Source organism: Citrus sinensis, chromosome 8 (assembly GCF_022201045.2).
Source record: "Citrus sinensis cultivar Valencia sweet orange chromosome 8, DVS_A1.0, whole genome shotgun sequence".
Classification (NCBI taxonomy): Eukaryota; Viridiplantae; Streptophyta; class Magnoliopsida; order Sapindales; family Rutaceae; genus Citrus; species Citrus sinensis.
Window position 1 is genome coordinate 9,903,901 of NC_068563.1, and position 72,089 is coordinate 9,975,989.

General features: G+C 34.5%; 2 protein-coding genes, 2 long non-coding RNA genes and 1 other non-coding gene across 6 annotated transcripts; 2 read left to right on the top strand and 3 right to left on the bottom strand.

The window, feature by feature from the left end:
* The first annotated feature begins 21,000 nt into the window (after positions 1-21,000).
* On the top strand, positions 21,001-23,395 carry LOC112497720 (uncharacterized). The gene is made up of 3 exons (XR_008051224.1): positions 21,001-22,562; positions 22,657-23,061; positions 23,203-23,395. It is a non-coding gene; the product is annotated as an uncharacterized LOC112497720 (long non-coding RNA).
* Positions 23,232-30,085, bottom strand: LOC107175957 (uncharacterized). The gene is made up of 2 exons (XR_003064651.2): positions 29,643-30,085; positions 23,232-24,054 (listed from the first exon to the last, which is right to left on the bottom strand). It is a non-coding gene; the product is annotated as an uncharacterized LOC107175957 (long non-coding RNA).
* Positions 30,086-30,750: 665 nt separating this feature from the next.
* On the top strand, positions 30,751-39,045 carry LOC102611119 (KH domain-containing protein HEN4). 2 transcript variants are annotated; one of them, XM_006487399.4, is made up of 8 exons: positions 30,751-31,638; positions 33,042-33,119; positions 34,066-34,869; positions 34,971-35,243; positions 37,056-37,346; positions 37,428-37,522; positions 37,969-38,080; positions 38,673-39,045. In XM_006487399.4, the coding sequence occupies exons 1-8, from the start codon at positions 31,018-31,020 to the stop codon at positions 38,808-38,810; spliced, it is 2,412 nt and encodes an 803-aa protein (XP_006487462.2). In that variant the 5' UTR covers positions 30,751-31,017; the 3' UTR covers positions 38,811-39,045. The 2 variants fall into 2 exon arrangements, with proteins under 2 accessions (XP_006487462.2, XP_006487463.2); XM_006487400.4 differs by lacking the exon at positions 33,042-33,119 and having other exon boundaries at positions 30,755-31,638.
* Positions 39,046-39,180: 135 nt separating this feature from the next.
* Positions 39,181-40,928, bottom strand: LOC102611615 (costars family protein). The gene is made up of 2 exons (XM_006487401.3): positions 40,761-40,928; positions 39,181-39,577 (listed from the first exon to the last, which is right to left on the bottom strand). The coding sequence occupies exons 1-2, from the start codon at positions 40,839-40,841 to the stop codon at positions 39,374-39,376; spliced, it is 285 nt and encodes a 94-aa protein (XP_006487464.1). The 5' UTR covers positions 40,842-40,928; the 3' UTR covers positions 39,181-39,373.
* A 23,365-nt stretch (positions 40,929-64,293) lies between these two features.
* LOC127899506 (small nucleolar RNA R71) lies at positions 64,294-64,397 on the bottom strand. The gene has a single exon (XR_008051383.1). It is a non-coding gene; the product is annotated as a small nucleolar RNA R71 (small nucleolar RNA).
* Positions 64,398-72,089: the final 7,692 nt, after the last annotated feature.

A 72,089-nucleotide genomic window follows, 5' to 3' on the forward strand; every position in this document is an offset into this window, starting at 1 on the left:
ATGATGCATGCTTGGACTTTACCTGTACTTCTTGGATTGGCTGCAGTAATTTTTTAGTACTGGGTTGTATAAATTATACTGTAGCTAGCTTCCATTGGATGAGAAACTAAAATAATGTACTTGTCAATTAAAAATAAAAAATAAAAAAAAATTGTCGAATAATTACACAGGGAATGATGCAGACTTACACAGGTTCTTTTCAATGTGAATGGTGCAGACTTACACAGGTTCTCAACATTGCCATCAAAACCATTCAAGAATAAACATGGCCATTATATCAAATTGGTAAGTGTCACTTATGTGCCCGTCATTTGGTGGTTTTTCTAATTTGGATTCACGTGTTCCTTTTCTAACCAACCGAACATTGCTTCTGATGATTTTTGGTCTTCTTAGTTTTCCACAAAAATAGAAAACCAAGTTCGGTCTTTCTTTCTTTATTCGCTTTCCATCAAGGCATAAATCAAAGGAGAGCGCCCAGCTTCACAAAATGTGCAAATATATATGTATATATACACGTAGTTCAAGTGATTCTACTGAGAAATAGTACCCAAACCCCCCTACTTATTGAATTTACCATATTCCTACCAATCTATACTCTCCTGGCTGTTCCTTGAGAAATACAGAGATTTGAGCTTGACATACTTTTCCAATAGGATCCTTAAATATATACATATAATAATTTATTACTCCAGTTGTTTATATATGCTAAAATTATTCAAACTGCAAAATTCTAAATTCCAGTTCCTTGTTGGTCACCCGAAGCTATATGCAGAAATGGCGACTTCATCTTGGAAAATTTTATTTGTATAATCTTTAAAATTATTATTATTATTATTTCAAGAACTCTATATTTTTACCGCAGGAGTGATATGTCAATTAAGAAAATGTGAAGGTTACGCACGCTTACACCTTTGTACAGGCTACAGCAATTCCAACACAGTGAGGATTTTTCTTTTTCTGCTGTGCATATATTTAGCCATCTCCTTCACCACTGCGAAAGTGTTTTTTTTTAAAATTTTTTAAAATTTTTTTCCTAGTGATGAAGGTTGAAATTAAGTTATTAAATAAAATAGAGGAGTTTAAGGAAATTAACAAGAATGTGCTTAATCGATCAAGTAGACGGTTAATTTATAAAAGAAATGCTTTGTGTGATTATCTGAAAATTGTAGAAACGCTATTAGTTTGTCATTTCTATTAACTTTCTTTCTCTGCAGCAAAATAATTAAACATTGGAAGTATGCATATAAATGAGGAGGCAGCAAGGTTATTGGATTTCTTTAAGGGAATGAATGAAGTCAGTCCCTACACTAACTACTTGGCTGATGCCTTAGTAATTAATTGCTTAACATTATGATGTAGTTACTGGGAATCTAGTGAATAATTTTCAACAAGTAATTGTATTTTTACCTAGTTATCGTTCTTACTCTATTTAGAGTCATTAACTTATTATAAATAACCTTACCAAAAGAGAATAATCATTAACTCCCTTTTTTCTTATTTATATCTGTAGTTGAATAAACTGTATTTCTCTGGTATTTTTAAGGAAATAAACTACAACTTCCTCGTTCACTAATTTTTCTTTGAAATAACTGAGTTTACTTATAAATAGTGTATGAATATTTTTTCTTTAGGTTTATTTATATTAACCATTGTTTCTCTAATGGTTGGGAATTGTCAGCTAATTTTTTCTCTCTTTTCCATGTATGCATATTTGCTCAATGTGTTTGAAGTATTTATTCCTCAACTTCACTTGTATCCTAACCCATACAGTCTATTGAACAGAGAAGCTGCTGCTGTGATAACGCAATTATACTACTCATATTCAAAGAGTGAAAGACAGTCATCATTCTCAATTTAGCTTCTAGATTTATTAAATTTAGCCACAAGTAGTAGGCATTTGATTGGATGGTAGAAATTTTTATGTATTGAATTTGGATTATTTAGTTATGAGAGTAGGATATCTCATATTTTGGCTATTGAAGTTAAATTTGTAATATATACTAATAATATTTAAATGTGAAATGAAAGATTTTGTGATATAAATTAATTTCTTTTTGTCATTTTGTGGTGCTTTTAATTTTACCAATAAATCAATAGGCAATGATCCAATTCAATTTTTTATTTTTTTAAAAATAAATTAACTAGTGATATCATGGTAACAATAATCATAGACACTAATAAAATATCAATAACTACTAACACTATGGTGTCATAATATCGGTGATACTGTAGTAATAGTAATCACTGACACCACTTACAAGTGTCACTATTTTTCTGACTCCCAGATTACTGACACAATTAACAAGTGTCAGTGAAAGTAATTTCTGACATTATTCTAAAGTCAGTAAAGACCATTTTTCTAGTAGTGATGGTGATAATCCTCAGCAACTTTCATTCAGACTTAAATTAATGGAGTTGCAAAAACTGTTGAAAATAAATTGGTTGGTGGTGAGGTTGGCTTGATTTTTAACCCGAGGACATTATTATCAGTTATCGACAGTGTTGATAATAATCTCTCAATTTTCTTCTCACAAAAGTCCATGCACAGTTAATTACACCTTGGAAAAATACTGTATTGTCAGATTATTGACATGATCAATTGGATATAGAGCTCTAAGTAATTAGTTGAATGCTCTCTGGAACTCAACTTTAGGGTTCTCTATCATTGATTTGGAAAATGACTACTTTCTAGTATTACTTAAAACAGAGGGTGATGCGGAGTTCGTTTTATCTCAGGGTCTATGGACAATTATGAGTCATTGTCTTGTTGTTCAACCATGGACTCCATATTTTGATAGTCCCAAGGAGGAGATCAATTCGGTCATAGCATGGATCCGATTACCTGGTATGGTTCTACATTGTTATTATAAAAGAATTCTGCAGATGCTTGATCAGATCATTGGAACGATAGTGAGAATTGATTACAACACAAAGTCTACTACAAGACGTAAATTTGCACACAGTGCTCTTAAAGTTGCCTTAACAAACCTCTTGTATCCCAATTCTTTGTGGATGGTAAAATTCAAAAGGTAGAGTATGAAAGGCTTCCTCACATCTATTTTCAATGTGGCAAATATAGTCATAGCAAGGATATTTGCCCTGACCGTATGGTAGATACAGCTAACACAGATAGCTTCGGCATGAGGACGGCAAATGCTTTCGATGAGAATTCTAAAAGTAATCCTAACTTTGGGCATTGGGTGGTGGTGTCCAGAAAAGGAAAAAATCGTCTGACAATAGTAAAGCGATTATGTGGAATTCCACACACAATCAATGGAATAATTTTGGTAATGAATCTAGATTTGGAGTTTTAATGAGTGAGAATGAAGGAATGGAAGAACAAGACAATAATAAAAAATCGTCAACTCCCTTTGTGAATAGCCATATTCCTATCAGCTAAAATTATAACTCTGCTAAATTCCAAAAGACTTAGCCTTAGGAAAAACAAAGAATAATAAAGAATAATATCAGTACGCCAAACCTAAAATTATTAACAAGTGACAAGTCTGCCACTACTCTCCCAACTACTTCCCCACAAATGAAAATGTTAGTGGCACACCCATGCAAATCCCACGTACTCTGTGTATTAACCATGCAAACTAAATGAATTTCCCAGGTTCAACCATAATCATTACTAGCCTTAATCCCCTATATCATTCTGCAGTTTCTTTTAGTTGACTAAAAACACTAAACCTACAACATCTTCACCCGTTGACCTCACTTAGAATGATAATGCTTTAAGTAATCATGATGACCTAAATAAACTCGAAGGTGATCCCTCCGATCATGGCATATTGGCTTAACTGAGAGCATGTTAGACAATAAATATCGAGATTACATAGGTGAGACCGACGATAAGATAAATAATCTGATGGGGATATTTCCCTAGAGGATAATATGTAGTGCTTGAGGCCTAGGAGCAGTTTGTGTAAGGATTCTATCTCATCTTTAAAATTTTCAATGTCAGTTTCAATAATGTTTTGGAATGTTTGGGGAGTAGCCTCGCAAAACTTTCATCAGTCTTTTGCTTCTCTAGTAAAAAATTATAATCCGATTATGGTTGTCATTCTAGAGCCAACAATTAGTAGGATTAAAGCAGATTATTTCATTAAGAAGAGTGGGTTTTGAATTCATATAGAGTTGGAGCTATCGGTTTTTATAGTGGATTTGGCGGTTGTAGAAGGATTTTCTACAAGTGAAAATTGTCTTACATCACAAGCAATTCATCGACTTTAAGATTGCTAAGAATAATATCCTCTTTTCTTCTGTCACTGCAGTGTATGCTAACCCAATCCCTCTTATTAGAAAGTATCTTTGGGAACATCTTTGGAGGATTGCTAACACTATTTAGGGATCTTAGCTTGTGGGGGGTGATTTTAGTTCCACTGTTTATGCATAAAAAAAGAGAGGGGGCTTTTTGAATAGCAGTAGAGGCCGTGGTCTTTTCAACAATTGGTGTATTCACACAAAATGCATGATCTATAGTTTATAGGGCCAAGGTTTACGTGGTCCGGCAGGTCTTTCTTTAAACGGTTGGATAGAGTTGTTTGTCATAAAGAGTGGCTATGCAATTTTGTTGATAGTTAGGTCCTTCACCTACCGAAATTTGACTCTAATCACATATCAATTTTAGTTCACTTTGATAAAGCTGTGAGGAAGGATAGGGATCTAATGACGGCTTGGCTTGCTTATAAAGATTTTAGTAATTTCATTGCTTTTAATTAGCATTATACTGAGCCTTATCTTCATGCAAGTAAAATATTCATCTCTAATGTCTTTCTTTGGAATACAAACTCCTTTATAATATTTTTTATATGAAGAGAAGGCTTCTACCTTGTACTGGGCAATTCAATAAGCTTTAGAAAACCATGCCACAAGGAGTCTTTTATGGCTTGAATTAAAATGAAAAAATGAGCTTGTACAAGTCTTATCTTAGGAAGAAATATTATAGTAAAGAAGTCTAGAAAAAACAGGATAGTGCATCGGGATCTAAATACAGCTTTTTTCCATTAAAAAAAAAAAAAACTCACTAGAAAAAGATAGAGCCAGATTAATGTAATTAAAAATTACTCAGGTCAGTGGCTTTATGATACACATGTCATTAAAAATCATGCAGTCAATTTCTTCTCCACCCTATACTTCGATGATAGTATTGATTTTCAGCCTTACCATCTCAAGGGTTATTATCCTGCTTTAAATGCTACCGACTGTTCCTTCTGAACCGACCTATTGATGATGTTGAAATCCAAAACATTGTTTTTAGCATGAAGCCTCCAAAAGCACTGGTAATAAATGGCCTTTTTACGATTTTTTACTAATCTCAGTAGAGTGTTGTTGTTCCTTCTTTTTATCAGTTTGTTAAAGATACTTCAAGGAGCGGTTGTATGCCTGAATAGAAAAAATAAGGGTTTAGTAGTTCTTATTCTAAAGAATTATAATCCTACGTACTACATGGAAAATATACTACCGCATTAGCTTGTGTACAGGGGCGATCGCCATACAAGGCCAAAGGTGCCATGGCCCCCTAGGATTTTAAAATATTTTGAAATTTTTAAATAAAATATGAATAATTTATGTGAAATGTCCACACTGGCCCCCGTACAATTAATATATAAGGTTGATAGATTAGATAATATTGTAATTTTATAAGCCCAAAAGCAAAATAATTAAAACAATTAAATCAATCCCAAAAGCCCACTTTTATTTTGAAAAGAAAACGAACTTTCATTAAAGTCTTTAACTTTCTGCAGCGCGAAAGCCCACTTAAGTCACTTACAATGGCATCAAAATAATTAAAACAAAAAAGAAAAAAGAAATCAGCCACAAAACCCAGAACATCAGCCAACAAATCGCGATCGCGAATAACATATCCCAAAAATCACTTGCAACTCAACCGAAATTTCTAAATTTCCCAGTAGCAAACATGAGAAAGCCATCAAAAATTAATCAATACTTCAAAAGGAAAAATGCAAAAGCCAATACCAAATCTCCAAATATTGAAAATTCACAAGTCTCACTTACCAATTCACTAAATTTTAGAAATCTACCTTTAACATCTCCAAGAATTGAGACAAATCCAGTTAATACTCAACTTTTGGAGCGTGATCCAGGGTTGCGTCCACAAATATGGGTTTATGATATTAATCAACGGGATGAAATTTGCAGAGCATACATAATGGCTGGTCCATATCAACCAAGACTTTCAGAGTATCCCAAATATGGACCAGAAAAGCACCTTCGTCGTTTTCAATCTTCATGATTCGATTCTTTTCCTTCTTGGTTGGAATATTCACCTATAAAAGATGCTGCTTTTTGTCTACCATGTTATCTCTTCAATACACCATCTGCACATCCAAAATGTAATGCTTATACTGTTAATGGGTTTAATGTCTGGAGAAAGGTTAAAGATGGGAAAAATTGTGCCTTCCTTAATCATGTGGGAAAGGATCCGAATTCAACTCATAAAAAGGCTGAAAAATCATGTGAGGATTTGATGAGGCAATCTCAGCATCTGCCACAGGTATTTAATCGTTATTCCTCTCAAGAAATTGAAAATAATAGACTGCGGTTAAAAACTACAGTTGAAGCAATTAGATACTTAGCTTTTCAAGGTTGTTCTTTTAGTGGCCATGATGAGAGCAAAAAATCATTAAATCGTGGAAAGATTGCAGAAGTTATATTTGATAAAGCTCCAAAATATGCCTCCTATATATCACCAAATATTCAAAAAGAAATTTTACATGTCTTTTCCATGAAAGTGAAAAAGGCAATTCGTGAAAAAATAGGAGATGCAAAGTTTTGTTTAATTGTAGATTAATCACGCGATGAATCGAAGAAAGAATAGATGGCTGTAGCTTTGAGATTTGTTGACAAAGATGTTTTGTGCGAGAACCTTTTTTTGGACTTGTTCATGTTTTTAATACTTCTGCAGTGACCTTGAAAGATGAGATATACTCTTTATTGTCTCATAATAATTTAAATATTCAAAATATTCTAGGGCAAGGATATGATGGTGCAAGTAACATGCGGGGTGAGTGGAATGGTTTACAAGCTTTAATTTTGAAAGACTGTTCATATGCTTACTACATTCATTGTTTGGCCCATCGACTACAATTGGCTTTAGTCGCAGTATCTTATGAGATTGTTCCTATTCATCATTTCTTTACTAAACTGACTTCTGTTGTGAATATTGTTGGTGCTTCTTGTAAGCGCAATGAAGAACTGAAACGTGCTCAAGCTGCTGACATTGAGTACATGATTTCCATTGATGAGCTTAAGAGTGGGAGAGGGCATAATCAAATTAGCACTTTACAAAGGCTTGGGGATACTCGATGGAGTTCTCACTTCAGGTCAGTCTCCAATTTAATAAAAATGTTCAGTGCAACATGTTCTGTTCTACTTAATATCATTGATGATGGCACTAATGCTTTCCAACGAGGAGATGCTGATGCTGCATATGAGGCAATGACTAGTTTTGAGTTTGTTTTTATCTTGCACCTTATGAAAGAAATTATGGCAATCACTGATATACTTTGCCAAGCTTTGCAATCTAAATCTCAAGATATTTTACATGCTATGCATCTTGTTTCATCAACTAAAGAACTTACGCAGAAATTTAGAGATAATGGATGGATTACTTTGCTTAATCAAGTGAAATCATTTTGTGAGGCTAGAAATATAGATATTTCATAAATGAATGCTCATTATGTTGCAAGACAAGGTCGAGCTCGGCGTCAAGAAGATAACTTTATTGTTGCTGAACATTATAGGGTAAATTTGTTTTATGCTATTATAGATTGCCAATTACAAGAGTTAAGTAGTCGATTTAATGAACATGCAGTGCAGTTGCTTATATTTAGTTCAGCACTTGATCCTCGAGAATGTAGGGAGCCATTTAGAATTGGTGATGTTTGTCAATTGGCAGACAAGTTTTATCCAGCAGATTTCACAGACGTTGATAAAATGAATTTAAAAATCCAACTTGAGCATTATGATTATAATGTAGTTCAACATCTAGAGTTCAAAAGTTTGTCGACCATTTCTGACTTGAGCCAATGGTTGGTTAGTACTAGAAAAGCAACAATTTTCCCCCTTATCTATAGAATAATTGTTCTTGTGCTAACTCTTTCAGTGTCTATTGCAACTACGGAACAATCATTTTCGGCTATGCGTATAGTAAAGACAAGACTTCGCAATAAAATGGAGGATGAATTTCTTACAGATTCATTGATTATGTACATTGAAAGGGAAATTGCAGAAAAATTAAGTATTGAATCAATAGTCAACGAGTTTCGAGATATGAAAGAACGTCGTATTCCATTTTAATGTTGGAGATCCTGATTTTGGTGGGTTTAGTATCTTATGTTAAGAATATTTTGTTGCTTGAGGAAGCTTTTTCCCTTTACAGTTATGATGGTTTTTGTTTAAGTTTTTTCTTTATTTTGATAGCTTCAGTACTTTAAGACTTGGAATTTTGTATGGGTGGAGGCTCTTTTGCTTTGTAATCATCTTCCTTCATGAATTATAAATGTAAATTTTTTTCATTTAGTATCTTACTATTTTTTTGGATGATTTGGTCTGGTTGTAATTTATTACTTCTAATAGCATCAAAATTATAAGTTTAAATTTGGCCCCCCTAAAATTTCCTCTTGAGGTCCGCCCCTGCTTTTGTACAATGGCCTACAAGACTCTTATCAAAATAATTGCAAACAGGCTTCAATCTTTTCTTCTCAACTCATCGATTCATGACAACAAGTTTTTCCTTAGGCCGACATATTATTTAAAACATTGTAGTTACTTAAAAATTTATTCACTCGATGAGAAAGAAGTCAAGAAGGAGGAGATACAAGGCTATTAAGGTGGATTTAGAGAAGGATTTTGACAAGCTCAACTAGAACTTTATCCATGAAACTCTTATTAAAACCAAAATTCCTTCTAATCTAATTCATCTAATAATGTTGCTAGGAAATTTTAATCTCGCCCAAGATCTTGCAATTAAAAATATCAAACAAATAATAAATAGAAAAATAGATGGAGAATAAAATTAATCACACAGCACAAAAATTCACACAGAAAACTCCTACACTAGGGAAAAACCATGGCCGCAAAGGATGGCGAGAGAAAAATCTATTATGTGAAAAATTATTACAATCACTCTAGTATTTTTCCTCACACCCAAAACTCCAATAACACTCAATTCTCAATAGATTTGTCGTTTCTCTCACACTAAAACTGTATACTTGCGGAGAATTTATTATTGTGTTATAAAAATAAGTGAATATAACCTCCATATATAGTGATTATTTCTTGTAGGAGAAATATTCCTTTTTTATACTAATAGTATTCCTCCTTGAATAAGTCATGTGGAGAAATTAATTATTCCTTAAATAGGAATCCTACTAAAGAGGAAAATATCTTAGGAAATCCCTATTGAAAAATAAGACATATTTCCTAACAATTTCCACCGTGGCGAGTTTTTCAATTAGGTGATAAAATATTATCTATCGTATATCCACACGATCATGTCATCTCCACCATGGGTAAAATCTTGTCCTCTATCCAGCAGCCACAATTCTCTATATCGAGAGTCATCATACTCTACCTTATCCAAAGTACATATACTCGGCATTTATCGATCACCTTGCTGCAAATACCCACTCCCATGTTTTGCTTCCTTGAGAAACCGCAACCATCAACACCAAAAAATTCCACCACGCACTTTGCATAAATGTCAAACCATGCCTTATGTGCAAATATGTGGACCCGCAAGTAGTAAACATTCTTTTCCATGGCACTAGTAGCTCGCCATGAGGATATCTTCATCATCTATTACAGGGGACCATTGTCTCATACAATGATGAGAGACTTTCCGCCAGCAATATTATCAATGTCTTCATATACTAACTAGGAGTCATTTGCCGAGCTTGGTCTATTTACTTTATAACAATTCTTTTTTAAGGCGTATTGATTGTCCATACACTCAGCATACTCCTTTCTTCTTGAAGTTATTTTTCTTCCAATTACCAACTGTCAATGCTAAATCATCAGAAGCATCATTATTTCTACCACTCAGCCTTCTTTCTTTTGAAAATAGAGTACTAATAACTTCTTCAAGATCCACAGTCTCCTTCCCATACATTAAAGTAGGCAATAAAGTGCATTGTCTTCATATTCAATTTTAACTCCAATTGCCTTCAGTTCTGTCACGATGCCATTGAGAACACTAAGATGATTAAAAAATTTTATACCTTCAATCATTCTTAGCGTGTGGAACCGTTACTTAAGGTACAAGCGATTAAAGATGCTCTTTGTCTTATATAAATTTTCTAGTCTCTCTTAAAATTCTTTTGCCGAATGAATCTTTCATACATTAGTAAGAACATTCTTTGCTCGACATAATCGTATAGCACTTTAGAGCTCTTTCATCTAATTCTTCCCAATCTTCATCACTCATAACAAATTTCCTAGAGTCACTACTAGAAGCAGGGGATGATTTGCCCTTTAAAGGCTTGTGTAGCCCAGATTGAATCAATACATCCTCGACCTAAATTTGGTACAAGCCAAAAATTTATTCTTCTATCAAACTTTTCAACCTTAATCCTTACAGGATTTGAAATTTTTTTTTACAGATATAATTGCTTTGCAGAACAACCTTTAACTCTTACACACTTGTTAGGGAATTTTAATCTCGCCCAAGATCTTGCAAGCAAAAATATCAACACAAATAATAAAATAGAAAAATAGATAGAGAAAAAAACCAATCACACAACACAAGAATTTACGAGGAAAACTCCTATACTGGAGAAAAACCACATCCACCAAGGACAGCAAAGAAAAATCCACTATGTGAAATTTTTGTAATCACTCTCGTATTTTTCCTCACACCAAGAACCCTAAAAACATATAGTCTCTCAATAGACCTACCGTTTTTTTCACACTAGAAATTATCTACTTACGGAAAACTTGTTGTTGTGTTATACAAATTAGTGAATCCAATCTCCCTATATATAGTGATTATTTTTTGTATGAGAAATATTCCCTTTCTTATACTAGTAGTATTCCTCCTTGAATAAGTCATGTCCTAAAGGGGAAATTACTTATTCCTTAAATAGGAATCCTACTAAAGAGGAAAATATTCTAGGAAATCCTTATTGAAAAATAAGAAATATTCCCGAACAAATGTAGTGTATCACTACAATTCACATGAATGTGCTTTAACAAGGTGAGTTAATGAGTGATTTTGTTTCTACTAGCGATATAAGACAGAAGGGCCTATATGTCCATATATTTTGGTGCTTTGTATTGAGCGGCTTAGCCATGGTATTTGTCTGTCAGTGACTATAGCGGAGTGGAATCCATTACAATTTTCTTGTTATAAGACTCATCTTATTTACTATCTCTTTGTAGATAGTATTCTTTTGTTAGCTGAGGCCTCATGTGATCAGGCTAAAGTTCTTAATTCTATTATTAATGCTTTCTGAAATTGAAACCATTAGTTCTCTTTTTGTGTTGTTGTGACATATAGCATAATGTTTGTTACATTCCAATATTAACATAGCTTCCCTCTCAAGCTTTTGTGCTTTCACAGCCAGGCTATGAGCCTTTAGATATGGATATCCTGTATGCTGAGGGAATTACATCAACCAATGGCCTTTCTTGCGTGGAATATTCATTTCTAGAGGCAACACAAGAGAGCTCCATTGACTCTTCTAATCAAAATGATCCCTCGAAAATGTTACTTTGGATAAGCCAAAAATGCAATGCACTTTGCCAGATTTTGCTATTGTTGTCGCTGATTAAGTACCGCTGCGAGATATAGATTTAGTGATGGAATAAGTTAAATAAAAAGGTCACCTGATTGTTTATAGAATTTTTTTCCATTATTATCAACAATGTTAAGTCTCTGTGATATCCGGCACGAGTTTGATAATAAATTGTTCATGTAACTTTTTTAAGTATCAACTTATTGGAGTGGATCCAAAAAGCTTTAGGGAGAACTATAAATGGCAATAAATTTTTGAAGATGTTGACATGGTCTTCTTTTGTTTTTCCCTGGCCTGCTCCGACGAAGTGTTTAAAGGTAGCAAAAGAGTCTTACTAATAAGATGTTGGCAAGTAGGCAGCTCTTCGAGAACATTTTGATTTATCCAACCTTTAATCAAAAGAATTTCCTTTTTATACTCAACAACTATCATATACTAAAGTAAAAGATTGTCCTCTCACTCAATGTGAATTGTTTTATGACTTCAATATTTGTGTGAAGATGTAGTTAATTGGTCTTGGGGACTAAAGTGCAATCGAGTAAGAATTGTGTGGGTCATTGTGCAGATTGCATTTAGTTAAGGGATGCTTATGTAATTTTCTACCGATGTGGCCTGTTTGTTAAAGTTCGTTATATGGTTTCTGGAAAATTTACATAAATGTGATGTTGGTGTGCATCATCTGATATATAGGCTCTTTCTCCTTCATTTCTTCTTCGATTAGAGTAATTCTTATTTATGTTTGTTTCTTGTAATCTCCTCCTCAGTTGTGATATGTTTGTACTCAGTTATGATCAATGAAAGAGTGTGAATTTTTCCTTCAAACTTGTTAGCTCGTTCTCTCAAACTCAATTCTGTTTTTCGTTCTTTGATGTGATCTTTATCAACCTTGGTTTCAATTTGATCTTGATTGATTAAAGGTTGAAGAATCAAGTTAGTTCTTATATCAGAGCTTTGTTGATTCTTGGGCTTTGTTGATTCTTAAGGTGGAGTTTCTTGAAGCCAGGGATGAAGATTTGAATAGGTCAGATGCTAAAGCTGATCCATTTATTGAAAATAAAGCTGCTGAAATCCAAGACTCACAACAAACTAATTTGCAGAGCTATCAACTAGCTAGGGACCGAAGTAGAAGGCAAATCAAGGCACCTGTGAGGTATGGCTATGTAGATTTGATTGCTTATGCACTGATGAGTGCAGAAGATATGCCAATTGAAGAACCTGCTAGCTATTCTGAGGCCATTAAAAGTGAGAAATGTGATAGATGGATAGAAGCAATGAAAGAGGAGGTGAACTCTTTACACAGAAATCAAACATGGACACTTGTTCTAAATCCAGGTGACAAGAAGCTTCAAGGAAAGACTTGTAGCTAGAGGTTTTACACATAGAGAGGGTGTAGATTTCAATGAAATCTTCTCTCATGTGGTAAAACACAACTCTATCAGAATTTTCTTGGCTATGACAACATTGCTTGACATGGAGCTTGAGCAAATGGATGTTAAAACTACTTTTCTAAATGGAAAGATTGAAGAGCATATTCTGATGACTCAGCTTGAAGGTTTTGCAGAGAAATGGAAAGAAAATTATGTTTTTTGCTACAAAAATCACTATATGGACTCAAGCAATCTCCTAGACAGTGGTATAAGAGATTTGATGAGTTTATGGTGATTAATGGCTACACCAGGAGCAAGTATGACAGCTGTGTTTACTATGGTAGCTCAGAACGAGGTGGAATGATATATCTACTTCTCTATGTAGATGATATATTAATTGCAAGCAAATATAAAACTGAGATTGACAAACTTAAGAAACTATTGAACCATGAATTCGAGATGAAAAACCTTGGTGATTAGTATTAAAAATTGTTTAATTATCAAGCAATAATAATAATATTTTGTGCTTATGTTATAATTTATATTTGTGTTTATGTAATATATTAGGAATTATTAATTATGTTTTAAATATATTTAATTTTGTGTATTTTTATGTGTTTATTAGGTAAAATATTAATTTCACGTAATTCGAGGCTTCATACAGATAAACGGAGGTCAAATTTGAATTTCGGAGGTCCGAAAACCTTAAGATCAATCAAGATCGGCTTAAAATTGGGCTTGTGTAAAAGAAGTTGACTTTTCCTTTTGACCGAGCACTGATTGGATGATGAAATGAGCTTACAATAGATATGAGTGAATAGGATAGCTAGCAATTTTGACTAAATCTTAACCGTTCATGATTCAATGGCCATAATTGTGCCACGTGGCAATGGTTGGTGAAGCAAGTTGTAGGATCCGAATATTTGTATTCGGGTCAACCTGATCCACCCATTAACCCGCCAAATCTCAACCGTTCTTTGGCCAAATCGGACGAGTCAAATGATGCCACGTGTGATGTTGACGTTTAAAGTTTGACCAGCCGTTAGATCTTGATCTAATGGTTGTGAGGAGCACATGCATGAAGCTTATGATGGATCGCAAAACACTGGATTATGAATTTATTTTTCTATAAATAGAGCCTCATTTTTATGTTTTTAATCATCTCTCTACAACTCTCTTCTTCTCAAATTCTCTCCATCTCCCTGTAATCTTGATTTTCAGGTGTGTTTTTAATATTTTGTATAATTATTTTTATAAATAAAATCAGTTTTATTATCAATTTTAGTTGTTTTTATTACTTTTAATTATAAGTAATTTAATTTTAATATTTATTTTTATTTCAATTATGCTTAACTAAATAATATTAGTTAGGGGAAGGTGAAACTCTTAGGAAATAAATATAATTTAATCAAATTCTATTTTTAATTTTATAAATTAAATTATTTTCTATTTAATTTTATACATATTTTATATTTTGAAATTTTGATTTATTGTAGACAAACAAATGACTTTGGCACAATAAATTCTTAATATCTTAATATAATGTATGGTAAAATGGTATTTTGACTTATTGTAAACAAATTAAATTTTGGCACAATAAATACTTAATCCATCATAAAATTAAAGGGAAAATAATAATAATTTATATAATTAATCTTTTGGGCAATAAATCTAAAAAAATGGCAAAAAGAATTTATTAAATTTTATTTACTACTAAGAGTGGATCCACAACCCTAACTAGTTCAATTTCATAGTTTCATTTAAATTAAGTTGTTTATATGCAAATTTTAATTTCAATTTTTAGTTAAAAAAATAAACAAATTAAATCTTTTCTCTGTGGATCGACCTCAGACTCATCGAGTTATAATACAACAAGACACTCTTATACTTGGGAATTAAAAATTACTTTTAAGTTGTGTTACTTGGAAGTGAAAAAAGGATTCTTAGGATGAAGATCACAAGAAATAGAGTTGTTGGTGTTCTTTTCTTGAGTCAAGAGAAGTATATTAACAAGGTGTTAGAAAGGTTTGATATGCAATAATGCAAACCTGTTCTGACTCCTCTTGGTTCTCAGTTTAAACTGTTTATGTCTCAGGCATCAGATGCTGACATGGACAAGCTCAAAATGGAAGAAATACCATATGTACAGGCTGTGGAGAGCCTCATGTATGCAATGGTATGTACCAGGCCTGATATAGCATACTCAATAGGTGTGGTCAGCAGGTTCTTAAGTTGTCATAGTAAGATTCACTAGGATGCTGTAAAATGGATATTAAGGTATCTCAGAGATACCTCAGATCATGGTTTGATGTTTGGGAGAGCAAAGCAAGCTGTCTATGAAGTGGTAGGATTTGTAGACTTTGATTTTGCAGGAGACTTAGACAGAAAGAAGTCAATCACTGGATACTTGTTCATGTTGAACAACTGTGTGATTAGTTGGAAATCATCTCTATAGGCTGTGGTAGCCTTATCTTCTCTAGAAGCTGAGTTTGTAGCAGCCACAAAAGCAACAAAAGAGTTGATAAGTGCCTATTTTCCATATATTTTGCTATTAATTTCTCCATCTTTTTCTTGTTTTGGTTTTAAATATTCTAGTTATTTTAGTTCATTTTTAATTTAATAAATTATATTTTATTGTGTTAATTTTTATCTTAGTTTTATTTATTTTGTTATTTTAGGTATATTCTGCAATTAAAGAGAAATTAAATCGGAGCATTCAGGAAAAAAATTTAATTGAAGATTGAGAGACAAAAGTGCACAAGAGATCAAGAATTGGAAAGAATTAGGAAATAAAAAATATTCTCCAATTAAAGCTTGTATGGGCCAAGCAAAATTAATGTTCAACATGGAGCTAAAATTGGAAAATGGAAGTGAAAAAAGAAGCCAAGCCATCACATGAAAGCAAAATTGGACAACAAAGATTGCAAACCAAAAGTTGCTAGCACGTGAAAGGAAGGAGAATAAAGCCTTTTGGCTTTTAGGAAATCATGGCCAAATCATTATTGGCTTATTAATTGAAGCATGAAAGTGGCGGTTTTGGGCTTTGAATTTAATTCTTTCCATAGAAGGATTTAAAAAAAAGCCACAATTGAAGCATTATAAAAGAACCAAGAAGAGAATCGGCAACCAAGAGGAGAATCGACAACCAAGAGAAACTGAACAATTTGCAGCCGCAAAGGAAAAGAAAAAAAAATCAGCAGCCGGAATTAAATTGAAGCAAAGGCAGCCGCTTGAATTAATCTCCATGATTGGTTTTATCAATTCTCTTATTCCCAATTTAATTATATTAGGCTAGATTTTCTATTTGGTTGAGTGTGAATTCAAAACCCTAAACATGCTACGCAATTAATTTTTAATTTCTATAATTCAATTTATTTAATTGAGATTGTTTATGTTCTTCTATAATTAATGTTTATGATTTTATTCCCGTCTTGTTTGAGTGGCCAATTAGATAGGACTTGAATAAATTCTATTGCTAGATTAAAATTCTTGATCCGTAATTGTCTTGACATTTTAATCATAAGTAGCAGGTTGGAATCAATGATTTCAATTGGAGAATATAACCTAGGTTAAATAATCCGAGCTTGTGTGTTTATTGCCTAGATCAACCTAATATCTTTTTCTGCTTAATGCTTCCATTATCTTAAATTTAAAGAGCTTGTTTTAAATTATTTAATGGTTAGAGATTAGGTGAAGAGCTTGTTTTGCTTAACAATACACTAAGGAAAGATTGAGACTAACAGAGCTTGTTGTTGTCTACGGTTGATAGTTTTAATATAAATTGATGATAGAATTGATATATTATGTGCATGTTTGGTGGTGGCGAATGATCCTTTAACCAAAGTTTTCATCATTATTATTTCTTTCTCCTTTAATTAGAGTTTTTATTAAATTCTTGTTCGTATTTTTAATTTCTTTATTTCTTACTATTTAGTTAAAAATTCATAAATCCCCCTTTTTATTTATAATTGACATTTTCTTTAGTTAGATTAATTTATATTATTACTACTATTATTTTATTTTAAATCTTGCTTTAGAGTTGATAATAAATATAACTAGCATAGTCTCTGTAGGATCGATCCTTACTCGCTCTGTACTAATTATTTATATTAGTGGTAAGGTTTTAAATTTGGTGCACATTAACAACACTACCAGGAGTCTATGTGGCTCAAAGGTATTCTCACTAGGCTTTGGTTAAAACATAAATCAGTTTAGATCTTCTGTGATAACCAAGGTACCATACACTTGGTTAAGAAGCAAACATATCATGAGAAAACTAAGTATATAGATGTAAAGCTACAATTCATTAAAGATGAAGTTGCAAAAGGGATCGTGGTGATCTCTAAGATACATACAGATGTAAATCCAACAGACATGCTAACTAAAGTTCTTCCAACAGCTAAGTTTGAGTTCTGTGTGAACATGGTGGGCATCCTGCCCAAACCATGCTGAGTTCATGAGTGAACTGTAGTATTTAAAGGTTTTTTTTAAGCAGCTTTCGTGTTGTGTGATCAACTGAATCAGATCTGCCAGGTGAAGAATATGAAGATGTAATTAACTAGTCATAGGGACTAAAGTGCAATTGAGTAAGAATTTTGTGGGTCATTGTGCAGATTGCATTCAGTTGAGGGGTGCTTGTGTAATTTTCTGCTGATGTGGCATGGGTTGTTAAAGTTCGTTATATTTTTGGGTAAAAGTTTATTTAGTCCATATATTTTAAAATTAGTATTCATTTAGTCCCTGTATTTTTTAAAATATCTTGAAATATCCCTGCCATTAAAGTATTGATACCCAACTGTTACTTCTTATTTCTTTTGACTTACTTTTACAATATTACCCTTTTATAATTTTTTTTTGTTTGGACATTAATAAAAAGAAAATAATTAAATTACTAATTTAACCCTAGAAAATTAAAAAAATATATATTAATTTTTTTCCAAGCACCATATGCACACTTGGTAGTTTGCATACAATTTTTGACAATTAAAAATTAATATATATATTTTTAGTTTTAGGGTTAAATTGGTAATTTAATTATTTTCTTTTTATTAATGTCCAAACAAAAAAATTATTATAAAAGGGTAACATTGTAAAAGTAAGCCAAAAGAAATAAAAAGTAACGATAGATGTATCAATACTTTAACGGTAGGGATGTTTCAAAGCATTTTAAAAAATACAAGAACTAAATTGATACTAATCTTAAAATACAGGGACTAAATGGACTTTTACCCTTATATTGTTTCTGGAAAATTTCCAAAAACATGATGTTGGCGTGTAGCATCTGATATGTAAGCTCTTTCTCCTTCATTTTTTCTTCGATTAGAGTAATTCTTCTTTACATGTGCTCTTGCAATCTCCTCCTCAGTTGTGATCTATTTGTACTCAGTTATGATGAATGAAAGAGTGTGAATTTTTCATTCAAACTTGTTAGCTCGTTCTCTCAAACTCAATTATGCTTTTCGTTCTTTGCTGTGATCTTTATCAATTTTGGTTTCAATTTCATCTTAATTGATTAAAGGTTGAAGAATCAAGTTAGTTCTTATAATTAGCCATTCCAAAATATAACAATTTGTTTGTTTCAATAGTTACCGCCTTGGAGCCTGCAACTATAGAAGAAGCTCTTAGATACCCCCGGTTCCCCTAATTAATCTTTTTAATTACAGTAAAATGCTTGTGTAATCTTTCCAATTGCCATGTTCGCATAACCTTGATTGCTTTTAAAGTATTAATATTAAGACGTGTTTGATTATTTTTGTGCTTGAATATTAACTTTTCAAAGGTGTTTGTTATTTAGTTTTTTTCCTTGTCCAATTCTTTCCTAGTTTAATAATGTATAAGAGGGAATGATGTGTCGTATATTATTGTCTCAGGCGGAATGATATGTCGTTTGCTTATCTTTTTGCGGGGATGTACTTGCGTACTATTTAATTATTGTGTGGTCTTGGTGCCTCTTTGCTTAAGAACTATCGTGAATTTACATGAATCAAGAAAATAATTAGTTCTTGCCCGGTATAATTAACCACTAGAATGAATTTAAGACAAATACTAATAAATCTTCCGTGAATAAAACAATGTAACATCTGAATTAAAAATAATGCTTGTCATATCTAAATGACAACAGTAGTATTATTTCTTTTGATAAACTTAATTCTAAGTTTCTCATCAAAATGATTTTGTAGAACAAAATGTAAAACATTATCATGGTTTCAGACAAATTCTTACCTCATAAATTCATGGCATTTTTTTTTATTTGAACATTATAATACAATTTTTACAGAATAAGAGTCAAAAGTCTATCAAAATTTATTTTGATTTTATTCATTTAAAGCTTCAATTTTAGTTATAGTTACCTTGATATAGTTCATTTAAAGCTTACTCTAAAAGTTTTTATGTTTTGATATTGTTCATCTTAAAGTTCATTTAGTTCATATATTTTGAGCTAATTACTTGTTGAATTATTAAATTTTTTAAAAATACCTCAAGACATCCATACTCTTAAATATATTACATTCTTACCCTTACTCTTTTTTTGGTTTTATAATAATATCAAAGGTATAACATTCTTAACATTTATGAATTTATTTGCTAAAAAAGTTATTTAGCAAATTAATTAATAATTATTTATCAGCAAATCAACCAATAAATATCAATATAAAACTAGTATTTTTTGTGCTCTTACGACAATCTTGCTAATTATGATTTATAAATAAATTAATACCTACCAACTTTACATAATGTTTTAATATCCTTACGACAATCTTACAAATTAACTATTTATAAACAAAATAATGGGAAATTATCATTCATATACCCTATAAATGTTATATTATAAAAAATACTACAACACTTTGAGGGTGTATCAATCATCCACCCTAAGTTGACAAAATGTATCTGTCGTCCACCAAACCATTACTTGCCGTTTAAATAGGATAACACCAGAGGGGTAATTTGGTCTTTTCATATGTTACAAGTGATAATTTAAGGGTATACAAGTGATAATAAAAGAATTTAAGGGTATACAAGTGATAATAAAAGAATTTAAGGGTATACAAGTGATAATTTTTAAGGGTAAAATCGTCAATTCACTATTATTTCGTTAACTTTCAAACGGCAGCTAACGGTTTGGTGGTCGGCAGATAGTTTTTGTTAATTTAAGGTGGACGATTGATACACCCTCAAAGTGTTGTAGTATTTTTGATAACAGAGCATCTATAGGGTATACGAATGATAATATCCCTAAAATAATTGACAAAATGAATCCTAAAAGAAAATAATAACAAAAAAATTTACAAATTAACTATTTATTATATTTTTAAGCATGATTAGATAAATTAACATTATTTCTTATTGTTATTATACCAAGATTGTCATTATAACTATATTATTGTAAAAGTAAAGAAAAAGTAAGTGCAGGTGTGTAACATATTTAATAATAAGGGTATCTTGATATATTTTCTAAAATATAAAAATTAAACAGTCACTTAACTAAAATATAAATACTAAATGAACATTTATCTCCAAAGAAATATAAAAAAACCTACAATTAAATTATAATTTTATTCCCACAAAACCAAATGTCTATTAAGACCTTTTTTTACATATAGTATTGTATGCAATCCGAAATTCAAGAGAACCAAAAGTTTGCATCTTGCATCTACCTTTTGTTTGATATGCTATTGTGTGTAAAGTTTTTGCTCAAATTATTGTAACCAAAGAAATTTGTATTCTCTATTCAAATAGGTTCGTTTTGAAGGGTCCAGCTACAATGCATACGTGATTTGAAATCACGTTTTTTTGTCTTATCTTAACTTGCCCTTAGATTCCAAAGAGAAATATCCAACGACTTTGAACTAACCTATGGTCATAAAGTTGTTAACTGGTTACCGGCATGACCAAGCCTTTGAAAAAAACATGGGTTAGAAATATTATCGGCGACGTATGGTTAAGGGGTTTGTGGTGGTGCTTGTTAGATTTATCCAGCCTTTTTAGATAACAGAGAGATCGTTCAGGAGCTGTACTGGAGGGGTTTTTATAAGATCAAATCATTTATGGAGAATCAGATGCTGGTGATTGAAGGTGAAAGTGGAGATTGAGGTAGGTTTTTAATAAGAATTGCGGAGTTAGGGGTGTTAATTAGCGTGCCTGTCAGTTTTTTTTGCATAAATTTATAGTGGGCATATTGGGACTTTGAAATTATAAGGGTATTCTCGATTGTACATGTCATTGATACTGTTTTGTCTTCCTAGAACAACTCCATAGACCTCAACTGAGGTGTTCCTGCTTATTCCTTGGTCTGACACTGTCAACAAACTTTGGCATACTTTTGTGGTTAAATAATGAAAATGTTGCTCTGTGGGCTGCTTTTCTTTTTTCTCATATCAGGGAATTTAAATATGGTATGCAATCATGCATATGTTTTGAAGTCATGATAAAAATAATATGTGTTTGTCGGAACCTTCTTATCTGGTAATATGATTGCAAACTTGTCATTCTTGGCTGTTGAAATTTGCGCAGCTTCCACATCACTTGTCATGGAAAATAGAAATACACTCTTCATATGCCCGAGAATTAGTCAAGTATGGCTTGTCTGCACAAAACCTTTTGATTAATCATGTCAATTTTAAATAGATTAGCTTTTAATACAAAATCACCCATTATATATTATTGCACTAGATTTAGATTTGCACCAGGTATTTGGTCAGCAAACGGCCAGATTCACACGAAAGTTTTTTTTGGGGATCATAAAACAGTGTTTTCTTCCTTCTTTGAAATTATGCATTTGGATACGGATACCCATAATATATGTGTAGTGAGTACTAGATTTACGTACTTGGCTTATGATGATAAATTTTCCATAATGTAATTTAGATGGATTGATTTTAGTAGGCATTTGAATGTGTGTTGAGGCAATCATCGAAATAGGTTTTGTTGTGTTTGCCTTTTATGCTAGCCTACTTATGTCGAAATAGCTTGTCCAATGTAGATAATATAGCAATTGTCAATAATTACATGGAATTTTAATTTGTAATAGTTGTATGATATGTAGTCTCAAATCACTGATTTAAAGCCACGAAAGAAGGTAATACCAGTTTAAGCGATATTTATGATTTATTTTACCGAATGCAAGAATGGAATTGGGGACAGTTCGTAAGCGGAAGGCATTCAATTCTGATAGTTTTATTGAAACAATGACTGTTGTCAATGGTGAAGGAAATGAAGCCAACTCAAAATAGTTATGGATTTGTCGACTTCTTATAAGTTTGTGAAATAATACCAAAAAACTTTATCGATCAATTATTTCTTTGCATATCCAAGATTGAATCCGATTTTTGCTAAAGGAGAGGTTTTGGTTGCAATCTTTAAATGTTTATTGGGGAAGCGGTACATGGGATGAAGGCAGGGGATGAAAGGGCATGCATTACAAGAGAGATTAGTAAGTTGGAAGTGATGTTTATTTTATTTTTTATTTTGGTTGAAATACAATATTTTAGGAATGATATGTAATAATATTCATTGAATTCTCGTAGGATCGAAAAGAACTAAGATTGGAATTTAAGAACCTACCTCCAAGTGGAAAAATCAAATATATAAGTCAGTCGCACAAAGTTGAGAAAGTTGCTGATGAGGAGGCAAGATTTAAGATTCCTTTTGTGATTGAATATTCCAAATGCCTACAATTTGGGCTACTTTTCTGTTTGTTGTATCAGGGGAATTCAATGTGGCGTCAAATCTTATTTTGTATGTTTTGATACCATAATTACAGTTTCTGTACTGCCATGAATGTTGTGCGCGGGTTTAATACTTATATCGTACTTGTCATTGCTCTATTTTAATCTTGTTTTTAGACTACATTACTCATGAATCATGATGGTGCTTGGGTGAATAAACTAATTATATCCTCTGGACAGTTGCTGGGGGGTAATGTTACTGAGGTATAACTTTATATCTGTCTTTAGTATCTAGAGAAATAAGGATTTGATGCACTAAATTACTCCATACTCCATACGTAACTATTTCTGTAAATGTACTTGATTTGACTGATAAATTTTCTTTTGCCTTATGTGGTGATGCAGTGACGTCAGAACGGATTATTTTGGAATGCTTTTCCCTCTATACTTAGATAATCATGTCCAACGCACACCATTGTCTCCAACATTTGAGTGGTCATTTACAAGAGGCTTTTCTATTGTCTATAGATGATTCTTCATTACACTATAAGTTTGGAGAAAGAAATAAGGAAAAACAATGAAAGAGTAAAAAGATCAAGGAAGAGAGCAGAATAACAAACTGAAAATTTGTTATTATACATGTAAATTGAGTGACAACAATTATTAGAACTGAGTGACAGAGCGAACAAAATTCCTTGAAGAAAATGGGGGGCCCTTTTGAAGGTAATATGATGATCTAATTAAAAAAAAAGACAAAAAAGAACGAGATAAGTTAAAATTATGGTGCTTGGAACAAAATGAGATAAGTTAAGATTATGATGCCTGGAACAAAAAGATGCACCATTCTAAATAGCTTAACATCAGATATATGTTCAGTTCAAAAATAACTACTTGGTCTTTCTTGTAATGTTGGGTAGTTTTTTCTCTTGGCTTCTGGAAAAACAGTGAGACAAATTTCCCATAACATTTCATGAATTGAAGTTTCTATCACTCAGAAGTACTAAGTACAAAAAACTGATACCACAATAATCATGATGTTTCATCAGTCATGCAAATCCCAAACGTAAACTAAATTGTAGCCATGTACTAAACAAGAAGTAAAACTTGTATGCTGATAAATTTTGCCAGTCCCTCACGAAGGTTAATCCAAGAAGCCTGCACTGTCCTTCCATCTCTATGCGCACCAATATGCTTAAGATCATTTGCGATTCCCTCAACCGTTGGAATCGCAACACCTTGAACACGTAAAAAGTCAGCCTAATAGTAACCATAGAAGAGGCCCATAAAAAAAAAAAAATAATAAAGGTAATTAAACAATTGTAAAAGGATTCATTTTTTTCATAAGACAAATGAAACAGCCAGGAAGAAGAAACACTAATTTGACAAAAAAATCTGATTTTTTTATTGATAACTTTTCTCCCCCTTTACAGCAGCCAACCCGCTTCTTTAAAAGCGAGCCAAAGAGCCCACATTGATTAAGCCACTATCTTCGGAAGAAAACACTCCAAACAATTTTAAATAACAAAAACAGTAATTCAAAACACCTAAAAAATAGCTAATGGAAATAATCCCAAAATAAAATATTGTCAAAAAATAAAAGGTCGTTACATTCCCTCCCCCTTTATAAAAGCCTTGGCCTCAAGGCTTGAACAAAGGAAACTTCTCCTGAATCTTAACTGCATCCTCCCAAGTTGCATCTTCGGGAAAAGAGTTAGACCACTGAACCAACCACTGCACGCACGGACGATTGCTTCGCTGGACTACTCTCCTGTCCAAAACAGAATCAGGTACTAACTGTAGGTGCCCGTCTTCTCGTATTGTTGGTAACTCTGTAATCGGAGTGACAGCCTCTCCAACCTTTTTCTTTAAACACGAAACATGAAAGACAGGATGAATTTTAAACTCTATAGGCAACTCTAACTTATAGGCAACCTGTCCAATCTTTTGTATAACCTTATAAGGCCCATAGAATCTCGGAGACAACTTCCTATTGCTGTGAATTGACAAGCTTACTTGTTTATAAGGCTGTAACCGTAGAAATACCATGTCTCCCACCTCAAATTTCCTCTCGGATTTCTTCTTATCAGCATATAGCTTCATTCGAGCTTGTGCATCCACCAAATTGGCTTTCAATAGACGTATCATAGCATCCCTATCCTTTAAGCTCAAATCAACAGTTGCTACGGTAGATGTACCAGGAATATAAGCAATATACGAAGGAGGTGGCCTACCATAAACAGCTTCGAACGGTGTCATTCGAGTTGATAAATGAGAAGAAGTATTATACCACCATTCAGCCAAAGGGAGCCATTTCACCCATTCTTTCGGCCTATCACCTACCATGCATCGCAAATATTGTTCTAAGCACTTGTTAACCACTTCAGTCTAACCGTCGGTTTGCGGGTGGTATGCAGTGCTCATTAACAAGTTCACATTCAACAATGAAAACAGACTTTGCCAAAAAGTACTAGTGAAGACTTTATCTCGGTCACTGACAATAGAATTTGGCAAGCCATGCAACTTATACACATTATCTAGAAAAAGTTGTGCAACATCAAGAGCAGTGTACGGATGACTTAAGGGCATGAAGTGTGCATACTTACTCAGCCTATCCACCACCACAAAAATAATTTGCTTACCACTAGACTTTGGCAGTCCTTCTATGAAATCCATAGAGATATCAGTCCAATTATGCTCAGGAATTGGTAAGGGCTGCAACAGACCTGGGGATAACACATTTTCATGTTTATTTCGTTGGCAATTATCACAAGCTGCCACAAAGGAGCAAATTTCCCTTTGCATCCTTTTCCAATAAAAAGACCGTTTAACTCTGTCTAAGGTTTTTCTAACCCCCGAATGCCCACCTTCTGTTCCACCATGAGCCTCAGACATAATTAGCTGCTTCAAAGCTGAATGTTTACCAACCCAAAGTCTTCCCTTATACTTGAGTAAATGGTTTTCCCAAGTAAATTTAGAATGTCGAGCACTGTTGGTAACTATTTCTTGAATCAATTTCTGAATTTCTGGATCATGTTGCCATTCTTGTTTGAGTTGTTCCACCCACACACCTATAAGAAGGGAGATCGCCATTACCATCGCATTCTCAGTGGATTCCTGTAGCCGAGATAAGGCGTCAGCCGCTTTATTTTCTCTTCCACTTCGGAAAATAATTTCAAAATCATAACCAATTAACTTAGTAAGCCATTTCTGCTGCATAGGTGTTGATATGCGCTGCTCCAACATGTATTTCAAGCTGAAATGATCAGTAATAACCTTGAAATGCTTCCCTAGTAAGTAAGGCCGCCATTTTTGCACTGCGAACACTACTGCCAACATTTCCTTTTCATAAGCAGACAAGCCCAAGTTTTTTGGTGACAATGCCTTACTCAAATATGATATGGGTCTGCCTTCCTGCGAAAGCACTGCTCCTATGCCTTCTCCTGATGCATCACATTCAAGAACAAAGGTTTTTTGGAAATCGGGCATGGCTAAAACAGGTGCTGTGCACATTGCCGACTTCAAGTTATTAAAAGCTTCTTCCGCAGTATGATTCTATAAAAAATTATCCTTTTTAAGCAAATCTGTTAAGGGCCGACTAATCTTCCCATAATCTTTTATAAACCTCCTGTAGTACCCAGTAAGACCCAAAAACCCACGCAACGCCTTCAACGAGTTGGAAGATGGCCAACACTTCATGCTTTCAATCTTTGCAGGGTCAGTAGCAACTCCTTGCTTAGAAATCAAATGTCCTAAATATTCTACTTGTTCTTTGCCAAAAGAACACTTTGATTTTTTGACAAAAAGATGATTTTTGAGAAGCGTCTCCAGTACTAACTCCAATTGCTTCATGTGTTCAACCCAATTTTTACTATATACTAAGATATCATCAAAAAATACCAGCACAAATTTCCTTAGGAATGGCTGAAAAATTTCATTCATAAGGCTTTGGAATGTTGATGGAGCATTCGTAAGACCGAAAGGCATGACCAAGAATTCATAGTGCCCTTCATGAGTTCTAAAGGCGGTTTTCAAGATGTCATCTGGGTGTACCCTAATCTGGTGGTATCCCGACCGCAAATCCAGCTTAGAGAAAAACTTAGCTCCATGTAACTCGTCCAGCAGCTCATCAATAACAGGTATGGGAAATTTATCCTTAATAGTGATAGAATTAAGGGCACGATAATCCACACACATGCGCCAAGTGTCATCCTTCTTTTTAACTAAGAGAATCGGAGAAGAAAATGGACTTACACTCCTCTGTATACTCCCCGCCGCGAGCAACTCCTTAATCATTCGTTCAATCTCTGCCTTCTGCACATATGGATACCTGTAGGGTCTTATATTTGGAGGAACACTATCAGGTAACAAGGGAATTCGATGATCTTGAGCCCTAGGTGGTGACAAGCCTTTTGGTTCCATAAATACACCGTGATATTTTTTTAATAAATGTTGCAACTCTGCTGGTTCATCTATAATGATTTCTGAAGTAGTAGAGTTAATACATGGCTCTAATAAAAGTGAAAAGATATGGGCAGCAGCAACTTGAGGAACTTGTTTGAGATCCTTTTGCATATGGACTGCCGAAACTAGCTTCAAGGGCCCAGCCGTAGAACCCCTTAACACCATTCTTCTTCCTTCCCACTTGAACTCCATCCATAAATTCTTGAAATCCCACAATATTGGACCCAATTGAGATAACCATTGAATTCCTAATACCATATCGCATCCCCCCAACGGAATCAGTCTCATATCTGCTCTGAACTCTCTCCCCTGCATACTCCAGACCAATTGCTTGCACGTTGCAGCACTAGCAATTTTGGAGCCATTAGCCACTGCCACCATTAATGGTTGCTGTACTTCACATCCTGTCCGCTTGGCCACCGACACATCCAAGAAATTATGAGTACTACCCGAATCAATTAAGATGATAATTCCCTTCTTCTTTATATTTCCTTTAATCCTCATAGTTTGATGAGAGACAGCCCCAGACATAGCATGGAGAGACACCAAATGATCCTCTTCATCATCCCCAATTTTGTTGCCTTCATCACTGAGTTCTTCATCGTCTTTTCCTTCCAACAAGTAAATCTGCCGCTGTTTACATTTGTGCCCTGGTTCAAACTTCTCGTCGCAGTAGTAACACAACTTCTTAGCCCTCATCTCTTGCATTTCTGCAGCAGATATTCTTTTGATTGGAAGAATTTGCCCCATAGAATTGCGTTTCGATTCTGCTGTAGGGATTACATGGGAGGACATTGTCCTTGTTGAAGCCTTGGCTTCTTTGATCATTGCCTCCAAGGTACTCTCTTGTAACAAGGCTAATCCAACTGCTTGAATTAGCGTTTTCGGCTGAAACATGGCTACCTGATTCTTTATCGCATCTTTCAATCCGCTCACAAAGCATTGCACAAAAAAATCTTCCGGTAATCCTCGAGTTCTGGCCACCAATGCTTCAAATTGTTCTTGGTAAAGCCTTACTGTTGAAGTCTGCCTTAACTTACTGAGCTGTCCAACCGGGTTATCATATGTACCCGGACCGAACCGCGCCATTAAATCCGTAGAAAATTGCCTCCAACTAGGTTCTGCAACAGCCACCTCATATCCTTGGAACCATTCTAACGCTTTTCCTTCCAAATGAATGGTTGCCAATCCCACCATATCAGATTCTTCCACCCCATTGTATTTGAAAAACCGTTCACACTTGTAGACCCAACCACTAGGATTTTCTCCCTCAAATGTTGGAAAATTCAATTTTGAAAATCTCATCTGTGAGTTATACATACCAGGGTTCGACCCGGTTCTTGGCTTTATGGGAATACTACTCCCACCTTCCGATCTTGTTCCTGAAGCCCCTGATGTGCCCATCATTTGATCAAGTTTGAGACTGATCGCTGCCATCATCTGAGAAAACTCCTTCAATTCCATTGCCTGTTGGTTAGAAGCCTCTTGCAATTGTTGTACCGATTCTTCTAAACGTCGCTGATCGTGTGCTCTAGTTCCCTCCGCCATTTTTTTATGGTGCCAGTTCGCTGCTCTGATACCAATGAAACAGCCAGGAAGAAGAAACACTAATTTGACAAAAAAATCTGATTTTTTTATTGATAACTTTTCTCCCCCTTTACAGCAGCCAACCCGCTTCTTTAAAAGCGAGCCAAAGAGCCCACATTGATTAAGCCACTATCTTCGGAAGAAAACACTCCAAACAATTTTAAATAACAAAAACAGTAATTCAAAACACCTAAAAAATAGCTAATGGAAATAATCCCAAAATAAAATATTGTCAAAAAATAAAAGGTCGTTACAACAAATTAATGATCTAAAATGGTACTCACATAAGACTAAAGAAGCATGAACAACATCCGCATTAGAAAACATACTTAAAGACATATTTAAACAAAAAGCTATATATCCAAGAACTTCAAAACAAATGCTTAGATACCGCATGTAAAAATCATGGTAAAGCCTCCAGGCCCTCTACAAAATTAAAATTAGAGATGACCTTCTTCTTCAAAAGAAAGGGGAAAAAATAATAATCATGAACCAACATATTCAGTTCCAAAGATCTAATTTATTCTATTATACAAAACATGGACATTACTATTATATCCTACTATTGGTAAGCAATTAAGCTAATAACAAATATGTGCATCTATAAGAAATCTAGGCAATAGGCTCCAAAAGAAAATCGAATACTCGTATACTTTAATTTGTCATACAAAAGAAAAAAAAAACACTGGAAAGCAAATCCATAAGATTAAGGAAATGCAAGAGAATTCTAGAAATTTTGAAGAAGAAAATTCTGGAAACAAGAATTGAGGAGAATTGAAAGAATAAAAGGAACAAACCTGGCGGTAATTTGGAACGCCGTCGATTTAAGGAGTCAAGCATTTGTTTTGACAGCCAGGAAAATGGTCGCTCACTCATCTCCAGCCGCTGTTGCAGATCACTAAAGCAAATTGGACGGTTGAGATTGCTCAGATTGAGGAGAAGTACCAAAAGAGAAAGGGGAGAAGTTCAGAGCGCCATCAGCAAAACAGCCGACGGAAGTGGGAACAAGCAGAAGTAGACGCTGCTGTTAGAGCTAATGATATTAACCCTATTACATATGATTTCCCTAATTTCTTTCTTCCATTTTTTCCACCAAAAATTGGAGTTCTTTTCAACTTCGAACATAAGTTGTTAAATGGGAATGCGACCAAAACAAAGGTTCTTACCCTTAACTATATAGGCAGTAAATAAACTGATTTATTCAAGAAATTATTTTATAACATTACATGTGAATTTTGGTCCCAACGGAAATTGGCATGGATGCAAAGAGTAGTTGCAACGTAGACTTGCATGTAACGGGTTGTTGCATTCAATAACGTGTTTGTTGTTTGCAACCAGTTACTTGTAACTGTGTAGCAGATAATTGTAAAATTTTTGGTGACCGGCTCCTAACTTGTTCATCAGGTCATTGTATGTGTATCTTTTCCATCCGTCAGATTTTATTCAACGGTGTCTTTGGTAAAACCGTAAAAGACAAAATTCGTGATTTGGAATCACAGATGCAACGTAGTCTTGTCCCATTTTGGAATACACCCTTGTGAATTGATTATCTTTAAATCTTTTTTTTTACTTTTTAAAACATTAATTTATTCTTTATTTTCATTAAGAAAAAAAAATTAAATCAACCTGCCTGTTCTTCCCTTATATTTAGCCTAAATATAAAAGTAATTTGAGAGTCGATTTAAGAGAGTTGTCCCACGTTTATCGGTATTCAATTTGGAAAGTTTTTGTCCGTTGGGGAGAAATTTGGAAAGGCTATTACCTATTTCATTGTAAAGGCTACACTAACGTGATCTACGTAAAATTTATTGTTAAAAAATAAAATCAACGGTCAGATTGAGTTCAGCCGAACTCTTTGAAACAAACGGCCGATATTGGACTTTTAAATTTTCCAATCGCACACCAACAAAACCAACCTCGTAAGCTCACAATAAGCGCGGTGCGCACCACCGGCGCACTTTAGCAGTAGCAACTCGTAACCCCCGACTGCTGCGAGACTGCAGCCCCCTGTAGTCGAGTCCAAGCACTCACTCTTAGTCGTTGGATAGCAAATAGAACAAACGGAAAGCGACAAATCGAAGAAGAAGAAGAGAAAAATTAGAGAGACACAAAGCCAGATAAAGCGAAAGTGAAAGGTTTTATTTATTATTATTATTTTTGTTAGGTTTACTGATGAAGCGTACGATAATGTCCGACCCGAACCCGTATGGCACCGCAAACGGATCTTCCAACAAGCGTTCCAAGCAACCGGCACCGCCTTTAGTAATTCCTCATGGACACGTGGCCTTCCGTCTGCTCTGCCACTCGTCCCGCATCGGCGGCGTCATCGGGAAGTCCGGTAATGTCATCAAGCAGCTCCAGCAGTCAACCGGCGCCAGGATCCGGGTCGAAGAGCCCCCGACCGAGACGCCCGACCGCGTCGTGACGGTGATCGCGCCGCCGAGTATTGACACGACGATTTGTATTCAGAAGAAAAGCAGCAGTAGTGGTGTAAATAGTGGTGCTAATGGGAATGTCGTGGACGGTGATAATTTGAGTAAAATTGAAGTTTCGAAGGCGCAGGAGGCATTGATTAGAGTTTTTGAGAGGATATTGGAGGTGGCGTCGGAGACCGAGGGAGTTGAAATGGGGGTGGTGTCGTGTAGGTTGTTGGCAGAGACGAAGCAAGTTGGTTCAGTAATTGGGAAAGGAGGTAAAGTTGTGGAGAAAATTAGGAAAGAGAGTGGATGTAAGATTAGGGTTTTGGCTGAGAATTTGTCTGCTTGTGCTGGCCCCAACGATGAGATTATTGAGGTAACTGATTTATTTGCAATTTCCGTGTTGTCTAAACTGCATTGAGAATTTGAAACTAGCTCATTGTGGATAGAAGACTAGGCCTATAAAGGAATCAGTATTAATTCATGGGGACGTAATTGGAACCTTTATGTGATTAATGAGTTACATTGTTGTGTAGCTAAAATTTGAACTTTGGTATTACATGATTACATTGCTGGCTTGTTCTATGTATCTAACGTTGAATGTTGCATCCAAACCTAGGAATGGCAGAATTACTTACTGTAATATCCCACATCACTCTGGTATGGAAGAAGTCTAGTGCTGATAAGGGGTAATCCACATCTTTTTGGAAGACTCGTTTTGGGGTGTTCTGGCACCTTGAGAACCAATCCGTGAGGGCTTAGCCCAAACCAGACAGTATTTCTCAATATTAGTATAAAAAATCCTTACTAACTTAGGGTAGATACAATCCTCAAATATAAAAATGGGCAGCTATTGTATCTGACAAATAACCTCTTAGTATCGATATCTTTAGCAATTTTACGTAGAAATTTCTGCACAACAATCAATTTCTTAGATTCTAAGCTTTTGTAAATCAAGGCGCATTCCTCATTTGTAAAGATTGATGGGGTCATACCTTATCTGGGTTTGAGTTTAAGCTTGAGCTTGTCTAATCAATTTGGAACTATCTCTTGAGAGCCTCTGCTTTTTCCCCAGATGCTTAATTGGCATTTTTAGGAGGAGAGAGAGAGAGAGAGAGAGAGAGAGAGAGAGAGAGAGAGTTTCTAGTGGTTTTTTTGGTGGCAAAGATATCAAAACTTTTGAAGAACGATGGACGGAAATTTGCTTTAAAAGAGTTCAAAAGAGATTGAAGATGGATACTTAATGATAATTCAATGAAGTGTTAAAGCTAGAACTCCCCCCAAAATTCAATTCTTTCTTTGGGCTTTATCTCAAAGGCAAACTAACACATGTGAAGTGATTCAAAAAAAGTATCCATCTATGTGTCTCTTGCCTTCATGGTGTGTGATGTGTAGAAGAAGTGAAGATGAAGAAACTGCTAATCACTTGTTTCTTCATTGTGAGGTTGCTTTTAGATTCTGGCAAAGAAATTTAAATTGAGCCTCAAATTAAGAAAGCAGCTGAAGGAGGTTTGTAGATTATAGCTGCTGAAGCCCTTATGCTTGAGAGAAAGCTTGATGTTCATTGTGTACTTTAGAGAGACTTATTTCAGTAGAGTCCTTCCCAACTATTTGGGGGAGAGAGAATGTTTGCTCCAGGTGATAAATGGTACAGAAAGATATTAACCTTAATTTTAGGTTGTGGAAGTAATAGGTGAAGAAATTAAAGTGATTTTAAAATATTGTGTATCAAACTCATTTTTTGCATTTTTATTCATTTGGCATCCATTTTGTATTCAGTTGACTGTATTTTGTTCAGAGGTGTCAAATGAATGGGTCGAATGGGGCCAGAAAATTGAAGCTCACACAAGCCAGCAGGTACGTTGGGCCTAGGCTTGCTAATTTAATGTCCCCTCTATAAGCGCATAAGCTTGGGCGAGTATTGTAGGACGAGTTAGAGATTTATTTTGAGGTTTTTATTATTTTTAATTTTTAGTTGTGATCAGGTTTTAATTAGGTTATTCGGCTTTGGTTTAATTTTCTAAAGTGGTTTGGCTATTTGAGCCGGATTTCTGCTTCTTAAGGATTTCTGGTTCTTTTTTTATTTGGTCTTTGGCCACTGCAAATAAGGCCTTTTTGTCAGTTTTCAGTCAGACTTTTGATAATGGAATATTGAATAATTGAATAAAGAGTTGACTTCTCCATATATTCTTCTGATTATGGTCTCTCTTTTGATAATTGAATACAGAGTTGGCTTCTCCATATATTCTTATGATTATGGTCTCCTTCCTCTCAAGATTTTCTCCCCCTTTCTATTTTTGTTTCACATTATTGAGACAAACCCACAAGCTTTTGACATTGGATTTTTGTCATATGAATGCTGAAACAGGCTTGGCCTCTCATGCCTATGAGCTGATAACCCACGTCTGTCACATCCCACTTGGTGGATCAGATGGACTAGTTGTTTAGAGAGTGGACTGAGCCCAAACCCATAACAAAGATGTATTTTTTTTTATGCATGGGAAAATGAATGACTTGTCCCATCTTATTCTCTTCAAGTACTTGGTAGAGTTCATTTGGATTTGAAATTAATTCTTGCAAGATTAAACTTGGACCTGTTAACTTTGGAATATTTCATAATTTGTGTCACTAAAGATGTTAACATTGGTATTCTGGCAATCTGGATGTATCCTTAAGGTTTGGATCTTTATAATTGAGTCCAGCTAGATTCTGTTTATCTGATGCATTTTTTCTGTTCAATTACAGTATAGCTGTGAATTTATTTCTTTTTCCCTTGAAAAAAATGGTTCTGTGTGTTCTGCAGATCGATGGGGATGTTTTGGCTGTAAAAAAGGCACTTATTGCTGTTTCTCGCTGTCTCCAAGATTGTCCCCCAAGTGGCAAGACTAGAATGACTGGAAGCCGATTTAATGAGGCAAATTTACAAGAAACTATACACAAGCCTCTTGAGGTAGCCTTCCAAGAGTCTATATGCAGACCTGTTGAGACAATTCTGCATGAGACCATACGCAGACCTGTTGACACAATTCCGCATGAGACCATACACAGGCCTCTTGATACAATTTCACACGAGACCATACGCAGATCTCTTGAAGCAGTTCCCCATGATACTATAGCCAGACCTGTTGAGGCAGTTCCCCAAGAGATTTTATGGAGATCTCTTGAGTCAGGTCCTCAAGAGATTTTAAGGAGACCTCTTGAAGTATTTGCTCCAGAGAGTTCACATAGATCTTCTGAGGCATTTTCCATTGAGACTCAACATAGACTTTTTGGGGCAGTTTCCCAGGAGATTCTACCTGATCTTCATGTAGATATTCTTTCACAGAGGAATTCTGTATTAACCACTGCACCAAGCAGCTCCATCAGTTATGTGTCAGCAGTTCGTCCTTTGTCATTAGAATCTGACCGGGTCGCCACCCTGGATGCAAGAACACAACAGCAGGAAGTAAGTTTTAGAATTCTTTGTTCTAATGATAAGGTCGGAGCCGTTATTGGGAAGGGAGGCACCATCATCAGGGCTCTTCAGAGCGAAGCAGGTGCTTTTATAAGTGTTGGAGCTACCATGCCGGAGTGTGATGAACGGTTAATCACTGTTACTGCATCAGAGGTTTGTTGTGCTGTGATCTTTCTTTAGAATTATCTGTAGACACTTATGTTATGATGTATGATGGGTTTTTAAGTTTTTCTACATTGGCTTATCTCTTGTAGGGTCCAGAATCACGGTATTCGCCTGCACAAAAAGCTGTTGTCCTTGTTTTCTCTAGATTAATAGAGGGTACTAGTGAAAAGGGGTTAGATTTCAGCTCAAATAAGGGGTTACTGGTAAATGCTCGGCTTGTAGTTGCATCAAATCAAGTTGGTTGTTTGTTGGGAAAAGGAGGCACAATAATCTCAGAAATGCGGAAAGTGACTGGTACTAGCATAAGGATAATCAGTGATCAGCTCCTTAAGTGTATCTCAGAGAATGATAGAGTGGTGCAGGTAAAATTGTTTCATTTTCTATTTTCTTTGTTGTACATAGTGTATTGATTATGGATGACTTTTTGCACCTTGTGTTATGAGTTTTAATTTTCAGAGTTGCAATGATCTTGATTAATTAGTCTTAAATAACATTTTTACTTTCTCATAATCATATTTCTATGTCTGTGTTTGCCAAATGTGTCTTTTTATCTGATCATCCTTTTTATCCATATATGCATTAATTATGAGAGTTTGGTTTTCTTTTTTCCTTCTATAGTGCTGTCACAGTGAGTAGCGTTTATTGTTTGGCAATTGTTCACAAATAATGTTCTGTTATATTTTATGTGCTATTCAGGTGTGAATGCATGTGGTTATTATGTTTATTGATTTGCGTAAAGTTTTATCAACAGCTTAGGATAATGTTTACTAGTCATAGGTTCACTTTTGTGGATCAAGTTTTCCAATTCATTGTTTCTGTACAAATGCACTTTTCTAGAAAAACAGAGAGTGTTGTGTCTAACAGGTCTAAATAAATAGATGAGATCTCTTACAGGTTGGAAGGTTGTTTCTTCATTCAATTAGGTAAAGATAAGCCTTTTTGAAGCCTATTACATTGATATGAATTAATCAAACCATAGGCTGCCCTCAGAGAGTTGGCATAGGAAACTGTAAGTTTGTAATGGAGTTGTAGAATCTTGATGACGAAGGAAATTTATCATTGACATGTTGTATTTAATGGAAGAAAACATAAACTGTAAGCAGACATGTGCTGTTGAATGAATAAAGTATTATATGGTTGGAGCAGTGCTATGGGTCACATTGGTGGACAGCAACAATGGGTAAGAAGAAAAAAGGCTGTGATAGTTGTGATTTATTTAATTTATGAGTAGTTGATGCGAAAATTTTGAAGATATCATTTAGAATGAAGAAAGTCATTTGGCCAGATTATCAAATGCAAATTTCTGAAACTGCTGCTCTAGTTTTAAGTTTTTAGTTTGAGAGGTAGTATGTCAATCCCTAAATTCAGCACCAATTTCAACTAACAAGAAATCTGGTGTACTTTAGTTTTAGTGCGCTGATTTTGGTATTCTGAAAATAATCTCCTTTGTTCCTTTTTGCCTTTGTTATTTTTGAATTATTATAGGAAGTAATCCTCAAATTTCATATTGGACAGGGGTTGTTTATATTTTGTTGGTGCTCTTTTTCAGGGGACTTTGTTAGTTCCAAAGAGAATTTGAGACAAAGTAGCTAGAGTATGGTACAATTGAAAACATGGCAAATAGCTGTTTTCTAGACAATTGCTTGACTTAAACCCATCTAGAACCATTTTTTGATCCTCTCCTTTAATTTTCTAGGTCTTGCAGTTCCTGTCTGTACACGCAATCATCTCTTCTCAATTTGTGTTTGACTTGGGGTACTCCTACAACTTCTTTTATGCCATTCCTTCCAATAGTTTGTAATGTGGACTATATTACATGCTTTTACTTTGGATCCATTTATACTCATGAGTGTTAAAAGGATGAATGAATGCCATAGGAATCAATTATATCATACATAAAAGATGATTCATTTTTGTGTAGTACACAAAGCTGAACAGCTGAACAGCAGTAATCAGTTTAAGTGTTCCAAATATTTTGTCTTCAAATAGTTTTCTTTTTCTCAGATGCTTATGCATCTTTCATTGCTTTCATTTTGTTTCTTCTATATCAATGCTCATGGGTCTTGTTGAAAAGATGTGAAAAATATAATAATGTGATCCATTGCTCCTTTTTCTTTTTCCCTGTGTGCTGCAATATTGTATAATTTTCTTTATACAATTTGTTATATTTACAGATTTCAGGAGAGTTCTCAAAGGTGAAAGATGCAGTTTATAATGTAACTGGTAGACTGCGAGATAATCATTTTTCTGGCACATTGAACACTGCCAGAACAAGGAGCACTTCCTCTGTATTAACTGAGACCAGTCCTTATAGTAGATTGAAGGACCCTGCTTCTTTTGGGGTTCACTCGTCAGTTGCTGTTTCTCATGATTTTAGCCAACCTCCCTTAACTCAGGGTATGGATCATCTTGGACTTTCCCATAGTCTAGATTGTCCTTCTTCACCAAAATTATGGACAGCACAGGTAGTATCTCTTTCTTCAGTTTCTCTTTCGCATATCATTGGATTCCCCAATATTTTCATTTATGGGACGGTTTGTTTGCAGACGGTAACTGGAGTTCATCTGAGGGGCAGCTCAGATGTTGGAAGAGGTTGGAGTCAAGGTCTGAGTCATCATAAAGGTGGATTGGAGCTTGGCAGGTCCGTAACAAGTAACACGGTGCATGAAAATAAGAGTGTGGGCTTATAGTTGGTCTCCTCTTAAATAATTGACTTTATAATTATCAACTCTTGGCATCAAACTGTCAATTCTAAACATCTTATTTTAATCAAGGATACTCGACACTGCCCTCCATTCCCTAATGCGGCATGCACTTAATATTCCGCCATGTGTCTAAGACCTTATATGGAAATCCCTGGTTTGAGACATGGATGCCAGCTGTTTCAATAAACTTGATTGAAGTATTTTCATCTAAATGCAATTTTATGTTTTTTTTACCCTGCTAGCTTCATATTTTGACATTTCATTAAACTACATCTTGAGTGTGAGGGAATGGTGCAAGGCAAATTTAAATGGGAGCGTTGTCTAGTTGGCCATATGGCCTGCATTTATAAGGTCTTCACTCTTTCATCTGTTTTTTCTGCAGTGGAAGCAAATCTGCCATTGTAACAAATACAACTGTAGAGATTATAGTTCCTGAAAATGTGATTGGCTCTGTTTATGGGGAGAATGGTAGTAATCTGCTTCGTCTGAGACAGGTATCCTGCATTCTTAATGTATTTGCCTATTAATATTGTGCACGCAGTATTATTTCATCATGTCACCAGTACCTATACTTATTGTCTTAGTTAAATCACCTACAATTATATAACCTCTATATATGAGAGAGAGAATGAAAACAACTTAGGGAAGAATTTCTCAACAAATGTGCTTGCTTTATCCCTGCCTTTTTCATGTGGTTTCTTTATTACAGGTATTTAAACCCCATTGTTGGATTGTATCCTGTATTTAAGCTTGGATTATTGATTTACTGACTTGGGTTTTTCTATTCAAAATTGAGGAAACCACCCTCTATTCTACTAGTTATTTTTCCTTGGACTGTGCATTAGGATCTGTGTGCAGAGCCTGTTGATTTAATTATTTGTGTGATGGGGGATGTTAGTGTGAATATGCTATCGACAGTTCAATTCTTTGAACTCCAGCTTTGGGATTAATTGTTATTCAACGCTTCGAAATTATGGGTTTTTTCCCCCTGGTTGAATTGGAAGCTAATCTCTTTTTGATTAATTAGTTTTTATAAGAAACTTGTCCTCAATTAACTCCAGCTCATCATCTAGTTTCTTTGGTCAGATTTCAGGTGCAAAGGTCATTGTGCATGAACCTCGTCTGGGATCAACTGATAGAATCGTTGTGATATCTGGGACACCGGATGAAACCCAGGCCGCTCAGAGCCTCCTCCAAGCATTCATCCTCACTGGGCCGTCATGACAGTGGCGTCACCAACCGTACTTATTATTTTCACAGGAGAACCTTTTAAGGCATCTCATTTTTGTCAAGTTGTGTGCATTATCATATCAAGCCTTAAATTTTTGTCAGCCATGCCTCTGTCAAAAGCAAATTCAAATCTAATTATTTTACTGAGATTTTTCTCAATGAGAAATCACTGTAACTGACAACATTGTACGTTCAAAATAAGTTTTATTCAATTTTTCCCTAGTTTTTAGCTTGGGGTTTTGTATTTAAAATCCTTTTCAAATTCAGATCTCTGCAAATTTTTATTTATTTAATAATAAAATTTACTTAATGAATTTGAAGTTGATACCTCCTTTTCATTCCAGAAAAATTACTTACGTCGGTAGAATCAAATGCAGTAGAGAATTAACCATATCCTCTTTTCATCTCTTTTGCATAAGCTCTTTTACAGAAACGATTTAAAAGGCAAGCCAAGGTTCAAATGTAAGACAATCACAGTAGACACACAACACAATTAATGAAGATAAAGGGATTTATGGAAGATCTGGTAAAAGCAATACCAAATATTTGGCAGTTAACTAGGACTCAGCTGCTGCTGCTACCGCCAATGGTTGTGGTGGTGGTGGTTTGAGGGTAATTTCAACATTATCGTGGACTCCTTGTAAGAGAAGCTCACCATCATATGTAAGAAATTTACGTTTCTTTGCAGCTCTCAGTGTCCCAACAAGTGCCTCAAATATGTTCGCGCACCTATCATCATGAAATAGCACACCAAATGTAACCTTCAAAACAGAAATCAATTCTTACATTAGTACAAGGGAAAAGGTCTTTAGTTATGCTGGCTGCTGATTATAAAACATCACAAAAGCCAATGATGCTTTGTATCAGCTGGCAATGGCAAAGTATTACAGAAGAAAAATTATGCAATTAGATGCAAAGGTAAGTACATCTGAATTGATATTTCCATGGATGTAATGAACAAAAAAACTATCTGGACAAGAGGTTATGAGAGCCTGGTACTCGGTATTACACACGGAGCATGCTGCGCCGTCCCAATCTAAATTCCAATTTTCCTCAAGCACCCGTCATTTCTCCTTCCTTAGCATTATGTTTCTCTCAAGCAGCCAAATGGTAATCAGATGTTTAATTCGTTCAACCCCTTGATGTTACCATTCTGGGATGTCAACAACTAAGTAGAACCAACCCTAAAAGTTCCTCTTCATCTCGGATTCAATCCAACAAAATTGACCATCACAATTTTGAGCCATCAGTGTTGACTAGTACTGAGATCATTTGTTATTGATTGACATCAATAAATATCACTCGAATTTCTTACTCAGACACAGATAAACAAAATCTGAATAAAAATGTAACAACAAATCATGTATTCACGGAAAACAACATTAAATAAAATAAACAAGGTTGGATTGACAGAATTAGTTCCTGGGAGGCAATTCAATTCTTGCTGAAGAGGTAAAAAATCTCAAATCATTTCATAATGTCATATCACATCATTACATCCATGGATATTAGCAGAATCAAAATTAATCAACTTCTAAACTAGTTGAAATTTTTGAAAAATACAAGTTCTTCTACCCTCAAAATTTGGTTTAATCTCGATATTAGCAGTTATTAGTCACACATTCTTTACCAGAAGAACAAAAGTACAATCTCCCATCCTAAATATTTAGCTTAAAGCTCAACAGATTCATTAGCCATATCCATTATCAGAAAAATCCGAGCAGTGATGAAAATGTTAAAACTATATGACCAAAGATCTGCCCTTGACATGCTCCAAATGTATCAACTGCAGTTCAATCCCAGCAAATTTAGTAACGTAATATGGGCTATGGGGGTCTAAATCAAGCATCATATACGGGGGTCTAAATCAAGTATCATATTAAAATGTTAACAAACAAAACAAATTCAAATCCAGAGATAGATAGGGAGAGATATATATGAAACCTTGTAAGAGCCATCAGGTTGGATCTTGCCAAGTCGTTGGATTTCCTCCTTGAGTCGCTCTACCTCTTCTTCCACATTCATGGCTTCTTCTTTTGTCTTTTATCTTTTTTCAGTCTTTTATTTCCCCCTTTTTCTCCACTCACTTTCTATATCTATTCATCATTTTACATGCCTTTTATTATTTTTCACTTTTGTTAACACTTAACCGGATCACAAAATAAAAAAATTTAAAAAAAAACCTTGACAAACAAAATAAATTATGGGTAATTTTTAAGAACCTCTCCTAAGGTTTGACGTATTAACATTCAGAGAGAATATATTCACGTAATTATAAGCACCTCCCATACCGTTAGTATTCATTTAATTTGACTGTTAGTAGACTGTTAAAATTACAAAATTACCCTTCCCTCAAAATAATAAATTATTTTTTAGACCGGTTCTCTATTTCCATTGAAAATTTCTCTCACTTCCTCTTGCTTTTTCTTGATCTCCAAACAAAACATATTTGATTTTTGTTATATTTTGGAATGGGGAAAGGAGGCGAAGATTACGGGTACAAAAAATTATCAGTGAAACAAAAACGAGCAAGGATCACGAGATCTTCCTGACTTGGGCAAAATCAGTTGACGAATGTGAAAAGCACTATGGAGTGAGAAAGGACACACTCATTTGGATTTTACTCGGCATGGCCATTATCTCGTTCGTCTTAGCATGGTAGGACGGCAAGGAAGGCAGGGAGAAGGAGATAACGGTGTTTGTGGAGCCGTTAGTGATTTTCATGATTCTAATCCTCAATGCTGTCATCGGCGTTTGGCAAGAGAACAACGCCGAGAAGGCTCTAGAAGCTTTGAAAGAGATCCAGTCAGAGCACGCCACAGTGATATCGTTGAGCTTAAGGTTAGTGATAAGAGTGCCGACTGATATGCGAGTTACAGAGTTGATTAGTTCGACTTTGAGAGTGGAACAAGGCTCGTTGATCGGAGAGAGTGAGGCAGTTAACAAAATGAACAAGATTGTCCCTTTAGATAGAGATATTCAATGGAAAAAAATGTATGCTTTTTTGCTGGGACCACTATTGTGAATGGGAACTGTATGTTTGGTTACGCAGATTGGAGTGGAGACTAAGATTGGAAAAGTGCATAAGCAAATTTATGTTGCTTCACAGAATGAAGAGGTTACCCCGTTGAAGAAAAAACTGAATGATTTTGTAGAGGTTTTGACCAAGATGATTGGAGTTATTTGTATTTTGTATGGTTAATTAATTATAAGTATTTTAAGTACATAAAGATGAAGATGGTGTTGAGTGTTGTTCATGTGAAAGAGAAAGTAGATTGAAATGATTTTGTCATCTTTTGTCTTCTTTTGTCCGGTGGTTATTATAGAATACTGGTTAATGGAGTAAATTCTTATATATATATCAGACATCAACAAACACAAAGCTTCACTTTTGAATTCTTTTGAATTTTAAACTTTTTTACACATTTACCCTTATATACAGATCCCATACATATTTAAATACTAACGGTAAGGGAGGTGCTTGTAATTACGTGGATACATTCTCTTTGAGTGTTAATACGCCAAACCTCAGGGGAGATCCCTAAAAATTACCCAATCAATATATACCTGTGAAATAGTATTTTTGTTGGAAAATTTACCAAATTACCCATAATATTTTAGGAAATTACAAAACTAACCACATACGTTTTTTTTCTATTAAAACTAGCCAAACAACAAACTTTTGGACCAAAATACCCCTATCAATCTCACCCAAGCTCACCAAAACCTGTAACTCACCCAAACTTCTCACCAATCGCCAGCACCATGGAGCAAAATCGCAGTCCATCATCGGCGGCAATCTCAACAGAATCACATTCAACAACACCAATTCCACCAAAATCACATCTAATAGCAATCAAGATCTCCAAGATCAATGGTTGAAGTTCAAAAACCCAAGGTTAGCAATTTCAAACACATGCTTTATTTTGTTCTTGTGTTGTGTTGTGGTTGTGTATTGTTATTGTGATGGTGTTGGTGGTGGTGGTGGTGGTAGTTGTTGGTGGTTTTCATACATTGTTGGAGTATGTTGGCAGCAATATGTTGCAATGGGTGCTGACCACACTACAACAAAAAAGATATATAGTAGTATCCAAAAATTGCTACCAAAGGTGATTGGTAGCATTTTAGGCAATGCTAAGTTTACCCATGTAACTAAAAGTTTTACTATTTAATAGCATCTATTGAATGCTAACAATTCATATATATATATATATAGCATTTAAAAATGGTTAGTAAATCTTATTTTACAGCTTCGTGCAAATTGTATCATTGTGCAATGTGTAGCATTTATGCAATGCTACTAAATTACGTATATAAGATTAAAAAAATGCTACTAAACCATTTACTAATGCTATGGAAAATTTTAAATCTTTATATAGTAGCATTTGTAAAAATTTATGAATGTTAGTAAATAAAAAAAGTATTTTTTAATGGTTGTTCAATATCATCAATTTAGTTGATCAATTCATATCAAAATGTTTATTCACCAAATATAATTTTAAGTTTCCAATGCTAAACCATTTGACGTGTAATCTATTACTCCTTTCATGAAAGAAATTTAGATACCATATATTTCATCATTGTAACTATATATAAGCATCTAAAATCACATCATCATGTACATCAAAGTATACAAAGAGACTTATGTCATACTTGTAATTTTTTACCCGTTATGTTACCCATAACATCCACAACTTGCCTTCTACTCTTTATAAAATATACTTAAATCTTTACAACCTGCATCATGAATTTAAAACAAAAACATAGTTACATTATGATACTGAAAAAAAATTAATAATGATGCTTTAAGAATGACAAATAAAATAATGACTCATTAATAAGTACAAATAAAAATAACAATATTGAAAATTCAAAGCAATGAATATGAATATTTGTATCATAAGAGGAAAAGATTTTATTTTTCATTTATCAAGAAAAAATGAAATAACATAATGATAAGCAATAAGCCAAATCACAACCCACCAAGATTAACATTTCAAACACATATGGCAATAGTGAAACCTTGGCGTATGGCTCCTAGTAAAAATGAACAAAACAACTACTTTTCAAAATAACTACTCTAGGAAAAATTGAACCAAGAAGATAACCTAAAAAGGACAATTTTGCATACAAAAAAAAATAATAAAATCAGAACCTTCTCAAAGTAGAAAAATGCATAATTACTCTCTCATAGTGGTAAACTAGATCATATTTGCAAGCGAACTTAAAAATATGAGGTCATTGGAAAAAAGAAAAAGAAGTAAAAGAATACATAAATAGATGGACTAGAAAAGTTAGTTGGTAGCAAACATGATAACTCTATCAGTTGGCCATGCAATTGTACTCCGAACAGATTCTTCAATTGTAATCATATAAGGTGTTACTTTCCACAAAAACTTTAGTGGCTGCCTGGCTATATCCACCCAAACTCTTACAGAATTATGACCAAGGGGAATGTGATGAACAAGTGCATTTGGATCACTTGATGACCAACGCCCTTCAGCCACAACTGTATCAGACCCTTCCAAATCAAGCATTTTACACTTAGTAATGTTCGGGATTGCCTTCACACTCTTTAACAGCAACACAAGGAAAATTTAATTAAGAAAAAAGTCATTAGTAATAAGCCTTTAGCATTTAATTTTTCATACTTTCACTAAACTTAAAAGTATAAATAATGTTCTTACCATTGGAGAAGTCAAATGTGTTTTTGGAGGATTCCTACTTGCTTCGGTTTCATGAAAATGACTCTAAAATGAAAAATAAAAAGCTAGTAACTAAATATTATAACAACTACATAAAAGTGAGTAAAACATAGTACATGCCTGCCTTTTTTGTAACTCTTCAACTAAACTTCACATATTGGACAATGCTTTCTTCATTTCATCTTGTTCTTGTTTCATTTGAGCACTTTCTTTTTTAATTTTATCATATTCTTGTGTCAACTTAGCTATTATGCTGCCCTTTTGTGATAGTATGGCCAACTTTGAAATGGTGACTCATTTACCAATAGCTCTTAAATGAGAATTGTCAGGCCCAAGTACTTGTGAGAGAGCATCATCTCTTAGACTATTTGAAGAATGTCATGATGGATCTTGCAAAGTTTCTTTTAATTTATCCTGAAATTTTATTTAAAAGTAATATTCATCAAGAAAAGATGACAAAACAAGCATATCAATTGAATAAATAGATATTCTTATAATAGTCTCTCCAGCTTGAATGTTCACGGATTGACCGTTCTTTTTTGTATGTGCTCGTATCCATACATTAACTCTAGGCACTTCAGTTTTTCCACGACTTTTTTTTTGTAATAGAAAATAGTTTATAAATGATTGCTCAACTAAAATTCTATTATAAAAGACATTTTTTTTACCATATCTTCTGTCATTCTAGCGAGTCCTTTACGACATGTTGTTTGTGAGATTTGTTTCTTCCTAATCTTTTTATATCCTTCACTTCTTTCCTGCACGGTTAAATAAACTTTGTTCAGTAACATAGTTACAGCCATAATTACATATTTTAATATAGTAATACACTTACTTTAAATTTTTCACTTGTTTTTTCTTTCACAAAACTTTTCCACTCGCTTATTGATGAGATGTTATTAGGTCTTAACTTCATTCTTTCTTGTTCATTTTTGCCTTCAATATCTTTTTAACTAGCCTTGATTTTGAAGCTCTCCAAAGCCCAGCCATCTCCTGGAACACATAAGCTCTTTGCCATTGTCTATCCAATTTGTACCTCTTCTGCAATGTATATTTAAATAAGGGTTAATTTTGTCCTACCCCAAAATGTTTCAACATTTTTCACCGCGTCCCCAAATGTTTCAACAATACTCACTCCACACCCAAATCTGTTATTTTGACCGTTTATTCTAACGGTCAAAGGGCAAATTTAGAAATTCATATCCTAAATATTATTTGATGATGATAAATTAAATTTATTTGATAATTTAATTGATGGAATTATTATTAATTACCTTTAAATAAAATTTTTTAATGTAAACATTAATTATTAAATTAACATTTTATCTCATTTTATTTTTCTCTAATTCAAGATAAGGGGTATTTCGGACATTTACTTAAATTTCAAATAGCTCCGTTAAACATAACGGTCAAATTAACGGAATTGGGGGGAATCCACACCTCATGAACCATGCTCTAATCAATATGGTGCTAAGGGCTTATCGTGCCAAATAATAATAACCTTATACTAGAGAGCCGGTGTAACCAAGGCGGTATCTAGACAAGATTATTATTATTTGTCGACGAGAAGTCAAAACATCCACAAAAACTAGAGGGGAAGAGAAAATAAATTTACCAAATTAAGCCCATGACACATGTTGAGACTTCACCTTCAACCCAAGCTTGAAAGAAAATTAGCCACTCATAATTGAACTAGGGGCAAAATGGGAATTTATTAAAATACAAAGAAAATACAAGATGGAGATGGAATTACAAAAAATGGAGTCCAAAAATGGATTCAGAGCTATCAAATTAGGGGGGGAGGCCCCCTTTTTATAGATACATGGAGTAAATCATGGCCATCGGATTAAAAACAGTTTGGACGCTCAAGATTGCGCCACATCATCAGTCAACAGTCCACGGTTTGACCACGTGGATGAACAGTAACACGGTTTGACTCGGATGAACAGTAACGCGTTTTGGTTGAAAATAATCCTGTGTGATGCATGTACCGTACACGAGATTTTTCATCCACTGATATGCTGCCACGTCACCATCAACAGTACATAAGAATTTTAGCCCAACAGGATCGTGACACCTCATCAGTCAATGCCACATCATCAGTCAATGCCACGTCATCGATCCGTCTATGTGAACAGTAACGAAATTAGTACCGTACACGTGAATAGTACCGTACATATGAATAGTGCCATTTTTCCTTTTATGCTCCTCCTAAGGTTTTCGACCGTCCTGAGTTCAAAATTGATGTCCGTTTTACCGTCTGATCTCTCCTTTATTGTGAAATGACTATAATGCCCCTAAAATACATAAAATACTTAATTAAAATAAAATACATACAATTAAATCACAAGAAGGTTAAATACATAAAAGTAAGGGTTGTTAGTAAGACTTGAAATGTAAAATGACGGTTTTCTCCTTTATAAATATGCATTTTCTAACACTCAACAATATACATTAACCACACCAAAACAAAAAGTAGTTTCATAAATCAAACCAAAATGTCCTCACAATCAATCCTCCTATAAGTAACTCCGTCGTTATAATCTTCAATGTTCTTATCAAGCATATTTTCAAGCACGCAAGTTGTATCCTCTTTCTCATCATACATCTCCAGCTCATAGTAACCTCTTGGCGGCGCCTTTAGTAAAACATACCAATTAGAAGAATTACTATCTCTAGAGTAAAAAACTTGTTTTGCTTGTGATGCAAGGATAAAAGGCTCTTTCTCGTACTAACTTTGCCCTTGATGTAAATTAACAAGCGTAAAGCCATCATCAACCTTAACACCATGTCCCTTGTTCGTCCAATCACACTTAAATAGTGGAATTTGAAAGTTGTGGTAATCTAACAAAATTATATCTGTTATAACCCCATAATACGCAACTACATCCACAACTTGTGCATTATCTTTTGCACTTGCTTTATATACAGTTGTAGCTTCTGTTGAAACCCCACTATCTTGTGTTGCCTTTTCAATTTCTCTTGTATGGAATCTTAGGCCATTAATAATATATCTAGAATAACTTTTTGCATTCATTTTGGGACCATATGCAAGTCATTTTAATGCATCAAAGTCTTTATTTGTACAAGTATGGAATTCAATCTGTACAGCTGTAAGAAATAAGTTATTTATATTTAAAATTAAATCTGTAAAGTTGCAAGAAAGAATTTATAATATTAATAATGTTATTATTAAGTATTAGATAATTAAAATCAAACGCAATATTACCTTTTGATTCAACCATGTTAAAAATGTCTCTACATGTCTCTTCCAAAGTAAATTAGGATTTTTTGCAAGACATTTATTTGATTGCTTTAACTCCTTCAGATGCATCGTATTTTAAAAATAAAACAAGTTAGTAACTCAAACAAAATAATAGCTAAAATAGTAATTTTAAAATTTATAATCAAAGTCTTACTCCAAGTATGGTTCAACAACTGCTGTATTAAATAACACATAACGATGTGCACTTTTTAACATATCACTATGTAAAGCAATCAGTGTGCCTTTTGAAATTGGATGACCTTTAAGAATTATACCGTTGGAGAAATAATCATTATAGAGCTCTTTAGTATTCACTTTGATTCGTTGCTGGATATAACCACTACAGAATGCTACACATTCTTCTGCAAGATAGCATTCTGCAATACAACCTTCAGGTCTTCTGAAATTTCTAACATATCCTTTATATTCCTTCATCTGCCTGCATGTGCCCTTAAAAGCAATAAATAAATTGTTCTAAAAAAATAATTGAAAGTAAGGTATGTAAATCTATTTTTACCTTTCAAATGGATACATCCAACGGTAGTGAATGGGTCCACATAATCGTACTTCTCGTCTTAAATGAATCGACAAGTGTACCATGATATCAAAGAATGCAAGAGGAAAGAATCTTTCAAACATGCATATTGTTTCAAAAACTTCACTTCAAGGGCCAATATATTTTCTCTATCAACAACTCGTAGACATATCTTATTGAAAAATGCACAACATCCAAAATATTGCATTTTTTTAGTCCCTTAGGCAACAAACCTCTTATCACAACTGGCAATAATTTTTGCATTAAGATATGGTAATCATGCGATTTGAGATTTGTAATCTTACATTCTTCAACTGAGACACAATTCCCGATATTTGAGCTATACCCATCAGGTAGCCTCATATTGAATAACCTTTCACAAAATATTTTTTCTCAATCTTTGATAACGAATGTGGAGCTGCAGGAAGGTATGTTTTCATCCCCTCAACATATGGATGCAAGTCATGTTGAATGTCCCAATCTTCCAAGTCTTTGTAAGCATTGAGTCCATCTTTTGTTTTGCCACTAATGTCCAGTAGAGTGCAAAGAATACTCTCGCAAATATGCTTTGCTACGTGCATTACATCCAAATTGTGACGCACTAATAATTCCTGAAATATAATTGAAAAATTAAGAAAAAAAATTATTTAAAGTTGGAATATGAAAATAACAATTTAAATTTAATTACAATTGCAAACTAATCAATAGGATTGCTTAAAGCATGAGAAAAAGAAGTATTTTCATAAAATTAAAAAAAAGAAATGCAAATATAGATTTCTCAAAAACTAAATGTCAAAAATTAATTTCACTTAAATTATACATCATAGTATCATGCAATAGTTCTAACAATCCATCAAAACTCTTGTCAGACCATTTGTTTACACCTTTATGTTTGTACAAAGCTACAATGGTTGATAATTTTGTGTATCTTGTACAACTTGGATACAATGGAGTTTCTGCATCTTCTAATTTTTTAGTGATGTCTTCATCTTTTCCTAGTGCAGGTATTACATAATCTTCATTTTCCATATATGCATTTGCATATAAATTATGTGTGTCTGACATTTTCACTTCTTTAGGATTTTCATATATACTTAGTTTCTCGCCATGATGAAACCAAGTTGTGTAAGTAAGATCCATTCCTTTAAAGATAAAGTGCTCATTGTTGAGTGTTAGAAAATGCATATTTATAAAGGAGAAAACCGTCGTTTTACATTTCAAGTCTTACTAACAACCCTTACTTTTATGTATTTAACATTCTTGTGATTTAATTACGTGTGTTTTATTTTAATTAAGTAATTTATGTATTTTAGGGGCATTATAGTCATTTCACAATAAAGGAGAGATCAGACGGCAAAACGGACATCACTTTTGAACTCAGGACGGTCGAAAACCTTAGGAGGAGCATAAAAGGAAAAATGACACTATTCACATGTACGGTACTATTCACGTATACGGGACTGTATACGTTACTGTTCATGGCACTGTTCACATAGACGGATCGATGACGTGGCATTGACCGATAATGTGGCATTGACTGATGAGGTGTCACGATCCTGTTGGACTAAAATTCTTATGTACTGTTGATGGTGACGTGGCAGCATATCAGTGGACGAAAAATCTCGCGTACGGTGCATGCATCACACAGGATTATTTTCAACCAAACCGCGTTACTGTTCATCCGGGTCAAACCGCGTTACTATTCAAAGTCGGGTCAAACCGTGTTACTGTTCATCCGCGTGGTCAAACCGCGTACTGTTGACTGATGACGTGGCGCAATCCTGAGCGTCCAAACTGTTTTTAATCCGATGGCCATGATTTACTCCATGTATCTATAAAAAGGGGGCCTCTCCCCCCTAATTCGATATCTTTGAATCCATTTTTGGGATCCATTTTCTATAATTCCTTCTCCATCTTGTATTTTCTTCGTATTTTAATAAATTCCCATTTTGCCCCTAGTTCAATTATGAGTGGCTAATTTTCTTTCAAGCTTGGGTTGAAGGTGAAGTCTCAACATGTGTCATGGGCTTAATTTGGTAAATTTATTTTCTCTTCCCCTCTAATTTTTGTGGATGTTTTGACTTCTCGTCGACAAATAATAATAGTCTTGTCTAGATACCGCCTTAGTTACACCGGCTCTCTAGTATAAGGTTATTATTATTTGGCACGATAAGCCCTTAGCACCATATTGATTAGAGCGTGGTTCATGAGGTGTGGATTCCCCCCTCATGATTTAATTGGCATTAATACGGATTATTTAGCCCATGATGCATGTTGATACGGGTCCAGATACCCAAGTACGTCAATTTAATAGATTTTCTCTTTAATTTATTCTCTCCATTGCAATTCCAATTTTAGAATTTATTCTCGCCATTTTAATTTAAGTATTAGCATATTCCAAATCATTTCCACCATAAATCCAACTACCCATTTACAAAATTAATTCTATATATAATTAAAATCCACCTCCTCGTGGGATCGACACTCGTCACAATTAGTCTATACTACAATAGATTCGTGCGCTTGCGAGTACATTAAAATTTGCACAACAAGTTTTTGGTGCCGTTGCCGGGGAGGAAAGTAATTTTAATTCATAGAATTAATTTTTGTGAATAATTTCTTTTATTTGTTTTCTTGTATTTTTTTTAATTAAAAAAAAAGAAAAAAAAAGTGAATCTACATATAAAGGTTAGTATTTCTTTTCTTTTTCTCTTCTTTAACATTTTGTAATTTAATTTTCAATTTATTTTTCTTTGTAATTTTTATTTTATTTTATTAATTTAATTTTTAGTTAATTTATTTCACGTATTTATTTTTGTGTATTTTTATAGAAATGTTGTAATAGCGCAATAAGGTTAGTATCGTAATTTCTCCCTCTTCTTTATTTTTATTTGTTTTGTTCCCATCTTTATTTTTTATTTTATTTGTCTTGCATGCATAGTCGTAGGTCATTATTACCTAATCTTGAACCTATAGACCTTGAACTTGAGAAAACACTTCGCACACAAAAGCACATTAAAAATAAATTTGGAATGGATTTACAAGCACCACAAGAGAGGCCATTTAAGGACTATTTTAGTCCCTTAGTTAATTTGAGCACATCATGCATAAGATACCCAAATGTAGCTGCTAGGAGTTTTGAACTAAAACCTAGTGTGCTAAATTGTCTCCCCACATTTTATGGCCTAGAAAATGAGGACCCATATAATCATCTGAATGATTTTCATGCTATTTGTCAAACTTTTAAATACGAGAATTTTTCAGACGATGATGTTAAACTTAGATTATTCCCATTTTCTTTAAAGGATAGAGCTTGTTCATGGTTAAATACTTTACCTGCTAATAGCATCACATCATGGGAACAAATGGTAACAAAATTTTTAAATAAATATTTACCAGTGCATAAAACCAATGCTATTCGCAGGGAAATCTCAGAGTTCACTCAAAGAGAAGACGAGCAGTTTTTCGAGACATGGGAGCGATTTAATGGGCTACTCTTGAAGTGTCCACATCATGGGTACGAGAAATGGCACCAATGCCAATACTTTTTGGAGGGATTACTACCAAATGTGCAAGAATGGCTAATGGCAACGAGTGGAGGAGAGCTAATGTCAAAAAGTGCATCAGAGATTTGGGAATTCTTCCAGCGACAAGCAGATAATTCCCAACAACGGAGTCGATCACTCAGGACTACTAGAAGAATTAAAGGAGTGAATGAGGTTCAAATTGGCGAATCAACTTCAGGAATCAAAGAAGTCAAGGAGATGGTTGAAGGTCTTGCTCGACAAATAGCATCGTTATCGACTGCTAAATCAACAGAATCACATGACCATGACTCATACTCAGATCAAGCCAATGCCATAGGTGTAATAAGAAAACCATCGAATTACAACCCATACTCCAACACATATAATCCTGGATGGAGAGACCACCCCAATTTTTCATGGTCTCAAGGATTCCAACAGAATGGACCAGCAGCTCCAGCTCCACCAATGCAACCAATTCCGCAAATTCCTCAAGCCTCTCAGCCCCCATTTAGACCATACAATCAGAACCAGAACTACTCTCAACCTAGACCATGGGAGGATTCATTCCAGAATCTCAAGAATCTTACTCACTCTACGATTGAGCAACAGAACCGCACCATTGATGGACTACGAAATGAATTGAGAGCGGGCTTCAACTCACAAGCCCAATCAGTTTCAAGCCTTGAGAAGATGGTGGGACAACTTGCTTCTTCAGTTCAGACCTTGGCAATGACCGTTGAGAAAGGTAAGTTTCCAAGTCAACCAGTGCCTAACCCTAAAGGAGTGCATGAAGCAAGTACTAGTTCACCACAGCAGCATGGAGAGGTCAAAGCCGTCATGACCTTGCGAAAAGGAAAAGAAGTCGACAACAAAGTGGAGATGCCAGTGACAAAAGAAAATCAAATTGTACCTGTGAATGTTGAGGAGTCATCACCGGAGGAGAAAGAAGAAACCAACCCACGAGAATACGTTCCCAAAGCTCCATTCCCCCAGAGGTTAGCTAAAGGCAAGAAGGGAAAATCCACAGGTGAGATTCTCGAAATCTTCAAACAGGTAAGTGTTAACATCCCTTTGCTTGATGCTATTAAGCAAGTTCCATCTTATACTAAGTTTCTTAAAGACCTTTGTACTAAAAAGAGAAACATGCATGTTCAAAAGAAGGCATTTTTAACAGAAAACGTTAGTTCTATACTCCAACATAAAATTCCTTTAAAATGCAAAGACCCAGGCTCCCCCACTATCTCATGTAGTATAGGGAACCACACAATTGAGAATGCTTTGTTGGATTTAGGAGCTAGTGTAAATTTGTTGCCTTATTCAGTATTTGTGAAACTTGGATTGGGAGAATTACACCCAACTCCAGTGGTGTTACAGCTTGCAGATCGGTCCACGAAAATACCTCGTGATATTGTGGAGGACGTGCTTATCCAGGTAGACAAGTTTTATTTTCCTGTTGATTTCATTGTAATTGACACTCAACCAATACAGGATTCAATGAAGCACATCCCCATTATTCTAGGCCGACCTTTCTTGGCAACTGCGGATGCTCACATTCAATGTAGGACTGGAAATATGCAGTTGTCCTTCGGCAACATGACTATGGAGCTGAACATCTTCAACATTGCCAAATAACCTCACAGTGCAGATGATGGAATTGTTGATGTGGATTTAATTGAAACAATAGTTGATAACACTTTTCTTTCAAACCTTAGTGATGATCCTTTACAAACATGTTTAACTCACTTTAGTTTGGATTTTGATATTGACAGATCGGTCGATGAGGTCAACGCCCTGCTTGACTCAGCACCATCTATGGACACTAATAAATGGAAGTCAAGAGTTGAGCAACTAGCACCATCAGAGAAGAAACTCATCCCATCATCAGAATCACCACCGAAACTCGAGCTCAAACCATTACCCAACACTCTGGAATATGCATTTTTGGGAGAAGAAAGTACTCTGCCGGTAATCATCTCATCATCCCTCAATGACAAACAAAAAGGTAAGTTGTTAGATGTTTTGAAAGAGCACAAAGGGGCATTAGGATGGACCATAGCAGACATAAAAGGTATAAACCCAGTAGACTGCATGCATTACATTCACCTTGATGAAAATGCTAAAACTACTAGGGAGATGCAACGTCGGTTAAATCCTAACATGAAAGAAGTTGTTAGAACAGAAGTCCTTAAGCTATTAGACGCATGTATCATTTACCCCATTTCTGATAGTTCATGGGTCAGTCCTGTACAAGTTGTCCCCAAAAAGTCAGGAGTCACAGTAGTTACGAATGCTGATAATGAATTGATACCCACTAGAGTAACTACAGGATGGCGTTTATTCATTGATTATAGAAAGTTGAATTCTGTCACACGTAAAGACCATTTTCCTTTACCATTTATCGATCAAATGCTTGATAGATTAGCAGGCCATGAATTTTATTGCTTTCTAGATGGCTACTCAGGATATAATCAGATTCCCATAGCACCAAAAGATCAAGAGAAAACTACTTTCACTTGCCCTTTTGGCACATTTGCATATAGGAGAATGCCATTTGGATTATGTAATGCACCTGCTACATTTCAACGATGCATGTTAAGCATTTTTTCTGATATGGTTGAACGATTCCTTGAAGTCTTTATGGATGACTTTTCTGTCTTTGGTGATTCGTTTGATCAATGTTTACATCATCTAACACTAGTTCTACAGAGATGTATCGAGAAGAACTTGGTCTTAAATTGGGAGAAATGCCATTTTATGGTAAAACAAGGTATTGTTCTCGGTCACATCATTTCGAGCAAAGGTATTGAGGTTGAGAAAGCCAAGGTGGATCTCATTTCTAATCTTCCTCCACCCAAAACAGTCAGAGAAGTAAGATCTTTCCTTGGGCATGCTGGTTTCTATAGACGTTTCATTAAAGATTTTAGCAAAGTTTCTAGACCCTTATGCAATTTACTTGCTAAGGATGCACCTTTTGTCTTTAATGATTCATGTCTTGTGGCATTTGAAAAATTAAAGCATTTGTTGACATCATCACCCATCATTCAGCCCCCAAACTGGAGCTTACCATTTGAGCTCATGTGTGATGCATCTGACTATGCAGTAGGAGCAGTATTAGGACAAAGAGTTGATCGAATTCCGCATATTATTTACTATGCTAGTATGACATTGAATGATGCACAGTTGAACTATTCAACTACTGAAAAAGAAATGCTAGCAGTAGTGTTTGCATTGGAGAAATTTCGATCTTATCTCATTGGTTGTAAAATAATTATATTCACAGATCATGCTGCTCTTAAATATCTTCTCACAAAGAAAGATGCAAAAGCTAGACTAATTCGTTGGGTGTTACTTTTACAGGAATTTGACTTGGAATTCAAAGATAAAAAAGGGACAGACAATGTTGTGGCGGACCACCTCTCTCGTCTCCATTTTGACACAATTACAGAATCATTACCATTGAATGAGTCATTTCCAGATGAACAATTAATGAATGTGGAAGTATTACCTTGGTATGCTGATATAGTTAATTATCTTGTTACAGGTAAACTTCCAGAGCATTGGACCAAACAAGATAAGGCTAAATTCTTTGCAGAGATAAAGAATTTCTTTTGGGATGACCCATATTTGTTCAAGTATTGTGCAGACCAAATTGTTAGACGATGTGTCCCAGAAAGTGAAATTCAGAATATCCTTTCATTCTGCCATGAACAAGCTTGTGGAGGCCATTTCAGTGCTAAGAAAACCGCGACTAAAGTTTTACAATGTGGTTTTTATTGGCCAACTATATTTCGAGATGCTTACACTTTCTGTTCTTCATGTGATAGGTGTCAACGAATGGGGAGCATTACGTGAAGGAACATGATGCCACTAAATCCAATTTTAGTGGTTGAGATTTTTGACGTATGGGGTATCGACTTCATGGGACCCTTTCCCCCGTCTTTTGGTCATCAATACATATTGGTTGCTGTTGACTATGTATCAAAATGGGTAGAAGCTATTCCATGTAGGACCAATGATCACAAGGTAGTGATAGCATTTTTAAAAAGCAACATTGTTTCACGCTTTGGATTCCCTCGAGCGATAATCAGTGATGGTGGTGTCCACTTTTGTAACAAAGCATTCAAAGCTCTTTTGACAAAGTATTCAATCACACACAAAGTGGCAACTCCGTATCATCCGCAAATCAGTGGCCAAGTTGAGATATCCAATCGAGAAATAAAGCACATATTAGAAAAAATGGTGAGGCCAGACAGGAAAGATTGGTCATTAAGACTTGATGATGCATTATGGGCATATAGAACGGCTTTCAAGACCCTGATTGGGATGTCACCCTACAGGCTAGTGTATGGAAAAGCTTACCACCTACCTGTGGAACTCGAGCATCGTGCGTATTGGGCCATCAAGAAATTCAATTTTGACATGCAGCAAGCCAGCTCAAAAAGAAGATTACAACTGGCAGAACTTGAAGAAATTCGCAATGATGCATACGAAAATGCCAAGATTTACAAGCAACGAATGAAAGTCTTCCATGATAAGCATATGAGAAAATCATTCACTCCAGGTCAGAAAGTGCTTTTATTCAATTCTCGCTTGCACCTATTCCCAGATAAGTTACGTTCTCGTTGGTCTGGCCCATTTATTGTACATACTGTTTTTCCATATGGGGCAATTGAAATTAAGGAACCAAAGAATGGTGTCACGTTTAAAGTTAATGGTCAAAGATTAAAGCCATATCTAGAATACCAACCACATGGAGAAGACACCGAAATAAATTTGAGTGACCCACCAGATTTGAATTTTTTTTTACTTTTCGTTGATTTAATTTTTTTTCTTTCTTTATATTATTCTTCTGCTAATTGAAATTACTTTTGCATAAGTGTGTTTGTTTAACTATTAAGTTTTCTTTAATCATTTTTAATCATGAGTACCTTACTTAGACCGTTCCTCCTGAACATTCTTAAACCACTTCAACGTGTCAAAACTCATCTCAAAAGACAGATTCAATTTTGTAAAACACATCGCATTTGGGCTCTACAACCACCAGAGTTAGTAGCCTATGTTGAGGGTTTAGAAAGCCAACTCAGAGACATTGAGAGAAGTGTTTACGACATCCAGTTGGAGCTTGAGGTAAATTCAATAAGAGGACGATTTTAATTTTCTTTGTGTGTTTTAATTTATTTTTCTATTTGTGTGCTTTAGTTTGTTACCCCGGTGAAGTGGCGGATAACGGTACTCCGTGACAATCAAGTCGGTTACTTCAGTTTCCCATAATAACTGATATTTTGAGGCGAAGGTATGGATAGAAACGAGACTCTAGCAAAGCTTCACAAGCGATTCCCTTCACTTCCTCAGAATGCCCTCCTTACGATCTATAAAGCTCGGTCCGAACGCATGCGATTACTCATGAGGAATAACATACCTGCTGACATCCGTTGGTTAATCGAGGCTAAAGTACGATCAGCAGGTGAGTTACCACCAAAGTTTATTGCATACATGCCTGGTTGTGGTAAAGGAAATTATGCAAGAAAACGACGAGCTCGAAGAATTTCTGTTGCTTGTCATAAGTGTGCCAGAATGAGTTGCAATAAAAACCCATGTTCTTTAGGAATGGTGTCTGATAACAGAGAAGATAAGATTCAATTCATTAGGGATGGCTTGAATAAGGAGTCATTGGATAATATCCTTTTGTCTCTTGAAACGCATCCCAGTGGATATGTGCAATGAGCGATTCTCCAGTTATGACCATTATTCTAGAAAGAGCATGCACGATATAGTCTCGGGAATCTGACTATAAACGACCCTGTTTGCCAGTTTATAAGAAAACTGGATAGGAAGCCTATCCTCGACCCATAGAGGGCGTTCAAGCCGTTTCTGGACGTAAAACCAGAGGAAGATGTGAGCCACAGTCGCAACTACCTGTAAATATCCTTTTACTTTATTGCTATTTTATTTCAGTATTGTCTTATTGTTTGCATTATTGTCTTTAATAATTTTATTACTGTTTGCTTTTTCCTTTTTACTGTTTTCTTTTTGACTTACGAGCCACGTGCTTTACGCGTTATTTGACACTAACATATTACCTCATACACAACCATGACCCATTATCACCGAGACTCTTAAATGTGATTTCTTTTTTGTCAAGCACTCACAAATTGTTTTTTAGAAGTATCACAATGTCAGCTACTCCCAATAGACAATTCAAGAACATTTGTGTGCTTTCTGGATTTACATATGGCAAACATAAAGAGTTCGTTGAGGCAGCCATAGATCTTGGTCGAAGCATAGCAGCGAGAAAATTACACTTGGTGTATGGAGGAGGTAATCGAGGGTTATCAATAATGGTCTCAGAAGCAGCTTTTATCAGAGGAAGTCAAGTGTTAGGCATCATCCCAAGAGTCTTAAAACCATTGGGCAGTTCGTCTGACTCATCAACTGGAGAAGCGTTAGTCGTCTCAGGTATGCAAGAAAGAATAACTGAAATGCTTAATCATGCTGATGCTTTTATTTTCCTTCCAGGAGATCTTGCAACACTAGAGGCACTTATCACGCTAGCATCTTGGGCCCATCTGCACATCCACCAAAAACCCATCGGTTTGTTAAATGTCAATAACTTTTATGATGGCTTTATCGCATTTCTTAACCATGCAATAAAAAACTATTTCATTCCTTCTAATGTGAAAAAACTTTTTATTTGTGCTCACTCTGCTAATGAGCTACTTGATATGTTACAAGCTTATAAACCGGAGTCAGACCCCTGGACCTTTGTGTTGGAGCGCCCAAATAATGATGGTAACAGTAGCCGCAGTAAGAAGTACAAATTAGATTTAACTCTCCGCTTGTAAATATTGTTTCTGTGTTGCACCACCCAGGTGATGTCTTCTAAACTCTACTTCTTTCATTTCAAACATTGAGGACAATGTTTCGTTCTGGTTGGGAGGAGGGAATAGTCGACAATTGTGGAATTTTGGTTAAGTTTTTACTAATTTTTTGTTGCAGAAACTAACTGTTGCTAACTTTTTGTGTTGAAGATGGCTGAATATGGAGTGTAGTGACTCTAGAAACGCATCTTCATCGTTTAAAAAAAAATTAATTAAAAAAAACTTAAAAAAAAAAAATTCAAACATTTTCTTTTTTCTTTATTATGTGTTTATGTTTATTTTTCTTCTTTTTAATTTCTCCTCTATAAATATACATTTTCCAACTTTTGAGTCGAAGATGGCTGAATATGGAGTGTAGTTCCTCTAGAAACTCATCTTCTTTAAAAATAAAAAAATAAAAAATCATTTTCGTTTTCTATCATTTTACGTGTAACTTTTCTAATTAATTTTTATGCATCATTTTCACATTTCTACATGCATATTTTCCTTTCATGTTTAGAATAGGTTGGGGGGTAGAATGTTGTTTAAAAAAAAAAAAAACAATTTGTGTGATTTGTTTTAACATTGGGTGACATGATTAATTTCAAATTTTAGTATTTGTATTATCTTTGGTCTTAAGTGATGTTACATTATGTTTGCTACTCTACATGTTGATGTCGGAGACAAATATGCGTTGCTTGAAGGAATGAACATGTCATAATAAGTATCAAGTGAGTTTTTGAGCCTATCATTTTTCTTGGAGAGTAACCCTTTTGCCCATTTTTTATACAGCTTAACAGTTTATTATTGTATACACGATCTCTAGATTTCTTTTGAGTTAACCTTTAATAAAAAAAAAAAAGAAAAAAAAAGTGTGTTGCTACATTTGGAGGCCCATCTAACTAGTAGATATAGAAGGTTATTTAGAGCCCTAAAAGACGATAGAAAGGCCATCTTTGATCTGTTTGAGCCTTTCTAGCCATCCCTTTTATTAAATATCCATAGTTAACCCTTTTGAGCCTTTAAAAAAAAAAAACATTTTCTTTGTCAACTTATCATCTTGACCCACTCCGATTTGGAGTATTACCCGATATCTTATAAGTTCCATCAACTATTTATGTTTGAGAAAATGTAAATAATTATGTTGTTCAGTGAAGTTATACAAAAAAAAAAACAAAAAAAAAACAACAAAATAAAAGTTGTTGTTTCAAAAGAATAAAAATAACAATAATAGGTGAAATCCACCTTGCAACTTCCAAAAAAAAAAAAAATTCTCTACATTTTTCTCAAACATACACTTTGTTTTCCTTATTTCCTTTCTTTGTTAACCATGTCCTTAGCCTACGTTACATTCTAATAAAAGTCCTTCCTGATTTTAGGGAACTATAATATGAAGTAGAAGCTAGTTATATGGGCTAAAAAGATGTAGTGGTGCATATAAAAAAAATAAATAAATAAATTGGGTTGACTAACAGTTTTTATTTGACTTGAGATCGTATTATTTTTAAGCTGAGGGCATATTTATTTCATCTTGGTGAGAGCATGTGATATCACTTCTTCATTATTTTCTCTCAATTGCCATTCATTGGAGTGACTATTTTTATTGGGTTTAATTTATTTGTAAGAGTGTCACTACTTCCAGTGAGATTTTGGGGTTTGACATGTCATTCTTGAAAGTAGCTATAACAAAGTCTACTGGGCTGATTCATGTGGATGGTTGATGTGGGTGTGATGTTGCTTTAGACTGGAGATAATGCTTATACTTTTATTTGATTGCTATCATTAATCTGATTGAATAAACACAAGTGTTTCTAAAAAAAAAAAATTCATTTTGAATTTGAATTTTGTTTTCGCTTTATTTGCTAGGGACTAGCAATAAGCTGGTTGGGGGGTGTGTTGAGTGTTAGAAAATGCATATTTATAAAGGAGAAAACCGTCGTTTTACATTTCAAGTCTTACTAACAACCCTTACTTTTATGTATTTAACATTCTTGTGATTTAATTACGTGTGTTTTATTTTAATTAAGTAATTTATGTATTTTAGGAGCATTATAGTCATTTCACAATAAAGGAGAGATCAGACGGCAAAACGGACATCACTTTTGAACTCAGGACGGTCAAAAACCTTAGGAGGAGCATAAAAGGAAAAATGACACTATTCACATGTACGGTACTATTCACGTATACGGGACTGTATACGTTACTGTTCACATAGACGGATCGATGACGTGGCATTGACCGATGATGTGGCATTGACTGATGAGGTGTCACGATCCTGTTGGACTAAAATTCTTATGTACTGTTGATGGTGACGTGGCAGCATATCAGTGGACGAAAAATCTCGCGTACGGTGCATGCATCACACAGGATTATTTTCAACCAAACCGCGTTACTGTTCATCCGGGTCAAACCGCGTTACTATTCAAAGTCGGGTCAAACTGTGTTACTGTTCATCCGCGTGGTCAAACCGCGTACTATTGACTGATGATGTGGCGCAATCCTGAGCGTCCAAACTGTTTTTAATCCGATGGCCATGATTTACTCCATGTATCTATAAAAAGGGGGCATCTCCCCCCTAATTCGATATCTCTGAATCCATTTTTGGGATCCATTTTCTGTAATTCCTTCTCCATCTTGTATTTTCTTCGTATTTTAATAAATTCCCATTTTGCCCTTAGTTCAATTATGAGTGGCTAATTTTCTTTCAAGCTTGGGTTGAAGGTGAAGTCTCAACATGTGTCATGGGCTTAATTTGGTAAATTTATTTTCTCTTCCCCTCTAATTTTTGTGGATGTTTTGACTTCTCGTCGACAAATAATAATAGTCTTGTCTAGATACCGCCTTGGTTACACCGGCTCTCTAGTATAAGGTTATTATTATTTGGCACGATAAGCCCTTAGCACCATATTGATTAGAGCGTGGTTCATGAGGTGTGGATTCCCCCCTCATGATTTAATTGGCATTAATACGGATTATTTAGCCCATGATGCATGTTGATACGGATCCAGATACCCAAGTACGTCAATTTAATAGATTTTCTCTTCAATTTATTCTCTCCATTGCAATTCCAATTTTAGAATTTATTCTCGCCATTTTAATTTAAGTATTAGCATATTCCAAATCATTTCCACCATAAATCCAACTACCCATTTACAAAATTAATTCTATATATAATTAAAATCCACCTCCTCGTGGGATCGACACTCGTCACAATTAGTCTATACTACAATAGATTCGTGCGCTTGCGAGTACATTAAAATTTGCACAACACTCATAAACAGTCTCCGTAAGATGATGACTTATATTTCGGCAATCTTTACAAGGACACAAAATGTTATCTACATTCCCTGCATTTCTTTTGGCCAAATTCACAAAATTCAAAGTAGTTTGCTGATAACTCTAGGAAATAAGAGTTATTACATCCTTTCTAGACTTAAATCAAGATCACTTAGAGATCAAATAAGGTGTTTTTATTATATTTTGGTTATATTTTGCATAAACATTTATTTTAGTTGAGTCTTAATAAGTTTTGCTTAAATCAAAGTAATTTGTGTTAAAAACAGGTGTATAATTGTAGGTTTTTAGAAAGTCTTGATTCATGAGGGGATGTTGAGACATTAGATGAGCAAGAGGAGGAAAGAAGACGGCCGCAAAAGAAGTAAAGCACAATCGGGAATAGTGCAGTGTGGTGCGGATGTTAGAGCAATCAGTGTTGTAGCAATCTGGGAACAATGCGGGAGAAAATTTAGGCGCGGGTCAGCCACAGAATGGCAATCTGCATGTTTCCTAATTTAACGCATGCACGCCCATGGACTTTTATTTTTACCCTAGTTTGCAGTATAAAAGGGAGGCGTGCACCACATAGAAAGGCGGCAAGGGAGTTATCATTAGAATAATTACAAAGGAAAGAATAAGAATATCAGAATTGGGGAGTGTTGTTTCAGCAACATTGAAGAATCGGCAGAATTATTTGGATTTGTCTTTCATCGTGCTCAACTTATAATTATCTTCTTCCTTTAATTATTTTGATGTATCCCGTGATCAATATATTTATGTTTATTTTTCTCATTCAGAATATGAACTAGACTTGTTTATAGTTGAGTGACAAGCAATCCAATGGGTTCTTGACTGTTCTTATGTGTTGTTATGTCATTACTGTAGCATTTTACTCTATTAGCTTTTATGAATATAACTGTTATTTCGGTTGACCACCCATTTAACAGTTTCAGTTAAGATAGAACAGCAAAAGGGCATGTCTTAGCGGATATTATTAGAATATTACTTGATCTTAAGTTAAGTTTCCTGGATTAAGTTATCTTGAATCCCATAAGGACAATACTTGAAGTTAAGATTTATGACACATTAGACATAAGTGTTCACCTTGTAGGGTGGAGAGATTAAAGATCATAATGCCATACCATAAATAGATTAGCAACTGGTCATTATTAATAGATTTAAGGGTATGAGACTTCCAATATGCGATAGTTGAGGATGCAGATAAATTATGCCCAGTGCTGCAGCACTTGCAGTAACAACTGGTGCTAACTTGATGAAAAACAGTCAGCCCATAAGGAGAGTTTGATCATTCAACTACCATAATCTCAATTGAATCTTAGACACATTTTATCTAGTATTTCATTACGGTATTATTTTATTTAATTCTCTCATAATCATCAATTACAATATAACTTAATTTACGATTGTTAACTTCGGCTTTAAGTTGGTTTGCACTATTGTGATTGCTATAGCGTTTCGAGTTGTATCAATCCCTGTGGAGATGATCTTGAATATTCATCACTTTATTACTTGTTGTGTATACTTGCACATTGGCATTGGTAGCAATTGCTTATAAAATTAACCAACAAGTTTTTGGCGTTGTTGCCGGGGATTGACTGTTTATTTTTTAAGTGTAAAGTAAATCTGGATAGCACCAAATTTGACTTAAGTCATTCTATTTATTGGCAGATCGTTACGTGCATGCGTAAAGACAGATCTGTGGTATTCCAATTCGATCCTGAGATTGAAAGGACTGCCAGTAGATTGCGAAGAGAATAAAAGAATTCAAAAATTATTTCAAGCATGAATAATTTGCAGGATGAAGGAAATTTGAACCCTCACGGGCCCTTACAACCAGTCAACATTCAAGAAGAGTAGAATGAAATGCTAACGAGAGACAACCAGGCAATAACAATATCATTTACATGGCTGACAACAGAGACAGAACTATTAGAGATTATGTTGTGTTAACTCCTCAAGTTGTACACCCTGAGATAATCAGATCTGAAGTAGAAGCTGCAAATTTTGAGTTGAAACCAGTAATGTTTCAAATGTTGCAAACAGTTGGTCAATTCAATGGATTGCCAAATAAAGATCCTCATCTCCATCTTAAATTGTTCTTGGAAGTAAGTGATGCTTTTAAAATTGATGGAGCAACACATGATGCCTTAAGGTTGAGGCTTTTTTGTTATTCCTTAAGAGATCAAGCAAGAGCATAGTTAAATTCGTTACCATCTGATTCCATCACTACATGGAATGAGTTGGCTGATAAATTCCTAATGAAATATTTCCCACCGATAAAAAATACAAAGTTGCGAAATAAAATTACTTTCTTCCATCAACTTGAAGATGAGAGTTTGTACGAGGCTTGGGAAATATTCAAAGAACTGCTCAGAATGTGTCATCATCATTGTTAACATATATGTTTCCATAATATTGATTTTGATGATAACAAATAAGATTACGAATGATTAATCTTTAAGCTCAAATTATTTAATATTCTTTTTAAATAAATCATTATTTTCACATTATAAATGTTTTATATTTAATGGAAAAATGATTTTATGAAATTGATTGTTTTTATTCTTTTTAAATAAATCATTTTTTTCACATTATAAATGTTTTATATTTTAATGGAAAAATGATTTTATGCAATTGATTGTTTTTATTCCTTTTGAATAAATCATTATTTTCACTTCATAAATGTTTCATATTTAATGGAAAAATGATTTTATGAAATTGGTTGTTTTTCAAAGTTTATGGTTTAATTGAAAGAATTTTGAAAAACTTTGAAATAAACAAGTAGTGCTTGAAATTTCGGATTTGGACCTATTTGAAACTATTTAAATGTTTTTGAGCCATTATATAATTTCATAAAGTTTGGGCGAAGTCATAATTTCAGAAAGTTGTGGGATTGAGAAAGCATTATTTAAAATTCTGAAATTGGACCTATTTGCAAACTTTCATAACGTTTTGGGCCATACTACAGTTTCATAAAGTTTTGGGGTCAAACTGTAAATTTCGGAAAATGTTTCACTGTAGCAGTTACTGTAGCAAGCGGCTTACCGGATACTGATAAACGGCAGGCCGAATTCGGGGCAGTAAGCATCCAGAACGAAAACGGCTTACCGGATTCTAAAAACCGGAAATCCGGATTCGGGGCAGTAAGCACCAGAACGAAAGCGGCTAACCGGATGTCCATAAACGGCAAGCCGGTTACGACAAAAAAATGTGCATAACGGCTAGTAACGGCTAGTTTTTGAGTTCAAATTATATAAACTCAAAACCAATTCATTTTTGGTAACTCAAGCAAGCATAAACAAGTGCACACAACATATATTGAGCTTCCATTTCGTAAATCATCATTTGTTGAATCATCATTGAGCTATAATTTGTATATCCACTCTTAAAGAGAGATTCATTGTTGTATTTATCATTTCTCATCAAATTGTGAGAGTACAAGTGTGAGAGACACTTGGGGTGAAGAGATTGGAGATATAATCTCTTGTTGTAAAGGTTCATTGACACCTTGAAGTCAATTGTAATCGTTTGAAGCCTTGGAAAGGCTTGGATAGTGAAATCCTCAAGCCCGGTGTGCTTGGAGGCGTGGACGTAGGCGGGGATTGCCGAACCACGTAAAAATCCTTGAGTTTGCTTTCTCTTCCCTTGCTCATTTATTATTGTGCTTTCATTGAATTTATTGTTTTCGAATTGATTAAGGCATTAGATTACTTGTTGTGTGGATTTGCTAGGATAATTTTTAAATTTCCAATTCACCCCCCCTCTTGGGTTGCACACTTATATTTCATTTGGTATCAGAGCGAGGTGCTCTTGTTTAGACTTAACCGTTTAGAGCTAAAGATCAATGGCAACCCAATATGACTCAACATTTAGGGAAGGACAATCCACAATTAGACCACCTTACTTTGATGGAAACGATTACTCATATTGGAAAATTAGGATGAGAATTTACTTGCAAGCCTTAGATTATGAAATTTGGGAAATCGTTAATGATGATCCTTTCATGCCTTTGACTAAAAATGAAGTCGGAGAAGATATTCCAAAACCTTCACGGGATTGGAATGAATTCGAAAAGAGAAAAGCTTCTCTAAATTCCAAGGCCATGAATGTCTTGTTTTGTGCATTAGATAAGAAAGAGTTTCATAGAGTGTCTAGTTGCGAAAGTGCTAATGAGATTTGGCACAAACTTGAAGTTGTCTATGAAGGCACAAACCAAGTGAAAGAATCTAAAATAAGTAGATACACTCGACAATACGAATTGTTCCAAATGGAACAAAATGAAAATGTGTACTCTATGTATACTAGATTTACGGACATAGTGAACACTCTAGGAGCCCTAGGGAAAACTTTTTCAAATAGTGAGAAAGTCAAGAAAATCATTAGGTCACTTCCTAAGGAATGGAGACCAAAAAGGACTGCCATTGAGGAAGCCAAGGATTTAAATGTATTACCTATTGATGATTTAATTGGCTCTCTTATTTCTTATGAGGAAGACTTGGCAGCCGAAAGAGGCAATGAGGAGAAGAAGAAAAACATTGCTCTCAAAGCCTCAAAACATGAGAGTGATGAGGAAAGCGAGCTGGATGAGGAAGAGATGGATATGTTGGCTAGGAGGTTCAGAAAACTTTTTAAGAAATCCGGTGAGCGAAGAAAATCTAGAGACCTCAAGAACCGAAAGGAGAAGAAGGAATTAATCAAATGTTATGAGTGCAAGAAGCTTGGCCATATAAGAACGGAATGTCCTCTTCTCAACAAGCTCAAGAAGAAAGCAATGGTAGCCACATGGGATGATAGCGATGAGGAAACAGGTGATGATGAAGAGCATCAAGAAATGACAAATCTAGCTCTCATGGCAATTGGAGATGAATCGGATGATGATCTTGATAAGGTAAATGATCTTTTTACTTATGATGAATTATATGATACTTTTAAAGAATTGCATGATAATTGGATAAAAATTGGTAAAAAGAATGCTTGTCTTAAAAAGAAAATGGTAGAGCTCAAAAATGAAAATGAATCTCTATGTGCAAAGATTACATGCCTAGAATTAGAAAATAAAACATTGCACGATAGTATTGCATTATTTGAAAATTCTAGCACTTCACATGAGCACTTAGAGACACACATGAATGACTTGAAAAATGAGAATGAAACGCTTAAGAAAAAGAGCAATGAGTTGAATGAGATTGTTTTGAAATTCACAAATGGGCAAAAGATGTTGGATAACATGCTTAATTCACAAAAATGTGTGTTTGATAAAGGAGGACTTGGGTATAAGCCTTACTTGAAACAAAAATATTATAAGAATTATTTTGTTAAGGCTACCTCCACAAGTGATCATAAAATTGTATGTCATTATTGCAATCAAAATGGTCATATGAAGAATAGATGTCCTATTAAAAGAAATGTGTATTATGGAGCAAAATGTATTTGGGTTCCAAAAGGAACCATTGCTAACACTCAAGGACCCAAGAATATTTGGGTACCAAAGTATACAACTTGAATAATTTTTTGTAGGTACCACAAATAAGGAAGGATGGAGAGTCCCTTGATGAAGCTTGTGAGGATGATTATGGTCTAGGCAAAAACAATGAGGCAAGATGGTTTAATTGTTTTGGTAACAATTATTGCCTTATTGATTATGAGTGATGGTCTTTTAAGCTTAGTAAGTATTTAATAATTCATTTGGTATCATGTTGAGTGGATCATGATAAATGGATAGTAGCTTGAATTTGTGAAAGTATGCTTGTATGTTTACATGATGGAATTATCATTGTGTGTAATATTGAGTGATTAATCATGATGGATTTGTTTGATGTTAATGTTTATGAAGTGTTTAAGCATGATAGTTAAGTGGTGTGTTTGATTTATTAACTTTCGAATGCTTATATGTTTAATTATTACGAAGAGCAATTTTTAAAAATTTGGCATGAACTTGGGATGATGAAATTTTCGCATTAACATCTCTATTTATGTTATTGAATCTATTAAAATTGTTTGGAAATCAAATGAGTCGTTGAAAATCCTGAGTCTGCACATGCTGAAATGAATCGGTCATAACTTCTTTTAGAGAACTCCAAATCCAGCTCTGTAAAATTTATTGGAAAGCTAACTCAATTATCTTTCCAATGGTATATAGCATGCACATTACTTCTTGCTCAATCAATACAGTTTTTATTCCAAATTTGACATTTCTGCATTTTATCCTGAGTCTGCACAGGCTGTAATGAATTGGTCATAACTTCTTCTAGAGAACTCTAAATCAAGCTCTGTAAAATTTATTGGAAAGTTAACTTAATTATCTTTCCAACGGTATATAGCTTGCACATTACTTCTGGTTCAATCAATACAGTTTGTATTTTGAAATTGACCTTTCTGCATGTTCTTAAGTTTTGAATGCTTATATGCTTCATGATTGTATGCTTGTTGGATGCTTATTGTTTCATGACTGTGATGAATGAATTATATGCATGAATTCTTGTGTCGTTAATTGTGTTATATCATCATTGACTTATAAAATTGACATCATTGTTTGATACGATTTCATATGTTTGGTCCTGTATGCATTTATGTCTCATGCATTTAATGGCTTATTGAAATGTTTAAATCTCAAAATAATTTAAAATTAATCAATTTTTAAGGCTGGAAATAAAATGGTGTATGTAATACAAGTATAAGAGCAAGCAAATATTCCCTTTCCATTCATCCGGAAAAATATTTTTTCTTATTGATTTCTCTCGGGACAAATTCCGGATAACCAGTTCTTCAATCCGAAAAACTGAATTTGAAAGGGAACTCACTGCCTCACAACCGGTCTACTGGTTATCAAAACCGGCAAGCCGAATTCTTGCTTGTTGTTCTCGGGTTCATATCCGGTCAACCGGATCTCAAATCCGGCAGACCATTTTCGATTTTTCAAGTTACTGCCCTATAACCGGCTAGCCGGTAATGAAATTCGGCAAGCCGGATTCGTGAGCTTTTGTGCTATTCATCTTCTTCCTCTCTCGTGAGCTTTCTGCACATGTTCTCTCCTTCCCTTAAAACCGTGAGCTACCCATCCATTTTCACCTCCATTTTCTTCATTTTTCATCCATTTTCATGCCCAAATCAACCATTTAAACTAATACCCATGCATTTCATCTTCATTAAACACTTCTCCATCATGATTTCTTCACTTGTTCTCCATCATTCCATCCTCATTCCATTCCCGCGTGAATAGTGTTCTCCATTTTTCTTTCTCAAATCTCTTCATCTTTCACTCATTTTCTTGTTAAAATCAATCATCCAACTCATTATTCATCCATTACTCTTTCAATTTTCACTCTCAAAACTTGATTTCATCATCTCTCCACATAAAACCCAAAATCAAAAACCTAACTACCCGTTTCTCTCTCTATAATTTCAAGCTTCCTTTAGCCTATTTTTGATCCAATCTACATCATCTATTAGCTTCATTCATCTCTAGGATCGATTTTCTTGGCTCAAACAAATCCATTTCACTCAATTTTTGTAAACCCGAAATTGGATCTTTAAGCTTGTTTTTGTTCCAACAATGGTGGATGGTTGTATTATGCACCTATATTTTCATATGCATAATTGTTTTAATTGTGGATTACGGATGATGGTTGTTTAATATTTGGATAATTTATATTTGGATGATATTTTTCTGAATTCTTAGAATGAATATGACTCTTTGAATTAATTGCATGCTTTATTTTTATATGCTTCTTGATTAATCATTGAGATGTTCTTTTTGGTATAAATATGGATTCATATTGAATTTGAAAATTATATATGTGTCGCTTGATGAATGGATGGAGTTGTTGGTTTGGTATAATTGTTTAAGCTTATATGGAAACATTTTTAACTATATTGTGTATTTGAGGATTTGTGCATTTTAAGGGGAGACTCTGCCGAAATTTTTCCTCGCACAAAATTGGTAATATCTTTATCGAATTATTTTTGATGCTTTTGTTTCAATTGCATATATCTTTTTTTTATGATAAATGGGGAGATAAATATGATATGTTTTTGGATAAAATCATTTTGGTTAAAATTTTAATTGGCCATATATTTAGGGGGAGCATATAATATGTTTTTGGATAATATGCATTTTGAACTTTTTTGTTGTCCAAAGGGGGAGACAAAATAATATATCATTTCAATATTGTCAAAATGAGGACAATAATATGCACTTTGAGTGTTCTTTTGATGATTTTGATGATATATGATTATGGTGAGGACTTGATGATTTTGAGATATGATGATAATTTGTGAGTAATATTACTAATCTTGTATTTGAGGTGATGCTTGTTGTTAGGGGGAGATTCTTTCAAAATTTCCACTTGAACAACATGGGTAACAAATTTGCTATTTTATTTTTTTTCCTTTAAGTTTTCCTTTTGATGATGAAGGGGGAGAAGAATACATGTTTTCAAATTTATAAAATTTGCTACTTTTTTCTTTGCCAATTAAGTTTTCTTTTTGATGATGAGGGGGAGAAAAATCCATGTATTTAAATATGGTATTTTAGCTAATTGGCAAATTGTAAAAGAAGATTATATTTAGGGGGAGCAATTTGTGGAATCATTCCTTAAATACATGAAATGTTTGTCATCATCAAAAAGGGGGAGATTGTTAACATATATGTTTCCATAATATTGATTTTGATGATAACAAATAAGATTACGAATGATTAATCTTTAAGCTCAAATTATTTAATATTCTTTTTAAATAAATCATTATTTTCACATTATAAATGTTTTATATTTAATGGAAAAATGATTTTATGAAATTGATTGTTTTTATTCTTTTTAAATAAATCATTTTTTTCACATTATAAATGTTTTATATTTTAATGGAAAAATGATTTTATGCAATTGATTGTTTTTATTCCTTTTGAATAAATCATTATTTTCACTTCATAAATGTTTCATATTTAATGGAAAAATGATTTTATGAAATTGGTTGTTTTTCAAAGTTTATGGTTTAATTGAAAGAATTTTGAAAAACTTTGAAATAAACAAGTAGTGCTTGAAATTTCGGATTTGGACCTATTTGAAACTATTTAAATGTTTTTGAGCCATTATATAATTTCATAAAGTTTGGGCGAAGTCATAATTTCAGAAAGTTGTGGGATTGAGAAAGCATTATTTAAAATTCTGAAATTGGACCTATTTGCAAACTTTCATAACGTTTTGGGCCATACTACAGTTTCATAAAGTTTTGGGGTCAAACTGTAAATTTCGGAAAATGTTTCACTGTAGCAGTTACTGTAGCAAGCGGCTTACCGGATACTGATAAACGGCAGGCCGAATTCGGGGCAGTAAGCATCCAGAACGAAAACGGCTTACCGGATTCTAAAAACCGGAAATCCGGATTCGGGGCAGTAAGCACCAGAACGAAAGCGGCTAACCGGATGTCCATAAACGGCAAGCCGGTTACGACAAAAAATGTGCATAACGGCTAGTAACGGCTAGTTTTTGAGTTCAAATTATATAAACTCAAAACCAATTCATTTTTGGTAACTCAAGCAAGCATAAACAAGTGCACACAACATATATTGAGCTTCCATTTCGTAAATCATCATTTGTTGAATCATCATTGAGCTATAATTTGTATATCCACTCTTAAAGAGAGATTCATTGTTGTATTTATCATTTCTCATCAAATTGTGAGAGTACAAGTGTGAGAGACACTTGGGGTGAAGAGATTGGAGATATAATCTCTTGTTGTAAAGGTTCATTGACACCTTGAAGTCAATTGTAATCGTTTGAAGCCTTGGAAAGGCTTGGATAGTGAAATCCTCAAGCCCGGTGTGCTTGGAGGCGTGGACGTAGGCGGGGATTGCCGAACCACGTAAAAATCCTTGAGTTTGCTTTCTCTTCCCTTGCTCATTTATTATTGTGCTTTCATTGAATTTATTGTTTTCGAATTGATTAAGGCATTAGATTACTTGTTGTGTGGATTTGCTAGGATAATTTTTAAATTTCCAATTCACCCCCCCTCTTGGGTTGCACACTTATATTTCAATCATGGCATTCCTTGTTGTATTCAATTGGAAACTTTCTACAATGGGTTGAATTCG

Coding starts and splice junctions, on each gene's coding strand:
- LOC102611119 (XM_006487399.4), top strand. CDS start 31,018: ATGAAGCGTACGATAATGTCCGACCCGAACCCGTATGGCACCGCAAAC. Junction 31,639..33,041: donor CCAACGATGAGATTATTGAG/GTAACTGATTTA, acceptor TTTTGTATTCAG/TTGACTGTATTTTGTTCAGA. Junction 38,081..38,672: donor ATCTGCTTCGTCTGAGACAG/GTATCCTGCATT, acceptor TTCTTTGGTCAG/ATTTCAGGTGCAAAGGTCAT.
- LOC102611615 (XM_006487401.3), bottom strand. CDS start 40,841: ATGAATGTGGAAGAAGAGGTAGAGCGACTCAAGGAGGAAATCCAACGA. Junction 39,578..40,760: donor AACCTGATGGCTCTTACAAG/GTTTCATATATA, acceptor TCTGTTTTGAAG/GTTACATTTGGTGTGCTATT.